At 38.7% G+C, this 63,163-nt stretch overlaps 1 protein-coding gene across 1 annotated transcript; it reads left to right on the top strand.

Moving 5' to 3' along the window:
• Nucleotides 1-10,932: 10,932 nt before the first annotated feature.
• GXYLT1 (glucoside xylosyltransferase 1) lies at nt 10,933-39,122 on the top strand. Its single transcript, XM_054399665.1, has 8 exons — nt 10,933-11,153; nt 17,642-17,734; nt 27,792-27,966; nt 28,936-29,061; nt 29,884-30,135; nt 36,755-36,878; nt 37,181-37,353; nt 38,811-39,122. Exons 1-8 carry the CDS (start codon nt 10,933-10,935, stop codon nt 38,970-38,972), a joined length of 1,326 nt encoding a protein of 441 aa, XP_054255640.1. The 3' UTR covers nt 38,973-39,122.
• The last annotated feature ends 24,041 nt before the right edge of the window (nt 39,123-63,163 follow it).

The raw sequence follows: 63,163 nt of genomic DNA, 5'->3' as shown, positions 1-63,163 counted from the left end.
TCAGGACTACATTTTCAGGATCTCAGCCACCTGGAAAAGTGTAGTCTTTAATTACACTGTTCTCTGTATATAAACGTTGATCTTAGTCCAAGTGCTTGTGAAATTAAGCTCCCTTTAATTCCAGGATTTGAAAAAGTGTGGCTTTAGACCAATGGAGCTCTAATTTACAGTGGAATTGAGAAGTGAGAAAAAGATTAATCTCATTTTTGGTAGTCTGCTAAACACATGCTCATAGTTTTCTTCTTCTGTAGAAAGAAGTGAAAGTATACAGAAGGAAACAGACATTTGAGGGGCAATGGTTTTAAATTAGGGAAGAGTAGATGTAAGTTGAACATCAGAAGGAAGCTCTTTACCATGAGGGTAGTGGAACACTTGAACAGGTTGCCCAGAGAGGTAGTTGAGGCCCCATCCTTGGAGATAATTCAAGGTCAGGCTTGACAGGACTCTGGGCAATGTGACCTAATGGAGGATGTCTCTGCTTACTGCAAGGGGATTGGACTAGATGACCTTTGGAGGTCCCTTCCAACCCAAACCATTCTATGATTCTATATCCGGAGCTACTGAAATTTGGATTTTCACTCCCTTCCCAAGATCAGTAGATTCTACGAACTAAAAATTCTGTTTGATTCAAAGGCAGTTGCAGGTATATTGTCACTTGAAAAGGACAGAGTTGTTCAATAACTTAGCATCTGTTAGTTAAGAGAAATAAGTGGTCAGGTCAATCCTACTTTCTGAATACCCACTCTGGGAATAGAGAGATTTAATTAGCTATTTATATGTATCTAATATATAACTACCATCCATCAATAAATTATTTAAAGCTGATACTTCTTTTCATAGAATTAATCAAAATGCTTCAATAGCAAGCCCAGTTCCTGACAGCACAGGTCTCTGAGCAAGAAAATCTGCCATCTGACTGATTATCTTTTACTGTAACAGCTTTCAGCTATGTTTTAAATCTCAGCAAGGGAAATCTCCTAAGGTTACATTTATTTATTAAGTATTATTGCTCCCATCCCATTCTGATTCCTTTCTCTCTCTTTTCCTTTCTTTTTTTACAAGTACGTTTATAGTATAAGCAGATGCAATGAATTTGAAGTAATTTATTATGCCTGCTTTTGTAAGTGGGAAATTTGACTGCTGTTCCCAGTTCTTCAACTGTATCTTGGTTTCTCTAAGATGAACAATGGCATGTGAAGCTGAGAGGTAATTTTCAATTTTGTCACTGTTGTCTTTGTTTCTATATAACTGACTCTCTGAACAGATTCTTGCCAAGCTGACTTGTTAAAAACCAATGCTGTACCATTCAAGCATTCTGGCTAAAGTAGCTGGCATTGTGGGATACTAATTACTGGTCTTCCTATCTGCATTTCTGCACATGGTCTAATTCTGTTGCTGGGAAGCTTCCAAACATACAAATATGCAAAATACTTTCCAGGTGATGGAGGTGTAATGTTGCCAAGTAACTTGGAGTACCTGAAGGGTTTTTGAAAGGTGCAAGAAAACACTCTCTGCCAGCTGAAGAAGGAGATCTGAGGAGCATGGACCGATACTGGGCGCTTTCTCAGCTTTCCTGCAGAAATTGTTAAGCACTTTCAAAACCCCTCACCCCAACAAAAAAGGGGAGGGGAGAATGAAGGAAATGCATTTTCAGAATACCTAGAAAAGCCACTATTTAATGGCTTGTTTGTGTGTTTAGTATTCCTTTCTCTGTGTACTGTATTGGAAGTAGGCAGTATCCCACACTTAAAGGTGTGTGTTGCTTGATGATATTTGTTGGGTCAGTGACTTTTGGCCTAAGGATAAATGTAGGTTTTTGTGAATTTAATAGTTAATACCATGAACATTTCACTCTCGGGTAGAGGTCATTTATTGAAAGGGCAGAAGTTTTGATTAAAAAGCTAGTCAGGAACAAAATAAATTCCTGTTGTACATTTAGACAATACCCAATTTTAAAGTCTGATTCCTGGACCACTAGAGATATAGGTTAGCTTTATGTTGAAAGGGTAATAAAAGCTCAGACTAGAATGGATGTGGCTTCTGAAGGGTTTTGTGGCTGGTAGCTCATATGACTGTTTTCAGTGATTATTCCACACCTTAGCCCGCTAATCTTGAAGCATTGGGTAGAACATCCTCACAAACAAATCAAAACTACAAACAGCACTGTTAGATGCTCTTAAAATTACTAAGTGCCTTATGCAGAGCATCACTGAAGCAACGATTCTACTGAAAGAGGAAGTTTGATGACAGATTTACATCTCTGGATAGAGTCACAAGTCATCAGTTGTAACCAAGGTGATGTTCCTCATTATAACACACTAAAGTCATGTATTTTATTGCTGATACAAGTAGCTAATAAGAAACAGTCCAGAAATTTCTGAGGTTTTCAGTTTGTAAGACAAATTCTTTGGAGGAGATTTTTTCTTCTAGTTAGCTGTGATAGCCTACTGAATAAAACTTCTGCGTATTTCTGGATGCTTTCACACTTCCTGGTTTCTCTGTCAAGGATGGTATTACTGGTTTTTTTTTGGGAAGGAGGTACATAAGTTGGTTTTCGTCATAAGGTTTACGTTTTTAAGGATTTTAATTGTCAGAAAAAGGGCTTGTTATTTTGAAAAAATAAAATTACCTGCCAGGTGTCTTCCCCAAAATGAGTAAGTGCCTTTTCTGTTCTGACTCTTAGAAGTATTTACTTTGTCAGATGGAATCCGAATGTCCTGGATAAACCAGCTATTAAGTACTGCGTGTTACCAATGGCTTGAAATCCTTTCGCTGAAAGAAAAAGAGACAGAATATAAGCCACTTCAATTACTTTGAGACCTGACGTTATCAGAAGTTTTATAACTGCTATGAGTAGTATACTTCTAAGAACAATGTAACTTTTCAGGAACTTGATATTGATAGGAAATAAATATTTATTAAAAGAAGTATATTAAATAAATATTTATTTACCAATTTAAGTAAGAGGAAATGTTACGACATGGGGGAAACAGTCTTGCTGTTAGCAGTCCTGACTATTCAGTGGAAAGTAAAACTGAGGCCCTGACCTCTGACTGTAATAAAATGTGTGGTATTTGGTGAGAGATTGGGACTATGAATCTTAGATCCACATTCTACTAAAGTAATTCTTCCTACCTAAGTTTTTACCAATTCTTAAGCAGAAAAGAAAGCATGAGCAGATATCAGTAAGAGACCCTCTAGTTTTATTGGTGCTGCTTCCTATCTCTAAAGAAGTTTTTATTTTCTTTTTTTTTTTTTTTTTAAACTTTGCTCAGGACTGGTACAGCTGAAAGTATATTTTCCCTTCATTCTTAAGCCTAGACTTTGAATGGAGTTTCTCTGAGACACTTTTGTAGTGAAATCGTTATTCCCTACAAACATTGAAGACAAAAATAAACATCTTCGTGAACAAAAGATTGTGTGTGGTTGTGATTTTTTAATATATATGAATTTAAAATAAAATTCTAAAGGGTACTCTTAAGAAAAATGGAACAGTAATAAGATCACATAATTTTGTGTGATGAACTATGTTCAATTCCAGTTAAGCACTCCTTTAAATAAAGATGATGATACAGTGTATGTAACTAGGTGCCTTAAACTGACCTCTTTCTGACATCAATTCAAAGAGAAACAATTTAAAATTCTGGAAGACTGACAGAAAAGCTGAGGGGAGGTGTCTGGAAAGAGAGAAGCAATAAGATTCACAGTGCAAAGATTTTTTTTTTTTTTTTTCCCCCCCAGAATAAATGCTACACCGTTAATGGTAATGGAATTGTTTAAAAATTACAACTCTGTAGTTATTTCACATTGTTTGATTACATGCATTTGGTTTCAGATGAACATAAGTCTTTTAAGTTCAAAGCCCACAGTAGTCCCACAGATTGAAATGTTCTCCCCGGGAATAAATTAATACTTCTTGCTTGTGAACAATCCAACAAGAAATTATTTTTGGTGAAGACTATTATGGGTGCACTGTATTCAATCTTGATGGGAAGTGGTGATACTTAGGGTGTGTTATGATATATGAAATTATTAAATTCTTCAGCACCCCTCTCTGAAAGTTTTATTTGGACAGTCTAGGAAAAAGTGCAAGAAATAGAACTGCTCAATTTGGGGATAAATGGCAGACTTTGGGAATTTGATCTCAATATGCCAACAAGCCTCTGCTAACTTATTGGCACAGGTAATTCATTACCCTTTTTGGCTGGGATGGAAGCTGAGGTTCTCCTGGGAGTACTGTTCCCAAGACGAGAAACTATGAAACATCCATGTCTGCAATTTTGAAGTAACAACTGAGGTAAGAAAGTTGAGTTACAAAGCTTTATCTAAGGCTTCATCTAGTATATTACTAAAGAAGGCTTTAAAAAAATGCGTCTCTGTGTGTTGTCTAAAGGTATCTTCAAGCTACACACAGTTCACATGTTCAATTCTTTGAACCACTTGTGTTGCCTTGCAGTTTTAAGATCCTACATGGCATTCTTGAAAGAGGCTGGTTTCCTTGTAAAGTTCCCAGTTGCGTAGCAGGTGACAAGTGTTGGCTACGAGTGCATAAGCTCATCCTCACTCTAAGGAAGTAATGTGTGTACATCCATAGGTGCAGAACGCTTTTAATGCCACTTAGAAGTGCTGGGCATAGATCCCAAAGGGCAGGCAGTGAGTGGTAGCAAACTGGTACTAGCAGAAATACTGACCTGTACCAGTGGCATCAGATACCAGAATGGAGCTATTGTCACTGACTAAGGGAGTCTAATTTAGTCGTACTTGCTCAGCAAAAAAGGAATTTCAGAGAGGAGCAAGCTGTAAAGTCCTTCCATCATCCTTCTATTCATTTCTTCTGCTACACAATTATGGGTCTGAAAATCAAAACAAATTTCTTAAATTCCACACGAATGTTTTGGCAGCCATAGGAGATCACAGCATTACACTGAGTCTGGTGCCAGGAGCTAACTTAGGATGTGTCCAATTATATTTTACCCTTTCTTGACCTTAAAAAAAAAGACTTTTTTTTTTCCTTTTTTTTTTGCTCTAAAGTTACAGATTAAAAAAATGGTGAAGTAATGTGTAAGTACAGTCATGACTCACCAGCTCTGTTTCAGACTCAAAGTTTGGTGCAACGTTATCCCAACTACTGACCAATTCTTCTGCTACTCGTGCAGTGGAATAGTTTGAGAACAGAATTCTAATGACACCTTCAGTCAATCAGTATGATGTTTGCACACTCCAGGGAGTCATGCAGGACTACGCAAGGTAAGGTGACTGCTCACTGCATTTAATTTCAGGAATGTGGGCATGCCTAAGACTTGACCAAGTAAAAGGATACTGGGTACCTAAGCCTGTTATGTATCAAGCATTTGTCTGTTACATGGCTGTTCTAGTCAGTTGTAAAAGGAGCAGTCTGAACAAAAGAAAATAATGTTTAATACTTTAAAAAGCTGGTACCTTTGACTATACTGATCTGTTTTTTTAAATTAGTAATTATGGAAATAAAGCAACCCTTAGGAAACAGATACGGAGAGACAAACATTAGTACTTTCTCTCTTTGATACGTCTCTGTTGGTTTACAATGTTAAACTGTGCTTGAAGAGGACCAGGGAGCAAAAGGAGGCTACAGATAAACACAATATAAAGCTAAACTAGCACGTGGGCTTACCAGAAATTTACAAAGTAAATCGACTCTGCTTAGTTTGGCTGACTCTTTTCCAAAACCTGTTCTTACTGAATTTGGGAAGTCTGTCATCTTTTCCATTCCAGGCTAGCTGCTGTTTTGAAATAGGGGCAAATGGCTCCCTGGCTCACTGCCTTCAGTGTATCATCTGGCTTACATTGCTGAATGGTTCTCTGAGACCCTGAAAACTCTCCTAACCCTGTTTCCTCTTCTAAGGACAGCTGACAGTTACGATCTAATTTTTTTAGTTTTAGGTGTTTGCTAGATGCCATTTCACTCTCCTAGCCATGCAGGCATTTGCCCTTAGAAATAATAAATGCATAAAGTTTTTACATCAAGTATGAAAAAATAAGCTAAAAAAGGCAGTGTCTTTCAGTCTGTGGTGTGAGGATGTCCTGAGCTAATGCATTCCTTCTAAAGGTCTAGGATAGCCATACTTACTACAAGTAGCATTACTGTAGAAGATATATTTCATCTTAAAAATTGAACTTGCAATCCATAGTGCAAAGCTTGTGTATGATTGCTGTTAGTAAATATTTATTCCCTTACAAGAAAAAATGATATTTTGTAGAAATGTAAAGACCCCAATTTGTATGTCAGGGAACTCAAAGTGCTTGTTGCTGTAGCAATGTCTGGACAAGATGACAGAGTCATAGAATGCACTGCTTTAGGAGGGACCTCTGGAGTACAGTTACATATAAACAAACAAAAGCCAGGCCTGCTTGCTTTATTTTTGTATTTTTGTACCTGATACATATTTGCATAAGTTTACTTTGACTCCCCATGCCAGGTATGGTCCTTGGAGAATATTAGATGAAGCAAGGAAACAAAAAGCTTAACACTCCCTTTTAGACTGATATTTTTGAGCACCATATTTTACAGGGGAAAAAAAAAACAATCACATCCCTAAAGAAAAAGAGACAAAAAGAAAATCCTCTTTGTGTTACTAGAAATTATTCTAGTATGTTTTTTTTTTTAATGTAGTAGAGCTCTAAAAATTGTGCAAGTCTACATCTATAGATGCATATTTATTTATCTAGGACACTTTCTTTAAAGGAATTATACTAATATTTTGACTCTTGTTTAATAACTTAAAATTACTGAAGTAATTTATGAAGAGTATGTTGAAGTATTTACAAAGAAATAATTGATTCAAATTAGAAGAAACCAGGAATTTGGCAAAGTATAATACCACTTCCCAAACTGCTTACAATACAGCTTACTTAATTTTGTGTATTGTTGTCCTTAGGTGTGTATATTGCTGTTGCCAAGGATAATTGCAAAAAAAAGAAAGGAGAAAAATGATGTCTGGCAGCAACAGAAAAAACGACCAAGCAGTCTGATGATACGGTATGCACAACACATGGTAGTGAAGCAGTTTCCCATTGCTTACCCAACTTTGCCATCTATCATAGCAAAGTGCTGACACTGCAGGTTGTACAAATGCACATGTGAACATCAAATAAAGTGTTTTTGCTTTTGAAAAACCCTTAACTGGTCTGCGTAGAAGGTAGTATTGACACAAATCTGTCAGCAGAAAATCTTCTTGCTTTCCCAAACTAAACTAACAGTTTAAGTTCCTGAAAGAACAAAACCTGAAGGAATGATACGAACATATCTGATGAGGACAGCATTTTTTAGTCAGCAGAAAGCTGCAGTGGAAATTGATTTCTCTCTTTGTTCTCTCCCTTGCATGAGATAATCCTCCTCCAGAATCGTGAATAATTATTTTTCTTAAAATTGATCTGATTTATCTTTTGATCTAAGTAATTGTTAGAATTTTTATTTCATTTGCTGGTTCTTACGACCCTTGAACATAAGATGCTGATTCTCTCAAAAAATCAGTTGTCCTAACCACTTACTTAACATCTGTAGTTCATTAAGGTTACTATTTTCTGGATTCAGCTGTTTTCTGGACCTGGTAAATAGAGTTGAATCCTAAAGATGCAACAATACATGGATAAGTAACTAAATTCCAGTCAAGAAAAGAATTTCAAGATTTAAAGTTAATGCTAAATGGAAAGAACTTTGTATCTGATTGTACCTCTTCCTGATTCATTAAAGAGTAGCATAAAATGTTACATACTGTTCATTAGCTGTTTATGGTGAATAATAAAGATGTGTAATGATTTCTCTAAGGAATTAAAAAAGCTGAATTAGATAATTGGATACCACCTGATAGCATTTTTTTTTCAGAGATATAACCTAGGCATGACATATCAGTCACTTCTGCTTATCTTTGTTATTCACAAGGCCCAGTTTGTAGTGAGCAGTATGTTATCTTTTATCAGACCAACTGATAGATTAAATGGACAGATTTTGCAATGTGAAAAAAGGCTTATGTGTGTAACTGTAACTTTTTTTTTCTTCCCCAATAGCATCAGATATCTTAACAAAAAATACCAACTTTCTCTCTGACCTTGCCTCAGCTATATTTTTAGAGCACTGAAGATACGTTCTCACTCATTAATTTTTCAGGCATTATTGAACAGCACTGATTGAAGAGAATCCTGTAAATTCCTATTTGGGAAGTGGTATGATTGATAAATAGATTTTTTTTTTCTCTCTGTCATCTCTCTTTAGCAGTCCTCATGTTTTTTCTTATCTAAGAATATAATTTATTCTGAAGCATGAAAGCATTATTGTTGCCCACCTGCCCCATTCAGACCTCATTTTCCCACTCTTCAACACAAAAGGCAAGTGTCACACCTCAGTAGGGACTAACTGGTCCTCTCTTCTATGCTCATTGTCAGTAAATAATCCATCGCATCTCTCCACTCTGACTCATATATTGCTGCATTACTTTTTTCCTGCCACATGGACTTGGTAATATATATGAGGGGTTGTGAAACTGAACAGTGAGCAAATTCATGACACAAGTCAGATATGCCATGAGAGTGATGAGCCAGGTTTTGAGTGTAAAAACAAATTCAGGAAAGCTGAATGGCATGTTCATTCATTGTGGCAGAAAGCATCGAGGAAACAGAAAAAAGAGAAACAGAAAGCCCAGCTAAGAATCTGAAAGGCATTTTTGGAGCTGGCTCTTCCTGTGATATATGCCAGCATGTGGATCTCAATATAAATTTCCCTTACTTCATTAAGTTCTTTCTAGAGAGTTCTTTTTACAAATCCTCCTCCATTTCATCTATGACTCTCCCATCATCACCCAGACATCTTTGGCCCTGAATTCTTGTCATTGCTCCTCCCTAGTTCCTTTATTCTTTTGGTTTCTACTTATTTCAGTCCAAATTTCCTTGCTTGTGTCTCTCACTAATCATCCCTGTATCTGCACTGTAAATACAGCTACATATTTAGTATTTTCTGAAGGCCAAATCTCTTCCTTGCTTCTACTTTTATTTTGAGGAAGCAGTGATGAACAATTTTGACATGATAATTTTGGCATTACTTCTCTTCCAGCTACTAGAGTTGCTAGCTGACAGTCTGCTTTTCTCCCTTCTTTTAGCACAGCCAAAAGCAGCAGTAAGCTATGGCTCAGGTTTTATGGACATTTATATATGACATACACTCTCATGCCCCAGAATCTACTATAGAACACTTTTTTATTAAGCTTTATTGTAAATCATATTGGTATTTTTCTTAATGCAGGGTCCTGAATTGGGGTGATTAGATAGGGATATCATCACCTGTTTTTAAAAATGATGTTTCCAGTCTGGACCGAAAAAAGAAAAAAAAACCACCCAGAATTATTTCAAATTTGTGTTTTTTTAAAAAAACCAACAATATCAGGTGCTGAGCAAGAAGCACTGACCCATGGCTTTAAAATGTTTAGCTTGGCAGTAGTGGACTGTTATGCTGTTAGGTCTTTGCTCAGCAGACTGGGCCATAAAGCAGAATGTGATACTGTATTGGATTCAGCTGAAACCGAGTCAGCATTCCTCCTCTCTATCATGATGCACTATTAATACTTTTCATTCCCCACTGTGCCACTTCCCAGACCCTTCTTGTTCCCTAGAAGCATGACTTAGTGAGCTGGGATACCCCTTTCTCCTGGTGACTGCAAATGAATCCTTCGGACCCACAACCTCTCTGGGCAGCCTGTTCCAGTGCTTCTTCACCCTCACAGTAAAAAAAAAAAAAAAAAAAAAAAAAAAAAAAAAGCAATGTTGAGATGGAATTTCCTGTGATTGAGTTCACATCCACTAAATTACTAAAAAGACACTAGCTTCATCCTCTGGGCAGCCACCCTTTAAATATTTGTAGGCAGTGATAAGGTCTCCCATCAGTCTTCTGTTCTCCAGACTAAGCAGCCCCAGATTTGTGTCTTTCCTTATAAGAGAGATGGTCCAGTCCCTTAATCATCCTTGTAGCTCTTGATTGAACTCTTTCCAGTAATTCCTTGACTGTCTTGAACTGGGGAGCACAGAACTGTACGCAATATTCCAGATGTAACATAACTAGGGCTGAGCGGAGGAGAACGAAAGCTTCCCTGGACCCCCTGGAAACCCTCCTCTTAATGCTCTCGAGTATACCATTGGCCACCTGTACTAGTGCATGGTGTTACTCCTCTTCAGGAGCAGCACTTATCCTTGTTGAATACGAGGGAATATCCTTGTGAAGAGGCAGTTGTGCATATTTTCCATAGGAAAGTCAAAGATACAACATCAGCCTTGAGCAAGGGGATAAAAAGATGTTATTTTCAGGGGTCTTTAGCCTCATTTTTTTTCCCTTAGCAAAGACACGAGCCCGTGCGCTGAACCTGCGGACTTTGCGGAGTTGGTCAAGGTTTGTCACTACCTCTGCCAGGGACATTTCTTTCGATTTGTTCCCGAGGACTCATATTTTAGAGGTCTGAGCAGCCGGCGAGACCAAATTGACACCACGGGCCCTCTGGTGGAGCCAAGCAGCTTCTTCCAGATCCTCCTCAGGAGCATGTGTTCCACCAGCACCCCTGAGGGGAACACGCAGCAGCGTCCTCCAAGCCCTTTGAGCGGTAAAAGGGAGCTTCCAGGTTTTTTTTGCTTTTGGGGCAATTAAACGGTGACCTGCAGCCGCCACTACGTTACCTCCCTGCCCGGCCTCCAGCCCCACCCCACTGGTGGCACCTGGCTACCCACGGGCGTCTCGGGGATCGCCCCGCCCCCTGCTGTTAGCCCCGCCCCTCTCCAGCTCCGCCCCCTTCCTTTCGGCCCGTCTCATCGCATGCCGGGGCTGACGCTACCAGCGCCGCGTCCGTTGGGGCTCGCGCTGCTAGTTGGGCCCCGGCCGCCGCCTGGCGCTGCTGCCGGGGCCGGTGCCGGCGCCGGAGGATGCGGCGGTTCGCGCGGGTAGCGCTGCTGTGCCTGGGCTGCGGCGTCTGCTCGCTGCTGTACGGTTTCAGCCAGCTGGCCCTCTCCCTGGAGCAGGAGCCCGGCGGCGGCCGGGAATGGCAGGCCCCAGACTCCGCCGCGCCCAGTGCCCGGCGGCAGGCAGGCGGCGGCCGGGTGGCGGCGGGGGGGAGCACCGGACTAGGCGAAGCGGGGTCCAGCAGGTAGGAGGCGCGGGGAGCGGGCCGGGGAGGCGGGAACGCCGGCGGGCGGTGGTCTCCTCGCATTCCTGCGGGGAGGGTGGAGGAGGCGCGGGAGCGCGCTGGCTGCTTTCCCTCTGGCGGGTGGAGCGGGACTCAGCGCCAGCCCTCACCTCCCGCACGGGGCCGCGGGCGCCGCCGGCTAATCGGTGCCGGTCGGCAGCGCTCTAGCGGCTGCTCCGCTTGGGTGATGGGCCGGAGGCAAGTCTGCCGCAGCGATACCGGGCCGGGCAGGGCAAACGCTTGAGCGGGGCGGAGGTGGTGATGTCGCTGTGTGCTACCTCCCGATCAGCTCCGTCATCCCGCGGACCGGTTACCAGGGAACAGAGGTTGAAAAAGCCTTAAAAGCAAGCAGAAAAAAGAGAAAACTTTTAAGAGGTGGTGTTGCAGGAAAGCCAGGGGCCAAAGCCGGCTCCCGTGTACGTCCGCACAGCGGGACGTGCCCCGTCTGCGTGTGTCCGCTGCCAAGACATGGTGACAGGCAGGCGGGAGGAGGCTGGCGTGCTGCTTCGGGAGCTGGCCTACGAGTTCACAGCGCCCCGTGTGAAAATCAGCCGGCTCCCTTGTTGGAGCGGGGTACATGAAGTGAGGAGGGCGCGTTTTCTTCTCCTAAGCTAGGAATCTTTCATGATGTTACTTCTGAAACTTGATCACTTTGTTTGTCGAATATAACTTTATTTAAGCAAAACCATGTATGAGATTGTTTAATAAGTTCGTGTTCTCCCAGGGAACTGTGAGTTCGGTTCTGTAGTTAAAGTGAGCAGCTCACATTCTGCACAGCTTCATATTTCTGTTGTCTGCCTCTGTCTTCATCATCAGAAATTTGTATGCGATTGCACAGAAGGTGAGATTACAGAATGAAAAAAGTACTTGTTTTGTTTTAGGTTAGTTTCATGTTCCTATTCACCTGTGGCTACTAGAATGCTAATGCCAGGAAGAGAGGGGTGACAAGAAATCAGTTACTAAAGCTGGAGGAGAAATTAGGACCAGGCCTTTCTGGGCCAGCCAACCTCTCACTGTGTTTAGGTTTCACAGCAATTTAAATAACGCTAAGTTTGATGTTTTGGCGACTCTCTGTCCTTCCTAACGCTGCAGACACTCTGGCACTCCCCCGTTGCTTCTGCTCCTTTGATCATACAAGTGAGTTGATTTCAGGCACTGACCTGCCTGCATTTTGGCCAGCTAAATTCTCTGAATTGCCTCATCATGTAATTACGAAAGTGGTGGTGCAAAGGAATTAGGGAGATGACAGCTCTGACTTAATCCCTTTAAAGCATCATGAAACAGCATTCGGAGTTGCTGGGGGTGGAGTCAGATGAAATGTGAACCCCTCTTTTTGACTTCGGAGGATGTGTTCGGGTTTTTTCCCCATGCTTCTGCTTTAGTTCAGATTAATACAGATTATGAATCACAGCTGTGATTAACAATTTATTGTGAAAAGTTGAAATCTACTAGCTCCAAAGAACATGGTAACTGGAATAAGAGTTAAGCAGTTTTATTTAAGATTTAATTGTTTTCATCAATTTTTAATAGAAATGTGAGAAAGAATTATATGTGTTATATTTGTTTTAACAAAGAAAATATTACATTTGCATGAAGAAAACTTTTGTTGGGCAAAAAAGTAATTCTTGTTAGTAAACATGGAAACTACTTTCAGGTGCATCATGTTCCTGGTTAGCAGAAGAACCAAGTTTATTTTAAAAGCTGTACTTTTTTACTATTTCTACTAAAGTGTAGGTTTTAAATCGAAGGTACTAGGTTGGGGAGAACTCTAACAAGGTACAAGAAGCTTCTTGCTTGCTGGAGTGCAGTGGAATGTGAGAGAGAAACCTGCTCTGTTTTGCAACATGGGGAAACTTTACAAATGGAGAAAGTTATTTTCCAAAGGTCTTATGTGCTGTAAATTTTTCCTTGTGTGTACAGTTCCATGGGGGCGTATCTCCTTGCAAAATTGGTGTCTGACACCTGTGTGGGAAATCTTTACCTACAAACCACTGTCAAACTAAACAGGATGAGCATCATTCTGTAGTAAATTAATGAAGTTTTATGAGCTGATTGTACAAACAGCATGTGTAAAACTTGGGTGTGAATCAGTCCTTTAGAATAGTCTCTAAAAGGCTTTTGTTTAATGGGAAAAAAAGTCTGTCCTGTGTCAGTTAAGAAGTGCCCCACAAAATGTTTCTTTAGATGCATGTTTCAATTATTGTCAAATATTAAATTGTATGACATTCACTTGTGTAACTGGGGCACACATCTTGGTGAATGTATCGGCAGTTTTCATTTCTATATTTAGGCTATTTCTTTAGTGGAGGCTGAGTGTGATGAAGTTTAGCATTTCATGTGCATTAATAGTAACTTTCAGTAACGATTTTCTTTAGTTGTTTGCTCCAAAAATACAGTTTGGCAAAACAAATGTCACTGCCATCTGAAGGCGTTTACACAGTCAGCAGTGATGTCCCATTCTGTTGAACCAAGAAGGAATTACTTTGCCTTAACAATCTAGTTTGTGTATGACATAAAAGCAGAAAGAGCTCAATCATATTCTGTGATGGGAGGGATGCCAAGATTTCTGGTAGTTTTCAGAAGCCTGCAAACATGAAAACTGCAAGCTTTGAATAAAACTTAATTGTACCACACCTGGAAGAATTTTGCAATAGTGATGATGCTTTTAAGTAGAAATCTTTAATTAAAGAGGAAGTACCATATTGAAACTAGAATTACAGGTTGAGGCAAGATCCTCCAAAAAACACAATAATTCAGGGGAGCTTGTTGAGTAATCATTTTGGTAAGGAGTTGTTTGTTTCAAAGGCTACAGTAGCCTGAGGAGCAAAATGACTAGAAACTAAAGTCATGTATCTTGAAACTTGATATAAATAGCTGGAAAACGTTACAAGAATGTGTTAAATAAATCCAAAGATTGTGTTTTAGCTGTGAAGAAATATTAATGTTGAACTCATTCCGATGAGAAATTTAGTAATGGTCAGTACTATCATACATAATAGCTAAATGAACAATGGATCTAAACTTGAAAATAGGAAAATACTGAAGTGTCTACTTCCAGAAAATACAAAGCCAGTGTATGTAGTTAACCTTTTTTCATTTGTGACTATGATTTATAGATGAAGAAGGCTGTGAAAAAATCAGAACAACAGAATGAATAAATGCTACTTGCTACATGCAGGTCACTTAATAGTGCTCAAGTCTGCTGTCTGTGGAGTATCCTTTCAAGTCAGACTTTCTCCATATACTTTCAGATCAGTTATTTAGCAGACTGTGCTTATGAGAAGTGCATCTTTAGTTAATTTTATCAATATTGCCACTTCAGTTAGGGAGATAACGTTTGAGAAGTAGAGCAGGCATCAGTTTTGTAAATACAGTGAGGTTAATGAATTTGACTCTCTTAAAACATTTTAAAGTTGTGCTGTGGTTTAGCCATACTGATACTTTTGGCCTGGGCAAACTCGCAGGGCTTGCAGCTCCAGTTCAGTTGCTGGTACTCAGACCCTCTGGGATATGCACATGCATGCAAAAATTAATACACCAGGGATCCTTCCAGTTCCTGGTCTTAGCACTGTGGCAGCTGGCCACCAGATTGCCTTGTGCAAATTGGCCTTTTGGATAGCTGGTCCAGACATATGGCCTTAACATTAGCCAACCCTCAACCCCCAGGGCTTCTCTGGTGGCTGGCTTAGACCCTTCTGGTCCTTCCAGTAGCTGTCCCTCAGACCATAGTCACTTGCAGCTAGATGAAGAACTTCTTTCAGTCGCTCAGAGCCTCTGTTCTCTGCAAAGTCTGGCCCAGCCTGGTGGCCTGATACTTGACTCCAGAGCTACTTGCTGGCTAGTCTGGCTTGATACTTGCTAGTGATTATGTGCACCAACATGTGCACCTGCACTGTGTGCATGTGTCTCTCCAGCTTCTGTCACTGCCTCTGATCTGCACCCATCTTTTCCTTTGCCGGCACTTTGACCTTTTTGGCCGTTTGTGCTGACTGGCAGCAACCTATTGGCATGTGACTGGACCCTCTTTCTGTTTTTGCATTCTCATTCCTCCCAGTCCGCTTTTATGCCACACACTTCTGCAGGCAGTAAATTCTGTAGGTCGTTGGTAAGGTGGTCTGGAGAGCTTCTCCTATTGTCTCATCTGGTGGATCTTCTACACGGCTCATAGGGCTGACTGCTTTTCCACGCTGGGGCTAGGTCAGGGTACTCCGTGTGCCTGGGTTACATTGCTGGGTTTCCTTCACCTGACATTCTTTTCTGCTTTCTATTTGTGAATACTGGCCTTCAATCACATCATCTATAACAAGTCTGAGCAAATTATCCCTGACGAATACTGAAGGAGACTATTCCTGTTTGACTAGTAACCTTGCTCAGGTGACAATGACTGTGTCTGATGAACTGATACAATGTGTCTCCCTAGCTTTGTAAAACACTTGTGGTACTTCTTTTTAATCTAAGCTTTCCTTGAGTTTTATTTGAAGTAAAAAAAAAAAAAATCACCTTCATGAATGACATTTTGAATTATCTTGTTGTGAATAACAAGAATGAAATGCTGTTCAATGATGCTAGTCTCTTGATCCTTTTTATGTGAAAGCTTTATGAAATACAGTAGTATAACTGACTCAAGGTCAGTTGAGAGAGACTTCTGTTGGCAGGAGAAAAGTCTTAGTCTAACATGAGGTAGATTATGTACACATATATCCGAGTAATTTTTTTTTTCAAATGTGAAATTTGTGAATCAAATCCATGTAATTGTGCTAAACAAGATACTGGAAAGGCCTAATATGTTAGAAGAATGCCTTGGGCATTAATTCAAGCTTCCCTTACTAGGCTGGATAGGATAGTAGTTCAAGGCAGATAAGAAGGCACACTTCTTGACAACTGAAAGAGGCATCCCGTGTAATAATAATATAAGCTTCCAAACCAGAAAGCTGTTTTTGAGAGAGAATCTATTAATTTATCCTAAAAAGTAATGTGAGACAGTTACTTCAAAAAGGTACACAGTGGAAGCTGTAAAGGCCATTCTTTAGATAAGCACAAGCTCTTAATATGCCTTGAGGTTTTTATGAAACTTCAAAAGGCACAAAGATTAATGTAAGAAAGAATCTGGAAGAGAGAACTAGTAGTTTTATACAGCTTTCCCCGGAGAAGTGGAGCTATCCCAGTCACAATCTATGTTATCCTTTTTTGTACCTGGATATTTATTTGTGGAGACCATTCTTAAGTCATGAGGTAGAATCAGTTGATTAATTCTTGCAAACACATGTATCTACAGGATGCAAAGATTTCCTGCAATGTCTACCAAAGAACTTCTCCACCCTCCCCCCGCAACACTTACTGAGGCTTTGTGAAACACTGTGTTTATCAGGTAATTTTTCTCAAGTGTAGAAAAAGGAAGAAATGCAGCTTGTCATTTTTGATGCTACATTAATCTATTCAATCTGATAGTTGTGAAACGTTTACCTTTACACCTTTACCTAACACTACCAAGATGAGGCTGATTCCTTTCAAACTTGCAAAGCCAGCTTCCAGTAGATTTGAGCTGCAGGCCTTAAATTAATACCTTTCCATCATCAAGTTTTTGTATGGGTTTCTTCTTGTCTATCTTTTATTCACAAGTTGCAATGGAGGTTAAACACTATTAGCATTTTATCACTGGAGCGGTTAAGAGGGAGCTGAGGAAGTCACTCAAGAGTTGCTGTGCAGTATTCTACTTGCTCATTTAGATTTTATCTTGATGTTGTTTTCCTCACCAGAACCCTTGAAAACACATTTCCATTGTTCTTTTTGATTATTTCTTATACTACTGTTGCATAACATGTAGTGGTGGACTAGTAAAACCTGCTTTTTTTAGTTGTTAGTGTACTACAAGTCAACAAATTATTACCTTGCCATTAGTATGGAGAAGGAAAATGTGCCAGATATTATGGTTATTATTTCTGTATTCGAGTAATGCTCCATTACAAAACAAGGGAATTAATTGGTGTTGCAAAGCCCTGGGGTTTTTTGTTAAAAATCAGGTTTGAGCCAAATAGAGTCATGGATTAATAAGGATTGAGCTTAAATAGACAATGTAACTTTGAAAAATTTCTACTTGCTTTTCTGCTTGAAGTAGACAAAAGTATTGCAAAGGTGAAGGAATACTTTCCATCAGTAAGTGTTGCTCTTCAATCTATTACCTATGGACTCTCCCTAAGCCAAGAACAACATATAATGACCCACAAAAATCCCAACCACTCAAAGTATATGTACAGGAAAGGCTAAAGGGAGGGGACCACTATTCCTTAAAAGAATTCACCTTTGTTTGTATTATCCAAATTCCATTACATAGACAGTCTTCAGCCAGGTAATTAACGATTCAAATTATTTTTAAGCTAGAAACAAATCCATTTAACTTTGCCATAAAATCAGTAACATTTATATAGGTTATTTTTGTCTTATCCTGTTAGGTGTAAGAATTTGTCTGTATCTTTCTGGAATTCCTATTGGATGCTGCCCTCTGATGTTTGTGGAATGAACTGCTTTTGGGAAGCTGCTTTTAGGTAGGATCTATTATTAAACAGTACTTTATTATTTGATTACAGACAGGTATAGCTGATAATTATTCTTGGCTATTTAGCAAGGTGATAAAGCAGAATATTTTCGTATGCATTTCACCTGCTTATGTTATGGTTGCTTTTAGCTGGGCTTTCTCTATTTTATTGTGATTTTAAAATTGTAGATCCAAGTGATGTTATAAAGATTAGATTTTTTTTCAGTTATGTTGATTCATTGAATAGAGACTTGCTAATGTTGCTAAAAAGTCTATCTGAATATAGTCTGGAAAGTTACAGATTAATAATTATTTTTGATAAATAAAACTTGCTGCACAGTAGTAGACGTGTTGTGATTTGCAATAAAAACTGGCAGATATGTTTGGTAATTTGTTTGGAGGGTTTCTAATTTAAATTATATATTTTGTAGAATTCAAGGAGAGTATTTCATTCAAAAGCACTGAAAACAACCTTTCTAGAACATGCTTTAGGGCACAGTATGTTAAAGCATAGATTGTGTTCTTGAAGTTGCATCTTTAACAATAATTTCAAATGTTTTGATGTGGTTGCTCAGATGCTTTAGGCTCTTAGATTACAGAAGTAGCTGTACAGAAAAAATCTTAAGCTGCTTGACAGTATGTTTTCTAAACTGCATAGTTATCTTCAGTATGTAACTAAAGTTGTAAGTAATTTTTTTCTTAAATTTAAAATTTTACTGATCATTCTTTGATATGGTTGCCTTCCTGCTATAGGCCATGATGCTGTTGACCCTCTTGGCCACCTGGGTGCACTGCTGGCTCATGTTCAGCTGGGCATCCACCAGCACCCTCAGATCCTTTTCTACTGGCCTGCTTTCCAGCCACTCTGCCTCAAGCCTGTAGTGTTGCTTGGGATTATTGTGACCAAAGTGCAGGACCTGGCTCTTGGTCTTGTTGAACCTCATTCCGCTGACCTCAGACCACAGATGTTACTTGTCTAGATCTCTCTGCAGTGCCTTCCTACCCTTGAGCAGGTCAACACTCCTGCTCAATTTAGTGTCATCTGCAAACTTGCTGATGATGCCTTCAATCCCCTCACCCAAATCATTGCTAAAGATATTAAACAGAACTGGCCCCAGTACTGAGCCCTGGGAAACGCTGCCTGTGACCACCTGCCAGTTGGATTTAACTATGTTTGTCAGAACTCTTTGGTCCCAGATGTCCAGCCAGTTTTTAATCCAGTAAAGAATGGGCTGCAGGTTTCTCAAGGAGACTGCTGTAGGAGAGAGTGTCAAAGGCTTTACTAAAATCCAGGTAGACAACGTCCACAGCCTTTCCCTCATTCTCTAGGTGGGTCCTGTGGTCATAGAAGGAGATGAGACTGGTCAAGCAGGACCTGCCTTTCATGAACCCATGCTGACTGGGCCTGACCCACCGTTATTCTGCGCTTGCTGTGTGAGTGCACCCAAGATGAACCGTTTAATAATCTTCCCTGGAACTGAGGTCAGGCTAACAGGCCTGTAGTTCCCTTTTTGTAGATGGGTGTCATGTTGGCCAGCCTCCAATTGTCTGGCACCTCCTCTGTTAATCAGGACTGATGATAGATGATGGAGAACAGCTTGGCAAGCTCCTCTGCCAGCTCCCTCAGCCCTCCCAGGTGAATTCCATCTGGCCCCATAGACTTGAGAGTGTCCAGGTGGCATAACAGGTTGTTTCCTCCTGGGTTATGGGGAGTTGATACTGCTCCCCATTCTTACCAGGAGGCTGAATACCCTGAGGATAATGGGTCTGACTATTAAGGACTGTGGTCTGTAACAGACTCCTAACAGGATATCTGCCTTGTTGGCCTTTCCCCTTCCCCTTACCCACAAGCACCTGACCTTACCATCACAGTTGTTGAGTTCTACATGATCAAAACGCTAACAGTGCCACTCCACCACCTCTCCTTCCCTGCCTATCTCTTCTGAAGAGCTTACAGACTTTCATTGCAGTATTCCAGTCAGGATAGTCATCCCACCACATTTCTGTGATGGCAAATATGTCATAGCTGTCCTGCTGTACAATGGCTTCTAGAATAACACAAAATAATTGCAGTTCAGTTTCAGCTTTGGATATGGGTTATAATTTTGTTTGTTTCAAACAAAATGTGTGTTGTACTAGATGCACTGTGAAACTGAAGGGTTTAGAACTTTGATTTATTTCATCTTATGCTTTGAAAAAAAATACTTAGTAGCTGTACTCAAGTTTGCAGTAAGAATTTTGGAGGAATGAACTTAACCCCATGCAAGTTTATTAACCACACCAAATGGCGTCTAGCATTCTTGTTTTCTGAGATTGTACACACAAGGCCACTTCAAGATTCTTCATGAAGATAGAACTTCTTGAGAGCTTTTTCTGTAAAGAGGCAACATTGTGGTTCTAAACTGACTATCTTTTGAAAGGAGAGTTTTACTGTAGCATCTTACTCCAAATAATTTGATCCTGTGTTGACTAAGCCTTTGTGTTCTTGTTAAATTCAGTTAATGTAGTGAGGTGCAGAGTAAAACTGGACTTTGAAGAGGTTGGGAGATATGCGGAAAAACTAAGAGTTACATATCTGACAAAAATCTTAGTATAGCTAACTCCACTGCCTGTAGGTGTGTCAACAAAATAATAGAGATTCCAATGAGTTTGCTTTTCATAGAAATGTCAGTCTGGTCCTTGAACTGCACTAATGCTTACCTTAAATACTGTATTTGGCCTGGTTTAATCCATAAAAGTGAACAATGTTATTTTTCTGGATCATAAATCAGTTTGTGAGATTCTGGTGTTCTATTCTTACTGCTTCAATAAATTAACCTAATGAGTTTGTTCAGAGCAGCATGTCATATAGTCAATTTTTTTTTGCCAGTAGTAGATTCATAAAATTAATTTTAATGTTAGAATGTCTCCCTTCTCTTTTTCAATGAGGTTATTCTAATATTCAGCTTTTGGATTTGCTGGTTCTAATAATGGACAATAAGGATCTTGTCTCTAAGTTAATCAGTATAAGACCTGCTGCCTGTACTGTGTGCACAGAGGATTTTGAAAGTATTCTGCTGCCACGTTTTTTATCACCACTCTGATTAGCAGCATTCTGAAACAGAATGTCCTGTGTTGTGCTTTTGGTACAGAATATTTGTTAGCTTTTGTATTGGAAGAGGAAGTATGAGATGACTTTTACATGCAGTGGTATAGACTATAATTTTTTTTTTTTAATTGGGTTTTGCATGATCTGAAAAACAGGACTTCTCTAAACCAGCTACCTCATTGGAAGATGAGGCTTCAGACATATAGTCAATTTTAAAATTATTTATATATTATAACTTCAAACCTAATCTACTAATTGAGTTTGTAATTGAAGGGATGACATTTGGACATCATATGCACTGGTATCATTAGCATACTTTTACAAAATAAGCTCTGATTATGACCTATTTTTAATTCACTGCAGCGGTAGGAAGCTAATAAGTTGAGTAAAAAATAGATAATTTCTGTAGTTACCTTGATCCTACTTCTAATAACTGTGGAAATGATCTAGCAGTTGATTCCTCATCAGTGCAGGCTTTGTTGCCTTCTCTCTCTACCTACTTGCTTTTCTAGAAACTGAAGGTTGCAGGGTTAGGTTCATTAGTGATTTATTTGGATTAAATACAAAGCATTAAAAGAAAAACAGCTGTGATAAGTAAGCTATCTGTATTGTATTTACATATCTACCACTTATTTTTCTGAGGCACATTGTAGTGCCAAGTTTGAAATAATACAGGCTGATTATATGAAAATACTTCTCCTGAGTATTCTGATAAATACAATTTGCATTTTCCATGCAGATTGTCAAAAAACTTGTATAGGTAATATACTTTTAGTGATAATGTGATTACCTTTTTATACTGAAGATGATAACACATTTGCATTGGGCTTGTTTGTTCTTAAGTGTAAATAACTTTGACACAGCTGAGCTTGGCAACCTCGTCCATTTGCTTACAATAAAAGGAAAGAAAAAAGGAACGTTAGTTTAATAACAGCATCATGAAAGACTGAGAGACTTCATTAAATAAACTTGTTTAGGAAGCATGCCTCATGCATTACTGTATGAAAAGAAATCAAAGAAAAGCAAGCCTGTAACTGCATCAGAACCAGTGTAGGAAAACTGGATATACAATAATTTTTTAAATGCTTTTTGTAAGCTACAAAATAATTCTTACATTGTATTATCATTATATAATATGGTGGTAGTTGTACATAAAAATGAGGGGTGCAAATTAGGATGATGGCAGTTTTCTCAGAAGATGACAAATGATTTTACTTTGTCAAAAACTGTATTGTATGAAGAATGGTAACTCCTTGGTGGGCTGGAGTAACATCTGAAAGGACAAATGAGGTAAATTTATTGCTTCAGTTATTCATAACAGTCTCTGCTTTCAGTACGTGGATGCTAATCTTTCCTCCCTTGGCTTCCCCAGTCATGTTAAGGTACTAGGAGAAGACATTGACAGTGACATTGGTCAGGGACCTTCCTGTTGATCCTTAGGCAGGTTATTAGTAGTACCTCAATAGATGAGAATCTAGTGCACAAAATTGTAACACAGAATTAAGTCTGACTGTGGTTCTCTTGTGGCTTTCCATAGTAACAGTGCCACTGTACTCGAATGTGGCTTTAAAAAAACAAAGGAGAAAATTGCTCTCAGTCACACTGACAAGTCTTTGAACTGTACCCAGGTATGCATTAGAGGTGGCTACTTTAGAAGGTTTGGAGCTTGGAAGGTGGCTGTGTGTGTATGCAGCAGATGATGTGCTATGATCTCAGTGAAGTAGGCTAGGATTGGGACAGGCTTAATGATCACAAATCAGATGTAGCTGTATACAGGAATCCTTATGTATATCTGGGTGTTCTGAGGGTTTGGCACTCCCACCTGCGTTCTTCATGTGTTACACAAGAATAAGAACAGATGAACCCTACCTTAAATGTATGCAGAAGACACCCTCACTGCAGTATCTTGTGCCACGTCTAGAGGGAGAACCTAAGATTTTCATGGCGTGGTTCTGATTAGTGTTTTAGCGATGATATGATTTGAGGCATGCTTGTTTGTTTTTCCAAGAAGTTGAGCTGGGATGCAGTGAAAGTTCTAGAAGTACAACCCATCAAAACATACCTCTGTATCTTACTACCAAATTATCACTTAATAATTTTAATTAACCTAGTAATACTAATTTAAAATACTGTGTGTCATGGTGTACATCTTTAAACATGAGGCAGTGTCTTAACAGACAGGTTCTGGAAAACCTTGTAGCAGATTCATTGGGCGTACCCAGCTATGTTCTTCCGTGTCCTGGTTTAAGGCAGTCTGCTCTAACAAGACTCATTCCCACGATGGTGAGAGAATGAAACACACAAAATGCCCTGTGGGCTGAGATAAAGAAAGTTTAATGGAATAATACGATACTGTGTGAATGAGCAAACAAGCCAAACCAGCAAAACCAATCAGCAAACAAGCTAGCATCTGGAAAAGTGCAGCATCCAAGCCAGCAGCCAGCTAAGCGGAAGAGACTCCAACCCTCCCCACCCTCCCCACCCCAAAATCAGAAGCTGAAATAAAGCCCCTGGAAACAGGAAGCATCTCAGGTTTCAGCCTCAACTCCAAGCCCCGTGATCCTTTTCTTTATCCAGTACTTCATTATAAACCTGTAATGACATCAGCATGGTATCAGATACCACTAGCTGGTTCAGCTGGCTGAACCTGTGGCACTCTATCAGAGGTTATTGACCCCACATCAGAATTAATCAGTACAGAATGAAGGTCTATAACACAAAAACTTCAGGACAAGACTTGTACCTGGCCTTATGCTTCTTAAGTTTAAAGTGTATGTTTTGCTTCACAGTGTCAAAGTTAGTTGTTTGTTTTGCTTCTTGGGAGTATGTGTGGTGCTCTCTCTCAAGTGTTTTATTTCATTCTTTTTTACTGACACTTACATGTAATTAGTGTCATCAGACAAATGAAATTCTGTTATTTATTCGTAAACACTCAAATCCTGTCATGGCTTCCTATCTTCTGTTGGATTACAGGTGTATTCTTTGCTCTTCCATTTTAATTACCAGAGGATTTCTTTTTCTCCACAGCAACCAGGACTGCCACAGTATTGATTTTTTTTTTCTTTACAGATTAGGGCTGTCTATCCAAAAGCCTTACTAAAATACAGTTTGTGTTTAATTTTTACAGTTTCTCCTTGGAGTTCTCCCACACCAAAACATCAGGCTACTAGGAATTAGAAATAAAAATCTGTATTTGCATTCTTGTGCTTTCCATGTGACATCTCAGCTTTTGGTTTTTTGGTTTTTTTTTTGGGGGGGGGAGGAAGTATCTCCTCACTTTTGAAAGTGTCTTAACACTTTTCATAACCTGGACTTGAGGTTCAATAAGGCTCTAATACCAGATCTGTGATATTCTGATACCAAATTTACTCAGATTCAGACAAATTAGAGTTCTTGTAAATAATATTTGATTTTGCTCACGGCCAACTCAGCTACTGAACTGATGAAAAAATAAATTAAAATCCATATTTCTGAAAACTTTTGTATCATTAGGTCATATCACACCCAGGGCTGTCTAACTGAAAAAGGTTTTCCTTTCCCTATCTTCTGGTGAGGTAACTTCAGTGGAGAGCAGTGGAGGAAAGATGGGGAAAGGGTTACAGTAGCCTGGAAAATTCAGGAAGAAGAAGTAGAGGAGTTGAGAGGTGACAGTTTTGAAAGGAATTAGGGTGAAGACTGAAGTCATGTACATGTAATGAAGAAGGGAGTGAGATAAATCATGGCATAGATAACTGTCTCTGTGGGTGGAACATGTTGATACTGAAGGTGAGACTATAGAGTTCAAGCTCGTAAGCTCTGCTGGACAACTTAAACTTTATGCTGCTTCTAGTGGGAGGAGGAGGGAAAAGTGATGAAATGTTCTGGTAGCAGAAGGTTAGCACAAGAGCTAAATAATTAATGTCCCTGGATGAAGATGGAGCAGATATTTCCCTCAGGGAGTGGAGCAAGATACATATGTAAGGGAGAGGAGCAGCACTGAGGTCTGATTATTAAAAACGAAGTGAGCAGTATGCAGGGAAGTCAAATGCAGCTTGTAATTACTAAAGGATGTCTCTTCATTGAGTCTGGAGTAAGAACCACAGTTTTGGAGTCTCATAACTAGTCCTGTTGTTATGCCTGTGAAAATATATATCTCATCCCTGTCTTGGTGGATAGCACCCAGAGGGAATGGTGTCTCTCTCCAATGGCTTCTTGCTCCATCTGCTTCAAGGATAAAGCTTTGTGTTGTGGACTTATAAATCTGAGTCCGGTTGTTCCCCGTGTTGTGCAACCAGAAATTCAGTTATTAGCTTTTTCTAAATATTTTTATGTCTTTTCAAGAAATTATTTTAAAGCACATCTTAAAGTTGAATTCAAGAACTCGTAAAACAGAGACTGTCTGAACGAGGTAGCTGTAAAAAGCATTATAAAATGATCTGTCTGGGTTTTGTTGTGTAGCTTTTTTTTTTTTTTTATTCACAAATTTTACTAGCTGTGAAAATAATAAAATACAGTCTTTGAATCTCAAGGTGTTGTAGAGATTATGTTTTAGAAATTGCATCAAATTTGACATCATTTTCATCATACCTTATTCATGGAAAGCTATGGGCTTACACATATAGTTCAGGAACTTGGCTTTCAGCTATGCAGTTGGTGTAGGTTGTGCCCTTATTTATCACATGACCTTGCAATATCACTGTAGGCTTTCATGACTTCAGGGCTTAATTACTGTAATTCCCTTTCAGTGGATTAGCGATGAGGCTAATCTGCTTCTTGCAGCTTGTTGAGACTGCAGCAGTATACTTATTTGTGGGTTTCCGCTACCCTCATCACATTCAGGTTGCTTTGTGTTTTTTACATTAGCTACTTACTACATGGTGTAATGTTTAAATTAGCTTTATGTATAAAGGTCTGAATGGGCATGCCTCCATTACATTTAAAGATTCTTTTCCCCCTCCGTTAACGTGAACTAATTTTCCAGGTTTTGCTGCAAGATTTAAGAAAGGTTTCCATCTGGATTAAATTATCTGAATACAAACATCTGAATATAGATGTCTATGTCAAGTAGGTCTTACGTGTTCATTAAAATTGAAAGTGTGTAGAGAATGATCCAGCTGACTAGCTGTTAGGTTGCTGAGAAGTGGTTGGTGTTAACCTAGAAGTGCTTGAGTACCCTAGATGTCTCCTTAGGACTAGTAGATGTAATGTGATCTTTGAGACATCCAGTCCTTTTGGAGTGGCACCTGGGGGTCAGATGGATTATTCTAGAGCTTATTAGATGGCACTATACCTATGTTAAAAAAAATTGACTCAAGTTGCAGGTATTTACACTGAAATGAAATTAATTGCTGTTTATGCAACGTACCCTGCTCACTGGGTCTACATTGGCTTTAACGAGACTTTGGACATAGTCAGCATCTTTGTTTAGGTGTCTTATTTTGGATCTGAATCCTACCTGTGAGGTCTTTCATCCATGTGATATTTATGATTTAATTTAAGACTATCTGTATATTCTAATTAAAATTTTACTAAACTTAAGTCTCTGCAGTACTGGATTTTTTTTAGTTTTGAGGCATTCAACACTTCCAAAACTCAGAATGTTTTTTAAATGCAGACATTATTTATGACATTAAACTTCATCAGTTTTATAGTGATATCTTTGCTTGTATTTTGCCTCAAGGAACTCAAAATAATCATAGAATCAAAAAATGTACTGGGTTGTAAGGGACCTTTGTAGGTCATTTAGTCCAGACCCCTCCCTATGTTGCTCTTCTATGCCTTAAAAAGACATATTGTCATATTGTCTTTTGTCAATTTAAAAGCAAACTGGTGTCTAAATGTTTTACATATGTACCTTGGGTGGAGATTGTGCTAAGAAACAAATCTGTTATTTTCTGGTTTGAAGCATCTCTCTTTGGCCAGTTTCCAAGAATGGGTGGTATGTTTGCCAAGCATTTCTCTACTTTTATTGCTTTGGGGAAGTCTATTCTAACAAGAATTTTTTCTGTCAGCATAACTTGGAATTCATCTTGTAATTTAAAATGTCAGTTACTGTTAGTTCTGTTAGCCTCTGTGCTCCAATAGTCCATGTGAGTAGCTCAAGCACAGAATACTGTTTTGAAGACTGGCTTTGAGCTGACATAACTTTAAAATCTTTGAAAGCTTTTCTAATGCCATAAATACACAGGAAATCCAGCAGAAGGTCGGTTTAGGTTTAGTATGCCTCCTATTTTTGTCAACAAGCTAATGATACTTATCCAATGATAATTTTAGCCTATTGTATTAAAGCAATAAAATTATTTTAAATGTACCCTGTATAGTAAATACCAGGCATTTCTCACCATAAGTGCTGGACAGCTGTCTTCAGAAAGAAAGGAATTCCAAATCCCCACACTTTGCAGTGGTCTAGCCCCAAGGACATGGGCAGTGCGTGTGGTTGGTGTATCTGAGGGATTCTCCAGAACCACTAGGAGCACCAGGAGATCCCACAGGGCCATTTGAGCTATTAGTTTCCTCCCTTTCAACCCAAGATCATAAAATCATTCACTTCTGTTGCTGAGTTAAACTCTGTTTATCTGTCATGTTGCTATACTGAGTCCAGGGAAAGATGGGAAAATGAACGCATGCATAGACTTAGTGTGTTGTCAGCTGTTTACATTTCTATATAACTTATGTGACCTTTCCTTTGACATAGCTACTTTGATGGAATTCCTTGCTAGTTAGTAATGGATAGTAAGATTACTAAAAAAATTACTATTAGCTTAGTTTCTGTATAGCTCTCCCATACTTTGTTTTTCCTCATAGTGCGGGATAGTGGAAGTGAATATGAGAGCAGTTCAAGTTAAATATAAGCTTATATGTGAGGTGTAATGCTGTATGTTCTGTTTAAGTTATCGTTTGCTGAATATTTTGTTAGATTGAATGCTGCAGTAAGTAATAGAGCTTTTTTTTTGAGCCTGTACTAGAAATCATGTCAAATGAAAAAATATTTTTGTATCAGGTATGATTATATGAAAACACATCCTTCTGAGAAAATGCATCTAGCAGTGGTTGCCTGTGGTGAAAGACTGGAGGAGACTGTTACTATGTTGAGATCAGCCATTATTTTCAGCATCAAACCTCTCCAGTTTCATATTTTTGCTGAGGAACAATTGCACGAGAGTTTCAAACACATAGTAAGTACTCAATTTATTTAATGAATTTGTAGTACAATCTGAGTAATATATAGCAATTTCTCTACTTCTTGGGTAGTAGTTGTGGATATTCTGACAGAAATGCAGAGATCTAAAAATTAGGTAATATGCAAGTCTTCCATAATATTGGATGGGAATTAAATTTATTTTTTTTTCCTGCACAAAAATGCCAGTTGCTGATAGTGAGTTTTCATAGAGACAGACCAAGACATCCTGATTTTTCAGCTTGAATCTGTTAAATACAAATCTGATGTTCTGAATGCTAACTGGTACCTCATGTGAGCTTATTTAGACTGGGGTTTGCATGAGAAAATAGAGATCTGTCCTTTTTTGCCCCTGAGCTTAACAGCATGAGTCACCCTTACATTGTCTTGTGTCAGTCTTTGAAAATCGTAGATATGGCTATGTCTAATTTTAGTAAATTCCAGTTAATTAATATTTTGACTGGAGTATAGCAGTATCAGAAGCTGACTAGTGCATACCTGTAGAGGATTTTACTGTTTTTGTGCTTAAAATATTGCACCATGACATTAGTATGTTATGTGTGCTAATTTATATACACTTGTCATGCAAACAGTAGCAGTGGTAAAGTTTGAGTATATTTATTTTAAACTGAGAAAGAATTCATTGGTATTTCTCCTGTGGAAATTAGTTAAGAATGAAAAAAAATGATACATTTACTTTTTGTAAATACTGATTTATTTTACTTACATTGTATGTGATCTGATACACTCTGTTTTCTTCATAGTGGCCTGCAGGTGACACTTCTTGTACTACAAGTATTTTAAATAGTTGACAGATTCTTGTAGTTAAAGAAGTGTTTCTGTTACAGAAGAGAGGTGTTGGAGTTGTGCTCAGTTACCAGTTTGAGTGAGAGATTGATTTTTTTTTTTTTTTTTTTGTAAAAGAATTGAGCTGAAGTAAATTTTATGATCTCTTCTTTTCACATAGCTTGATGAGTTCCCCTATGAAGGAAAAGTTAATTACACGTTATATCCAATAACATTTCCAACTGAGAGTGCAGCAGAATGGAAGAAATTATTTAAACCATGTGCTTCACAAAGGCTATTCTTGCCAGTAAGTTACTCTGTAATAGAATTATGGTAGTCTGTTTATGAAGCAAAAAGCTATCCTCATTAATCTAGTTTCAGTTTAGTTTCAAATTAAGGACTACTACTCCTTAAAATTACTTCTGTGACATCCTAAAAATGCATCTGAATTCTGTGGCACTTATACGTTATGGAATAAAAGATCCTTTCTCACTTGTTGCATAAGGGCACTGTGTCTTCAGTGAGAGCTACAGGTCATGCCATCCTCTTGGAGTTAAGGATTTCTCAAGCCTCTTCTGCTTTTAGTTGGAAAGTTTTCTCTATGTGTGGGTCTGAGAGGTGTTAAGAGAAAATGAAACAAGAAATTGGCTCTTGTTGCCAGTGTTTTGTGCATCCTTTTCTCTGCTTGGCTAAGACACTTCAGAAATTACAGTTAAGTCTAGGTGACTTACCGAGGTGGCAGCTATCTCCCAAATACTGTCTCTTCTGGGGCTCCCTTACAACCTCTTCTTTGTTTGATTAAATGCACAGGAAAGCAATGGAACGGGAGGAAGATAGGAGGTCTTGCTCAGTAATGCTTTGCCTGGCCTGCAGCCTGCTCCTCAGGAGCCCTGGGACGTAAAATGTAGACTGCGTGCCTTTGCATTACTATTCTGTATAAAACCTCTGTTTCACTCTACAAAAAATCTCAAAAGTGAGGGAAGGTGGGAATTGTGAGAAATACATTGACTGCAAACTGTTAGTCTAAAGTGAATATGTATTAAACATTGTTGTGTAATGACAGCAACTTCTGTTTAAGAGAAGCTCAATGAAACTTTAAAGTTTGGTTTTAATTTTGTTTCCCTCCCAGTTAATCCTGAAAAATGTGGATTCACTACTGTATGTCGATACTGACATCCTGTTTTTGAGACCTGTGGATGATATTTGGTCTTTTCTGAGAAAGTTCAACTCCACACAAATCGCTGCAATGGCACCGGAACATGAAGAGCCTCGTATCGGGTGGTATAATCGCTTTGCTAGGCATCCCTATTATGGAGTAACTGGAATAAATTCTGGAGTCATGTTAATGAATATGACACGTATCAGAAGAAAGTATTTTAAGGTATGTGTATTGCCTTCAGGGTGTTTTCTGTGGATTTACATCTTTTAATTTTAATCCTGTTTCAAATTCATGTGGGACAATATTTTTCAAAATATTTTTCTTGTAATTGGAATAATGGAGTAAAAATACACTGTGTTGTAAAATAGTATCTACCTGGTGTTTTTCACATGTCATTCACTCTAAGACCTGGAATTCCTGAATGTCAAGTGTGCTTCATTGTTTTAATTTTCCTTAGTTTTGAGAGAGCTTGTGAGTTTGAGAATCTGTTGATACAGAGATCTCAGAAAACAGTTATATGTGTGCTGTAAACTAACTTAAAAAATATCTGTCGTAGTGTGGCCAGGAGGTGGTGCTAAAACATTTAGTAAGTTATTTTAACTACGTTTTCCAAATTTTGGTCTTTTGAAATTGTAATCAGGGAATTACCACTCTAAGTATCTTTTAATTGACTTTGAAGCCGTAGTTTTTGTAGAGAAATAAGTTCATAATAAATGTACTTAAGGAAGCAGTGTATGCAGCAGCAAAAATGGTCGTTGCTTTGCAGATGGGATTTTTTTTCTTGTGTAATTGAAACCTAAGTACAAAAGCAGATTGTCTGAGGGGGATAACCTATTGCTTAAGAGAAATTTGCTTAAGGGAGGAAAAATCATGCAGTCAAAAGCTAGTGGAAGGTGCACCCATAAGAAAGGCAATATAAACTTTTCAGTAGACTTCTCCCCCATTTCTGATTTAAAAAATACTTAGCAAGAATGTTAAGATGAAAGCTAAGTATTTTTGTTATGGAAATACAGAGAATTTAAGAATAATGCATGTCTTTATAACTTCATTCTTACCCAGCAGTGCTTGTGTTGTGCACTGTGGTTTTTCCTCAAATGTTTGAGAGTAGTGGTGCAAATAAATGCTCCTAGACTCTTGTTTGATAGTAAGAAGCAAAAAAGAAATAAAAAAGATGGTGTGTTCTGTATACTTTTTTTTTTTTCTGAGGATTGGGGGGAAAGTGTTTGTTGGTTTGGGGTTTTTTATTATTTGTTTTGGAGGTTGTGTGTGTGTGCGCAGGCTTTAATGTGGCTGTACTTCTTGCCTGAATTTTATCTTTCTTCCTTCAGTTGCTATATCTTTTCCTTTCCTGCTTTCATCATCTTCTTTGTTTATCCTGGAGTCTTAGTCTGATTATCTTGACTAGTAAATACAGATATAGTGTTTTGATGCATGGTGTTTTTCTGGTTCAGGAAAAGCATTTTGAAATGTCTTCTTTGGGTATTCTTCTTGATTTAAAACCTTAGCTGAGTATCTTTCAGGCCCTTGTATAACAAATGCTGAGTATCCAGGTGTTTTGCCTCTGTCTTTGTTCAAGCTTTGACTTGGTAGAGGTAGATAATCTCTAAAATGTGATTGGCTTACTAAGACTCTGTTAGACCTTCTTCCCTGTGATCACCATACTTATCAGTGGAGACTTTTTGTTATTTGAAGGCTCAGAATTATTTCTAACAGGGGACTTCCTCATGATGTCTAACCCATGCTGCTGATTTAGTCCTTCCACCTATTGGACAGACTGGAGAAGTGTCCTACAGTATCAGATACTTGTGGTAGTATGCTCAGCCCAGTCAGAACAATTTGAGGATGTCTAAAGAGAGGTCCTAGGTTACCTGAACTTGGGAATGATGCTGCTGGATCATTCTCCTCTCATATCTTGGCTAGATAGTGCAGCCCAGGTAATTTCCTAAGCAGGAAATTAATTTCTTTTGCACCATGCTGATCATCAAAATACTGACTTAAAGAGCACTCAACAGGGGAACCATTTAGGTTGTACTTCCCTAGTACTTAGAGTATGGTCCCAGAAGCTTGTGGAATGTCACTGGGCCTCAGCATGTGCAAGCTTTATTACAAAATCTCTACTGCTTGTGGTGTTGTCTGTACTGCTGTGCAGAGACTTCGTTTTCATCTTCAGGTTCCTTGAATGTCTTAAAAGGAGGATTAGTCAATATGAAAAATTGCAACCTCACAGCAAAACTTTGAAGAGGATTTATTGTAGTTGAGACGACATGTGGTAGGTGTGAGAGATCATGGCTTTCCTTGTAACTGACAGCAAAGGAGCTACTAGTCTGAAGCCTTTCGAAGAGAGGTAAACCAAGTTACAGGGTAGGAACTCTCCTAATACCCCTTGCTAGAAATGCTGCAGATGTTTTTGGTCCTTGTACATACACTCGTGTGTTGTGTTTTATTAACTATTCCAAACACAGTAGAACTAGAAAATGCTTCATTGTCTTATAGGAAGGTCCACATTTGTTCATATTCATTCAGGACACTCAGTGAATGCCTCAAGGAGCACATAAATTCTGGGAATTTTTGTACCTTTAAAAAGCTGCCTGTAGACCTTTCTGTGTAGCTGTCTAGTGGCAAGAACATTCATCTAAACAGTGGAAGTTTTGTGGTTTCTTCAGTCCAAAATCACAGGCTTGAGGCCTTTTAAACATCTTTCTCTGTTGTCATGTTGATTTGTAAGAGTCAGGAGGAACCCAGAAGATGGGTGAATGAAAAGGAGAACGGGAAAGTTGAGCCAATGGTTATAGTGCTTACCTGAGAAGCAGAAAACCTGTAGTTCTGTGTATTGCTCCAGGATTAAGTTGTCTTTTAGACACTTACTTATTCAAGTCTCATCTTCTTAGAACTGTCAAGTCTATTCGTTTCAGACAAGCATTTTAGCTATCTGGCTCTCTATGGTGCCTAATGGAAATTGTCTCTCCTGGTCTTAACTATTTTTTTGTCTTTTGTGTTTTGAGACTCAGTATATATACAGTACATTATACATACAAATCTGTGCACACATATATGTATATGTACATATGCATAGATACAGATACATACTGTGTTGGGTTTGGCTGAGATTAAATTAGTTCTCCCCATAGCATCTTTTGTAGTGCTGTGTTTTGCAGTGGTAGCTGGAAGGGTGTTGATAACACAGCAGTTTTGGCTACTGCTTGCACAGCACCAAGGCTGTGCTTCTCCAGCATTCTCCCCGCCCCACACAGTGGGCTGAGGGGTGGGCAAAGTCTCGGGAGGGTGCATGGCCAGGCCAGCTGACCCAAACTGACCAAAGGAGTATTCCATACCCTATGACATCAGCTCAGATATAAAAGCTCTGAGGGAAAGAAGGAAGTGTGGGGGCATTTGTTAATGGGTGCTGGACTAGAATTGGTAACAAAGCTTGGTAGTGATGGGTAGTGCCTGATAAAAGGCACTAGTGCCATTAGAAAATGGAAATGTAAAACATGCAAGGAGTTGGGGATTAAAAAAAGTAATAGTAGGTGAATGTTTTAATATTTGTAGATACTTTTAAACTGGAAGAGATTTAGAAAATATCACAGATACCACAGATCTAGGACAAAAACTCCTAGACCAGTGAGGCTTTGTGAATAGAGAAAAATTACTTTCCTGAAATTTATTAAGGAAATTTGTTGTGATGCAGGCATGGGCAGTCGTGGAAGGGCATGAGGTCTAAGAAAATCAAACATGTGACAAACAAAATTCAGATAGTGTTTGCAAAGGGAGAGGTTCATGAGTATGCTTTAGAAAAAAAGAAATCAAAGTTTCTATGATCTAGGCCATATAATCATTCAGTATTGCTTTAGGCTGTAGTTTCAAGAAATATGGTTAGCCTGTGCAAAAGATAATTGCTTCTAAATAGGAAGGTTCCCATCTCTTACCAGCTGTTTTGTCCTGCTTTTCTTATTTACCTTGCCGTAGCCTCTGGTGTTTGTTGGTCACTTCTATGATTCAATTAAATTTGGTGTCAGTAGAAAAATAAGACCTTCTGCTGGGTTAGTGAGTTAAATCAGCTCACAAAAACATCTATGCTGTTAGTGCAAAACCAGGATAGAATCATGTAACTAGAAAGGAGAGGGCTTGCTCTCATTTAGCATTAAGTAAATTTAAATTAGTTGATTGTTTGTGGGACACAGCTGCATTTTGTTTAGATAGTGCTGTATGGTTTGTGTAGTCTTCCTCAACTTTGTATTTTCTTACTAGAATTAAGAGAAAGTTAATATTGGGTTGCTGCAGGCTAAATGTCAGACTTAGAAGAGCTATCGCTTCAGCCTTGGACAGGCAGAAGTCTTCTGGGACAGAAATTAGTAATGACCAAATGAATTAAATCCCAGCCTTCCAGTATCTGAAGGGGACCTACAAGAAAGCTGGGGAGGGACTTTTTAGGATGTTGGGTAGTGATAGGACTGGGGGGGAATGGAGCAAAACTAGAAGTGGGTAGATTCAGACTGGATGTTAGGAAGAAGTTCTTCACCATGAAGGCGGTGAGACACTGGAACAGGTTGCCCAGGGAGGTGGTAGAAGCCTCATCCCTGGAGGTTTTTAAGGCCATGCTGGATGGGGCTCTGAGCAATCTGATCTAGTGTGAGGTGTCCCTGCCCATGGCAGGGGACTTGGAAGTAGATGATCTTAGAGGTCCTTTCCAACCCTGACGATTCTGTGATCTAAACAAACAAACAGACAAAAAAAAGGTAGGAGAATATTTTAATGTCCTTATGTATATTTGGTTCTTACACATTTCCTTCCACTCATAAAACCTAGAATTTTGAGGGTTCATAAGAGCCTGTCTATATCAATTTGATGGCATGGAAGGAGATTATCTTACTATTCAAATAGTTTTTCTTGCTCTGAGATTTCTACACTGTTTTCATGATACATTAGGGTTAATAAATTAATATCTAACTTTTTTCTGTTTCTGGAAAAGTTATTGAAATATTGCAATTTCTAGTTCTTTAATCTGATAGTCCTATTTGTCAAGTAGTACTGCTTCTAGACATTTGGCAATGTGATGTAAGCTGTTACCTGTTATGAATCTCTTTGAGATATACTCTGGATTTCAGTGATACTAGAACTACAACTCAAATGAAAATTATATGAAATAATTACTTTAACAATCTAAAGTAATATTTCAATGGGTTGCTCTAAAACTTTATTTGCTGCTGTGTAATTTGCCATCATCATATCCTGCTATCAGTGAGATAATTTAATTTTGCTTTTAGATTTTAACATCAAGTCTAAATTTAAACCATAGGTCAATATTCTGTGGATGGCTAAGTTCAGGTGAGGGAGTGATCTTTACCCATTGACTCAGTCCAACTGATTTGGTTTTTGGAGGGTTTTAGATTGATGTTAAGCCTGTATTTTCTTTGTTTAATCGCATTGCACTGAGCCTAATGATAATTCTTGCTAGAGAATTCTCTTGTGCATTACTTATGCCTGCTTTCGTTGAATACTTGCAAGCAATCATAGTCATAAATTCTTTAGGACAGAAGAGACTGCAATATTCTGTTTGGCTTCTTGAATAATATAAGCGATGGATCTTTTTTCAGATTTATCATCTGAAAACTGATAGTATTTCTTTTAGTGTTCAGTTGTGAAAGCCTTTCATTATTTGGTGGCTGAAATTACTTGAGAAAAGGCTAAAACCAAAACTGCTAGGTTTTGCACTTTCTAGTTTGGAAAAGCTCAGAGAAACTTTGTGAACATAATAGTTCTTAAAAAGGGAATATTGCGATCTTGGTAATCTTTTTTGTTTCTTAATATGATGTTGCTGTATATAGATTCCAAGCCATAATGGAATGCTTTGGGGTCTTTTTGGCAACTTCATTAAAGAGAATCAAGGGTACAGTTCCGTACTCGTTCAGGAATTTTCTGTCTTTGGGACTTACTTGTCCAGTAGAAGTAGAAACTACAAAGTGAGCAACCTCGTTCCTTTTCTGTTCTAGGTGAGTGTAAACCTGGTATAAAGGTAAGAGTTTAGCTTCAGAAGATGTAACCTGTTACATTGCAGATGGTAACTCCTTGGGTAATGTGCCATTCAGTGGAGGCCAGTTTTCCCTTACAAAACTCTAGAAGAACTCCTTTGAACTGATTTTGCTGAATCAAGAATTTGGGAATTAAGTAACATTGGTTAGAATCTTAACTGCTTTTTGTTAGTGAAACATTATGCTTTTGTTGTGGAAGTTCAAGTTCAGTAACTAAAGCAGTTCAACTCCATGGAAATCCTTTTAAAAACCTTTGAAGGATTTCCGTGTTTTTGTGCACTGCTCTGCAGCCAATATTTTTAGCTGCATGTGTTTGGAACTACTTAATAATGAACATGGTATTGATCTGGTTTGAATTTTTGAAGTTAACTTTAAAACTTGTGTATATTATCACTCTGTAACAGAGAAATTACATGAAGCATAGGTATTTAAACAATGCCCATCTACTTGCATGCATCATTTAAATGCAGGTTTTGTGTTAGATCCTACTGCTGTATATAAAACCCTTGCTATTTCTTAGAACTCTTGGTTTAGGATGTTTGAGGGAAATCTCGAAGACAAAAAATACAGCAGCTAAATAGAAGTAGGAGATGTATATAGTTTTTGTCATAAGATGATAATAAGAAGATATATTGGAAATGTCCAGAGCTGTTTTCCTTAGATGTGTTCATTTGTTTAACAGAAAGAGACCATTTATACTTTTGATATTTGTAACTCTGAAAAACAAATTACTGTGATTCTGTAGGGAATTTCCTTCTTTATAGTTAGAGTTGTGCTGAATGTGTGGCGTTTTGCATTGCTTTCTTTAATAGAATGATATGACATCAGTCCGGTTGCAATGGGGAGAAATTCTTATGCCACTCTTGAAGAAGTACAAGTTGAACATAACATGGGGTGATCAGGATCTGTTGAACATTATGTTTTTTCACAATCCAGGTAAATCCACTTAATTTGAAGTCTAATCTAACAACGTTGATCTTTTCTGGTATTAAAAAAACAGGGAAATATTTCTAGCAGACTTTTCAGTGGAAGTATTCCAGGGTCTTCTAACTTACATAATTTCCTGGAAGTGTTTACTGGGAGAGACAGCACTGGAGGATGCTTCTGTTAAGTTTCAAAACAACTGTATAGAAATTTATGAAGCAGGCTAAATTAAAAAAAAAAAAAAAAAGAGAAGATTAGTGTATTTCCTGAAGTGTTTTTTTCATACTTAATCCAGAGTTCTTATTTTTCTGCAGAAAGTCTTTATGTCTTTCCTTGCCAATGGAATTATCGGCCTGACCACTGTATCTATGGAAGCAATTGTAAGGATGCTGAAGAAGAAGGTATATTTATTCTTCATGGAAATAGAGGTGTTTACCATGATGATAAACAACCAACGTTTAGGGCTGTCTATGAAGCAATAAAAAATGTAAGTGTTTTCAGTATCATAGCTGTGTGAAGCCTTTTTAAGTATTTTTTTAACTGTGATGCATGCATTTTGTAGGTTTTGTAGATACTTACCTTGATTGCAACAATTTTTTTTTTCTCTTTTAAGTGATTTTGAGTGTTTCACCGATTTTTCATTTGATGCTTGAATATAATTCCAGTATATTCTTTTTGTGAGGAACATCTTTTGAAATGTGGTGCATAGTATGTCTAGGCTGGGATTCTATAACGTTGCCTATAGTTGTCAATGTCTATTTAAAAGACTTTATTTCCTTTTCCTTTAGTAAGTACATCTAGTAAACTTTGCGTGAGCATTTGGAGACCACTCATTTCTCTGGAGGCTTTAAAAAAAGCAGAAAAATCCCCTTCTTCACAAAGTTTGTTTGTATTTACTGCAGCATGTTAACATTTAATTGCAACTAGATTTGGATTGTAGAGAATAACTGCTTTTAATACCGTGCTTTGACTTTTTGTAGAGATTCAGTCTATTAATATGTTGCTGTTCCTTTAAATACTAAGCCTGGTGACTACGTTTCATTCTGCAAATAAGTCATCTAATAAACTATCACTGCATCAGTATACTCACTGAAGAGCTGTAAAAGTTAGCACTGATTCCCATTTTAATGTAGCAGGCTATTGTGTGTGTATAACCTTCAAAAATCAGTAGTATATTTTAATGGTGCTTTATTACATGTTGTCATATGATATAAAAATGAGGGAAGTACTTTTGGGGGTCTGAGAATACATTGCAGGGAAAGTGAATGTGTTTCCATAAAAATACGATTTCTTTGTTTCCTTTGAGCATTGTCAAAAACAGAAGAAAAAAATATTTCTTTTTATTTATGATCCCATTTGGTTTATGACTATGTCAGAGAAAGTATGTAAACCACTACTGATTCAGTGGTAATAAGATGAACAAAATGATACTGCTTTGAAATGCTGTTTTAGCTTATCATTTGTTTATTAAAAATATTGCGCTGTTGAATTAATGACTCCTTTATTTCATGTCCATGTTAAACATAGTATGTGTTTGACCATCATTCAGTTTAATGAAACTTCAGTAGTCCCACTTTTTCATACTGCTGTTTCATTATAATTTGATAGGAATTGTATTCCTTAAAAGTTACATGGCACTCAAGAAAGTTACTCTTCAATAAACAAATAACCAGAAGTAAATTGCCTTGTGAACTGTCGAGATGTTTTAATTTGCTTATGTTTTGGGATTCTTAAAATAAATCTTGCTAGTTAGGCTTATTGAAAGCATTATAGAATATTTCTGTAATTTTAAATACTTCATTCAAAAGCTGAGTTCTGGAAAACATTTAATAAACCTATGGAAAGAAAAGACAATATTCAAGGGCAATTTTATAAAGCTCTTTAATAAGTCTGAGTGACATTCTTCCATGTTGACCCTAAATCTTCTTTTCTTAACCTCTGCAGTATTCATTTGGAGATGATCTGGTTCATTCCCTGTTGCAGCCCCTCAAACTGGAATTACAGAAAACCACACACACATACTGTGGAAGAGTACACAAAGTGTTCATAAAGCAGCTAACAAAAAGCATAAGAGACTTGTATGCCAGAAGATCAAAGGGAAGATGATCTTTACTCCAAACTGTTAAATCAAGAGATTGAATTAACATACTGGTCAAAAGGTGCAAAAATTCTAATATGGCTTGAATCAGCTCTTAATGTGCCCAGAGCTTACCTAGCATGCATAAAAATGAAGAAAATATTCACATAATGAAGAACAGGACCTTTTTCTGCAAAGGTGACTTTGCTCTTTTGAAGTTTAATCACTGCTAACGTTTATCTTGGAATCACCCAGTGAGTTGGGTGTTACTGGCTTCTGTGGTCAGTAGTTTTAGTCTGCATAATTCAGTTATCTAATGATCAAAGAAGAAATGAAGATGGCTCTATTTGGGAGTATACCTCATATATTGTCTAAAATTCTGTTAAACTGTGAATGTAGCAATAAACGATTCAGCAGCGCTAACCTCACTTTAAAGGTGTGAGCCTTTATGTAAACAAAGTTGTTTACAAGTGCAGAAAAGACTGTTTTTAAAGAAATGTGATTTAATCATCGACAATCTGTGCCTTTGTATGTTCATCTCTTACATGCTGAAGTACTGTTTTGACAATCTTGCTTGTCTTAGATGTAAACTGCACACTAAATACAATTACCTGAGAAATGAGTGACTAGTGTGTGATAGTAGATTTCTCTGTTTCTTGATACAGAGACTTTTTAATAGACAGTATTTGCTTCAATGCTGTTAAGCCATCGTGGCCAAAAGGCAGAGCTGAGTTGAGGTTTGTTTTGGTGTTTGTTTGTTTGTTTGTTTTTTAGCAAAAATGCAGTTTGAAGTTGTCTATTCTACTTTTTTTTTTTTTAATTACATGATTTTGTAGCTTTGTAGGTGTTATTACCATTTTGGAAGTAGGAAAAAAAAAAACCCAAACAGTGGAAATGTCTTGTTGTTGTATTTCTTTACTAAGAATTATGATAGAATCATAGAATTGTTTTGTTTGGAAAAAACCTCCATGATGATGATGATTATAGAGTATTTAGTACATGTAAGCAAAGAGCTGTAATCAGAGTTCTGATGCTTCATCAAACTGTATATTAGATAGATTTCTTAGAGATTATATTCTGTTACCCTATTTTTTTAATAACATGGCTTTAAAATAGTTTGGAGGCAGACTGTCAATTTTTTTTTTGTCAATGGGGTGATAGTGATTTACAGCAGATTAAGGATTAGGATTTCTTTAATTAGTAAAAAAAAAGTTATGTAATACAAATTATTTTTCAGAGGAAGATATGAAGAAAAATGCTGAGTTCTAGTGTTACAGTAAAACATTATTTAAACTTGCATGGTATGAAATGCATTTGTAAAGTATATTTGTACTTGGATAATCTGTTTTAACTGAGATGAAGTCTTCATACAGTGAGGTTTTGGATTCCAAGAAAGTTCCTATGTATTGAAGGTGGAGGACCTACTCACTGACTTGCACCTTCATCCCAACTCGGTTTTAGAAGCTTAATTTTTGTAGCTCTTTCTTTGACAAGGGCAGGCTGGCTCTGACTCCCAGATCCATGTGAGCTGGGAAAATACTGTAGGAGTACAAAGACATACTCTGTTGTAAGCAGAGTTCATATTCTGCTCCTTACCTCCCTGCTGGCTCAGGGTATAAATTTCTGGGATGGAAACTAGGAAGGAGTCTGCCTTATATGTAGTTATGATATCTTTTCCTTGCTATGTAACCTTTTGAAATCTGAAAATCTAGAAACCTGTGTAAAGGTGAATACTGTTATTGACTGATTTTACAATATGCAATGCATTATTTTTCTACATAAATACTGATTTTTATATCTATTTGTCTTCAGCTTTTTTGTACTGTGTGTTCATATGTAAAAATCCCTTTTTTTCAGCCTCTTTTTATCTTTGCAGAAAGTTTCAGTTTTGAACTGAGTTTTAGTATGTTGTATGTGTGTGAAGATACTGTTTAAAACCCAGTGAGTCATTGTAGAAAAAAGTGGAATGTGAACACTAGCAGCAACCTTTCCACTTAAATTTCCATTTTTGTGGGGGATTAAAATAAAAAGGGTTAATATTGAAGCTTTTTATATGATAAAATAGTACTTTGTGCTTATTTCAAGAGATGTTTACTTAACATATTACAAGTAGCAGAATATATTGTCTTATGCCATAGTTTTTGTTTAAATTTTATTAACAAGTAGCAGAATATATTGTCTTATGCCATAGTTTTTGTTTAAATTTTATTAATATAAGCTTAAACTGCTCACCTCAACTATCTGTTCCCAAGCAGTAGTTCCCATGAACACTTTCAAAATCTTTAAAACCATCAAGTTGCTCAGTAGCTTCCATTAAGTAAATCTCCAGAGTATTTGTCTGATTTTGAATAATTTTTTAGTTCTGTAATCCCGGTTTTTGAAATTTAGAAAGATGATCTTCCTTATAAAAGAAACCTGACTTACAAAGAAAGCATTTGGAGACAGCAAGAAGACTAGAAAATCAAGTAGTGTGATAGAAACTGGTTATATTCCCAAACGTTTCAATACCTGGTTGGTAAGGTGTATATAGGTGTAGAAACCTTCATCTAGCAAGGGAATCTTTATTGCTGTCTAGCTTTAGAAACTTTGCTTTTTCTGCAGATGGACTAAGTAACTGACAAAATAAGACCTTACACGTTACAGAACTTTATAAATCCCATTTTTACTGATTTATTTATTAAAAAATTATTCAATGCTGACAGAAGTGTAAAGTTTCATAGTAAAAATGTAAATGTAAGAAATGTACATTCAGGTTAAATTAGGATCAATCATTTCATCACGCCGGATTTGTCTCTATTTCATGGTACCATTGTGCTGTCCCTTTTTTAAGGGATCACAGTCTCACGGTAAAGTGATCTGCTTGAAGATGTGTTCTCTCATTTGCACAAAATTGTCTCTGTAGGTAGTATGAAAGGCCAGCTGTCCCTTAATGAGACCAAAACATCCTTATGTAATAGAATCATAGAATGGTAGGGGTTGGAAGGGACCTCTAGAGATCATCCTGCCCAACATCCTCTCTCTGCCCGCTCCCCCCCACCTAGTTCAACTAGTTCAAACCAGTTCTAGTTTGTACCTGTTGCCCTTTGTTTTCTCACTGGTCACCACTGAAAAAGAGCCCAGCCCTCATGACCCTCACCCTTCAGATATTTATATGCATTGAGAATATCACCTCTCAGTATTGTCTTTTCCAGCCTTAAAGAGCCCCAGGTCTGGGGCCTGGGACTGTACCAGCTTTCCGTCCACACTAGATGTACTCCAGCCGAGTCTGCAGTTTTTGTACCAGGATGACAGAAGCCAGTCTTTTTCTTTCCTCCTCCCAGATCATGCTTTCCATCTAGACAGCATGGAAAAGGAAATAACTGCAATGTAGTGGTGGGAGGAGGGAAGGATCTGGGTCTGCTTGGAAGGTTTAGAAGCAGAACATGTAAGAGGCAAAGTTGAAGGTGTAATAAATGATCTATATGTGCTCTGTTTTTTGTTTTTCTTGAAGCACTGCTGCCTATTAACCCATTGTTATGGGTGTGCTGGGGGGGCAAAAATCAGCCTTACATTTTAGCTTATCTGTAGGAAAACGCTAGACTTTTGGGGGTTCCTGCCTGGTTTACAAAGTTGTCTCCAAACGCGTGGATATGTCTAGAATTTCTACTTCTTACAAGTTTTAAGTTCTTTTTCATAGTTGAAAATCTTTTAATTGGAAATGAGAAAATCAAGCAGGTTTAACAAAATCCTTTTATGTATGGTTTAACAAAATAGTTTAACAAAATGGTTTAACAAAATCCATTTTATTATATAATAATTATTTTTTCATCTGGTTAAGTGGAGTACTCCTGTATAATTGAAATGAGTATGTAGGCTGTTTGTGTCTCCATTTATGCTTTTTAAAAATAAATGATCCATTTTGAATATTTACTACTTTTACATTCTTTTCTGTTGTATCTAATGTGATTACTGTAGTTGTCATGGCTTCCCTGCTCACTTCACTACTTTGTGAATAGGTGGCATTTGGAACTTTGTTTATTAAAGTAAGTTGCAGAGAACTGTCATGTGAGGGTGTGACATTTCCTTTATTAGCAGGAAGTAGATTCTTTTGTAGCATTGACTGTAGAAGTATGAAGTAACAGGGAAGTTCTTTCACCATGGATCTTGGAAGAGATCTCAGATGTGTTGTTTGTGGCTTTTGCTGTGAGACTCAGCAACTCTGTGCACAGAAACACTCAGGAGTCATAACTTGTTCATGAGGAACCTTAAGTATTTTTCTGTCATGTTTCTATGTTTCTAATCTCTTTGGATATCTTCTGTTCCCCTTTTTTGTTTGTTTGGTTATTTTTTTTTTTGGCACTTAATTGTGTCCAGCTGAATTTATATATTTGAGAAGAAAATTTAAATTCCTACAAAGTTTTGTACAAATCACAGACAAGTTATTTGCTCAAATTGTCCAAGTGGGCAAAGCATGAACTCAGCAAGTCAAATTAAAAAAAAAAAAAATTAAACACCTAGTGTATGCATTTTAGGTTCCCTTAGGAAGAAAAAAAAAATGTTGTTTGATCCAAATTTAACTCTACAGAGAAACACAACTTGTTTTCTGTATTTAACTACCAAATGTTAAATCCTGCAGGATAATTTTCTATAGACTTGCAGATGGCCTCACCATTGCTTTGTAGTCCTAGTAGGCTACTAGAAACTATTATTTTGGTTTTAAAGAAGAAGGTGCTTGCAGAGGTAGTAATGAATTTTCCACTTCTGGAAGTGAGGAGGCAATCTCATTTTTAAAATAATTTTCAATCTCTCTCTTGTAACCACTTATCTGATCTATGTGAGAACATCTTGTCCTCTGACATTGTCATAAAATTTAAGATTTGTGGTTCTCCAATGCGTTTTAAAAGCCTTTGTGGACCTATTAATTTTTTAAGTTTCTTGAAGGAATATTAAGTAATTGGAAATTCTCGCATGAAGAAGTTCAGTTGTGTCTCTTCAGTTTCGTTGTTCCTTTATGCACAGCTGCATTCAATTCTTTAGAGAGTCCTCATTTAAATTTATGAATGTGCACCTTCCTGTGTATTTACTAGCAAATTTCTACCAGGCTTCTTTCTTCTCTCCCCCTTTTCCCTGCACTGCGGTGTATTTATAAGGTAATCATTCAGCTCTTCTCTCATTTGAATGCTTATAAAAATTATGGGAGGTATTGCAGCTGCCTTTGCAGAGACCTGTAATTAAAGGAGGACCAGTAGCCCTGCCATGTTTGGGTTCCTTTTTTTTTTTTTCTTTTTCCCCTTCAGATTGCTATTTGAGGATGTTTGGGTAGAAGGAATTTTTGAGCATTTAGTAAAGTAATTTTATGTCTGGGCTGCTCAAGTGGCAGCTTCTTCCTTCAATCAGTTAATATTATCCTTGTCCTCTCTTGTGATCGATGCTTGGCTACTGTCTTCTTTCTTGATCTATATGATTGAAAGTTTCTTTAATCAAAGCAGCAACTCTCACTTCTAGATCTGGATTTTAAATGCTCATCCCATATCTGGGACCTAGTCCATTTTCACTTTTAGATGTCTGTCTTTGGTTTTAATTTTCTTGTTTCGGTTTCCAACTGTACTCACAGGGATAAAATACTGTCACGAGGAATGCAGAAATTTTCACAACAGCAAATTAACAATTTTAAAATAGGATTCTATCCTCGAGCGTAATTTCTGATTTGGTAGATGTAAGGGTTAGCATCCTTGGTTCAGTCAAATGAGTACGCTGGCAGGGGTCATGGGCCTTACCCGTGGCATTGAAGCTGGGATAGTCCTTGCACTGTTGATCAAAATAGCTCTGCAAGAGTAGGACTCCTCAGGGTTTGTGTCTCAGATTTCTCATGAAGTGCAAATGTGGAACTTAACCTGCGGTTTCCTCACTGCTTGGAGAAGTGCTGTTAGATTGCACTGTCTTTAATTTCCTTGCTTATTTCTAGCATCGAGCACTGATACCTAAAAGTGCTTTTTGTGTATTCCCAAAGGGCCTTTCTATTTTATCTAGTTTGTATTAAGTTATTAAATCAATTGAGATGAACAATTTATTAGTGTAATGTAATTTCTACTACATTCTAGAGGGTCACTTCCTCTCCTGTTTTTCCTTTAGGCCACTTCATATGATATCTTCATAATCTGGATACCACAGGTTCATTTTTTTCTTGTATATCTATGTCTTATGAATCTTAATGTTCTGCCAGTCATTTGTTTACACATCTTACTGGAGCAATTCACATGAAATCAGTCTGTAATACTCATATGAACGGAATACAAAAGTAGAAAACACAAATCTTTGTTGTTGAATTAATGAGTATTTAGGGCACGGAGCTTTCTTAGGCTTCCAAGAAAATGAAAGCCATATAATCAGTTTTAACTCCTGATTTAAGACTAGGAAACTAAATTTAATTAAAGCTGATGTTTTAGCCTTGGAATGCTAACTTACTGTGTCTCACTGAGCAGCTGGTACCAATGCTTGCCTTCTGAATATAGTGCCACTTACGATTTATGATGTCAGGTACTTTCTGACTAGTCACCAGTACTCCTATTTTTAAATTTTAAAATAATCTGGTTTAGTTTACATTTTTATGCCATGGCTAGTGTTATCCAAAGTGAATCTAAGTTACAGAGCTCAACCCAAGAAATAAAACCATTTTTGCTACCCAGGTTTGTTATATGGGTTGTTTTTTTTTTTGTTTTTTTTTTTTTCACTAGTCTAGTGGGTAAACTTGATGTATTGGGAGTTCACTGCTGTCACAGGCACTTATCTTCCCTGCTTGCTGTTTCTGGATTGCCTGCTTTTTATAACATCCCTCCAATATCCTTGCTGCCTGTCTCTTGCAAGAGTTAGTGCCACTCACAGAATCACAGAATGTTAGGTCCTGGAAGGGACCTTGAAAGATCATCTAGTCCAATCTCCTTGCCAGAGCAGGATCACCTAGAGTAGAACACACAGGAAGGCATTGCCTAATTGATCCCTAACCCAGTCCCCATCAACCAAGGCAAACTCCTCCTTTCTCCTGACTTACTTTGGGGCCTCAGGGGTCTGGGGCTTCTGAGGAGAGTCTCTAGCAGTATAGAGAGACTCAAAGAAGGCTTCCAGTAGCTCTTTTTTATCTTGTCACCAAGGCATCCACCTCATTCAGCAGCGGGCCTATAGTGTTAGTTTGTCTGCAGTGCATTTAAAGAAGCTCTTTCTGTTGTCCCTGACCTCTCTTGCAAGGTTAAATTCCAAGGAGGCCTTAGATTTCCTCGTTACTTCCCTACATCCTCTGACAACAGTCTTACATTCCTCCCAAGTGGCCAGCCCCTCCTTCCATGAGCTGCAGACTCTCTTCCACCTGAGTTTTCCCAGCAGTTCCTGTTCAGCCATGTGAGTCACCTGGCTCCCTTTTGTGATTTCCTACCCTTTGGGATGCTCTGATCTTGAGCTTGGAAGAATTTGTCTTCTCATGATAGTCTTTCTGGATCTTGATAGCTGGAACACTCATTAGCCAGTATTGCTTCAGCCACCAGGTACATGCTTTCAGCTGTGATCTGCCTTTGCTGTGATCTGCAAACTGTATCATTTTGAGCCTCTAAGAGGGTTGCCTGGAGTGGGCGTGCTGCCTTCTCCACAGTGCTAATGGATGAGCACATCTATGCATGTAAGCTGCCCTTGACCTCAAGTAGGTCATAAGCACTGTCACGTGTTTCTTGGCTGTAGCTTGCAGAACTAATTTAGTTTTCCTTCCAGCTTTGTGTAGACTACTATGAAATTTTAATCTTTATTTTTCTGTGTAGATAAAGGCTTTTTACTAGAGGCATGCTTTCAGGAAGAAAGCTTGGCTGATGAAGTAAACAGAGCTGATCTGAAGCATTCTGCTTGCCTGAGGCAGAAACGCTCAATGGGGCTTTGGAGAACAGCATAAGCAAACAAGTGCAGTCGCACCTGTTTTGCAGTGAGGGGCTTGCCCTGGTTGCTGCCCTGTTCCTGTAGGTGCTGGAAAAATCAGAGAATGCTTTGGATTGGAAGAAACCTTTAAGGGCCATCTAGTCCTACTCCCCCTGCAGTGAGCAGAGACATCTTCAACTAGATAAGGTTAAGAGCCGCAGTACTGTGCCTGACTGAAATCACTTACTCACTGCTTTGAAATACTCTATAAGCACGGAGAAAATACAGTAATATGCAGTCTATAACAAGAACGGTAACTGCAGACCTTATTAACTCTAGAAAATCTCAAAAATCCTCCCCTATTTAGTTTTACAACTGAAAGTTCCAAAAGCTCCTTGAAGTCCATGAGGGATTTCACTCTTGCTATTGATTTAATACAAAAGTGCTCAGATACCATAGCAGTGGATGGCAGCATAAAGCACCAATAAATTGATGAATAGAATTCAGCCTTGGGGTGTGTTAGTTCATCTATTTTCATCTGTTATGTATCACAAGCTATTAAATTTCTCTGTGTTACCTCTGTACTGGGCTCAATAGTTTGGCTAAAGCATAACTTGTGACCTTTCAGAGAAATGTCCAGTCCTAGTTTGAAGGCATGAGGAGGGAAAATACTTAATTTTGCCAGTTCATTGCTATTGTTCATCATTCTCCTGTCTTATTTGATTTTTTTCTGGCATTAGCCTCCGGCCATTGATTCTTTTTGTGCCTCACTCCACTAGGTAAAGAGCTCCATAGAAACCTGCACCTTTTCCTTGGGGAGGTATTTAGATATTGTAATCAAATAGCAAATGAAACTGAGCTCATGAACTCTCTCACTAAACCCCATGTCATTAAAGTTTTTGTAAAGTTATAGAATGATTTGAATTGGAAAGGGTCTTAAAGATCATCTAGTTTCAATCTCCCTGCCATGGGTAGGAACGCTTTCCACTAGATCAGGTCTCTCAAAGCACCATCCAACTTGGCCTTGAATAATTCCAGGGAAGGGACATCTACCACTTCTCTGGGCAGCCTCTTCCAGTTCCTCACAGTGAAGAACTTCTTTCTTGTATCTACCTTCTTTCTGTTTAAAACCATTACCCTTCATCCTATCACTGCACTCCCTGATAAAGACCCCTTCCCCATCTATCCTGTAGACACCCTGCAGTTACTCTGAACTCAAACTGTTCCAGAGGATAATGCTTTAGTTTCCAATGTTTGACCTCCTGTCTTCACACACAAAATATGAAGCAGGCTAACCAACTTGGTATAGGAGATTTCATCCAGGAGAATCAACAGATTTGAAGCCTGCTATAGTCAGTGTGCAGGAGGAAGGGAGGTATGAGAGGGATGTGTGTGAAGAAGTTTTGCTTTTCAATTCTGCGTATATGGTAAGCAACAATGCCATAATATCATCTTAGAGTTAATGTCTTCGAGATGTTTTAAACATCTTGTCAGAAGGAGGAGATATCCTAGTTTTCTATTCCCTTTGGCATCATGCTGAAGGTACAGAGAGGCTATGATATGGTATTAAACAAGTAATGAATGTCCCCTATTGTCCTTGTTTTGCACAAAAATTTGTACATGTGTGGGGATGATCAATACAAAGACAATGAAGCATAACACTCCCTCCCTCAGCTTCTGATGTTTTAATAATCCTGATTGAACATAGACGTGACAGAGAAAAAGTAATTTCTGAGACTTGAATGACTGATGTTGGCAAAAGCTGCACCCACTTTTCAGGGATGTAAAATAGCTGGTAAATTGAAGAAGAAGAAAGACGTCTTAGAGCCTAAGCAGCAGAGACCAAATGCAGGTTACAAACAGTAACAAGAAAAGTAGCTTGTAGTACTCTAAACAGTCACAAAAGGGTTGAGGTTGGAAGGGACCTCTGGAGATCTTCTGGTCCAATTCCCCTGTCAGCGAGGGCTGTCTAGAGGTGGTTGCCCTGGACCGTGTCTAGATGGCTTTTGAACATTCCCAAGGATGGAGATTCCACAATCTCCACGGGCAACCTGTGGCAGTGGCTGTTCATCCTCACGATAAAAAAAGTTTCCTGATGTTTAGAGGGAACCTCCTGTGTTTCAGTTTGTGCTCATTGTCTCTTGTTAAAATTGCTGAAAACTAAACCCTTTTGAGAGCGTATCTGACACCTATTCACAGAATCACAGAATTAACCAGGTTGGAAAAGACCTTAGAGATCATTAGCCAACACCATCTAATCAACTAAGCCATGTCCCTTTAGACTATAACCTTACTGGCCAGGCCAGTGCCTGCTTCAGAACAGTTTGTGTCTTGCAGTTTATTTTCTCCTTATAGTTAACCATCTAATCATGGTATCTCAGCAGATTACTAAGAAATGAACAGATCATGAACTTCAGAGGAATGGAGATGTTCTTTCCATGCAAACATTTCTGCTGCAGCGAAATCCTAATAATGGTACAGTCAGAGTAATTTCCATCAGCATACCCTAGTTTTTGTCTGAGATGTCCTTGAACAGGCCTGTAGAAGATTATGTTTTATATGGCAATCATTTCAGTTGCAACCTTGTATTGATACAAAACCATGTAATTATTTTTAATGGTCTTGTGTATGCTTATATTGGATAACCTGTTCTGAAGCAGCTTATAGTTATTGCTGTTCTTTCCATGTAAAATTTACCTACCACTCAGTTCTCTTTTCTCACTTCAGTAATACTGACACTCATATACCATAAATTTAATAAATTGTACTCTGGTTGGTTTTCCCTTCTAGCTCAGAAGCTAGTGCCACAGCACAGACTTGTAATGTGAGCTAAGGTGAATCCCAGCCAAAGCTGGATCCATTTAAGATTTATTCCTTTGTGTTTTAACTACTTGTCAGCATGGGGCATAGAACTGGGCTGCTCATGTTAGTAACCTCTAAGGTGATCTAATCATGATCAAAGATGTTCAGACTCAACTTCAGGTACAGGTTCTTCACTGAGAGGGTGGTCAGTAACTGGAACGTGCTCCCAAGGAAAATGGTCAGGATGCTAAGTCTGTCAGAGTTCAAGAAGCATCTGGACAATGCTCTTAGTCATGTGGTTTAGTTTTTTTTAGGTAGTCCTGCAGGGAGCAGGGAGTTGGACTTGATGATCCTTATGGGTCCCTTCCGACTTGTGATATTCCATGATTCTGTGATTTTTAAGCAAATTAACTTCAGTCAACTGAATGTTACAGCATCTGCACATTGTATGTGTAGGGTATTGTTGAAAGTTTGAGCTGAACAGTGGTTACCTTTACTTGTCCTCTTCAGTCAGCATTTCTAATTCTGGCTGCCAGTTTCAGTTTGCCAATACCACTTTGATCAGAAAAGGCCTTTATGTAGATATTACGTGATTGAAGTAAAAAAATGTTGAGCTTCAGAAACTGGTATAAGGCCCTTCTGTCTTTCATTTCTGGGAAGGAATCCATCTAGCCCAACAAGATCAGTTAGAAAGTTTCCAAAAGCTACTGTCTTTTCACTTGTGCTCTGTGTGTGCTTGTAATTACTGGCAGCCAGCAGCTTGAACAACTCTTTGCCAAATGTTGTATTCAAGCTCTGCATTTGTTATCAGCATTGTGGAAACAGCATTCACTATGTCCTACCCACTGTCTTGTGATCTAGGGCTGAACAGAAGCTTGTATCAAACAAACTGTGGAAATAAACATTTCTCTTTTCCAGTTTGTTGAAAGAGAGTAGTAAATGTCAAGGCCATATAGGGCATTTATTAAGTAGTTAAGACAGTTGTTGAGAGAAATTAAATGAAAAATGGATGAATCTATATGAAACTGTATGAAATTGTACTCAGCTCTGGTGAGGCCACACCTCGAGCACTGTATCCAGTTTTGGGCACCTAATACAAGAGAGATGTTGAGGTATGGAACGAGTGCAGAGGAGGGCAACAAAGCTGGGGAAGGGCCTGGAGAATAAATCTTATGAAGAGTGACTGAAGGAGCTGGGGCTGTTTAGTTTGGAAAAGAGGAGGCTGAGGGGAGACCTCACTGCTGTCTACAACTTCCTGAAAGGACATTGTGGAGAGGCTGGTGCTGGTCTCTTCTCAGAGGTAATTAGTGATAGAACAAGAAGGAAGGGCCTCAAGCTGCGACTGGGTAGATTTAGACTGGACATAAGGAAATTTTTTTTCATGGAAAGAGTGATCAGACATTGGAATGTGCTGCTCAGGGAGGTAGCTGAGTCACCAACCCTGGATGTGTTTAAAGGTCATTTGGATGTGGTGCTTGGGGATATGGTTTAGGGGTGAACCTTGTAGAGTAGGGCTATCGGTTGGACTTGGTGATCCCAAGGGTCTTTTCCAACATGAATGTTTCTGTGATTCTGTGAAACAAGCCTCCACTTAGACCCTCAGCCTGAGTATATTACAGAAGGTGATAAATTGAGTATCCTAATTGCCCTTTGTGCCCATGACGTTCTCTTTACCTCCTTTCTTGTTTGCAGTCATCACGGTTTCTACTTTTTCCTGTCAATCCCTGAGATCATCTCTCTGAATCTCAAATGTTACCATATTGTGGATGGTTCAGGTAATTAGAGTGGGTTTGTTCATTTGCAGTGCTGTATCAACAGCAAGACAGACATGTAGATAAAACATGATCTAAGAGTTGGGCTTAGTCTATGGGCAAGGATCAGTTGTCCCCAGGGAAAGCTTCCCCATGTCAGTTTAAGATATACAGTAAATACAAAAACTGGAACCATTCCATTAACTTAGTAAAAGTTATTTTGACAGTCATTTTTGTCTTTATGCCTGCTTGTAGAAACAGTTTTGGTTTCCTTTAGTGTTTCTGTAGTATATTTGCTTAAAAACATCTGCTCTTACATCTGGAAACCCTGTACTACTGTGAAATCTGAGTTCAGGGTTTGAGTTAAAAAGCTTAAAGGGACTTGTTGCTAATCTCTTGTATGTTGGATTTTTCTAGGGTAAGGTTTCAGTATAAAATTTCCACCCATGGTTGTATGACTACTGTTTGTCGTGAAGGATGATCATTCTGTGTTTCTTCACAAACCCTATTCATGTGCTGCAGAGGACACTACATGGCACTGAATATTAAAAGTTCCTTGGTTAGGACTCCTCCCTCCTCTAAAGTCAAGTTGCTGTTGCTTCTGCCACAGAAAGAGCTTTGATTTTAGCAGATTATGTCTAAGACCATCCTCCTGAATCACACATGACAAGAAGGCTTGTAATACACAAATACAGAAAGGTGGAACCTGCTTGTATAGTTCATATTTATAACCTGGCACAATCTCTGTACGTAAAATTCCTTCCACATGTGTAAGGCCGCTAGGCAGAGTGCTGTTTGGGCACAGTCTTTCAGCTGACATTTTGCAGACTGGAGGTTGGTTCAATCTTGCTTTCTTATTTTCTGAGAGAAGGTTGTGATGACCACTGTTCTCTGCATGTGGACAGTTGATAGGGGACAAGAGAAAGGTTTAGAAGAAATTGTATAGTCTTCATAATGCACTTTGCTGAATTATCTTCAACATCTGTCCACTCCCCTTTCTGACCTTACTTTCGGTTTTACGCTTGGGTGAATATTGGCAAGTTCTCCCGTAGGTTTATACCATGTGGGAGAGAATTATGCCATATGCAGAGAGAACAAGATGTGTAGGGGTCTCTGAGTTTAAGCAAGGCTGTACTGTTGGCACAGTGTGAGTGTGAATATAAACAGCAAATAGTCTGTGAAGCGCATCCATTTAGGAATAAACTACCTTCCCTTTCCATCATTTAAAGGACTACTGAAAGAGACAGACATGCTTGTGAGGCTGCTGTACTTGAAAGAAAGGCACTTTCTGACAAGTGATTACTGCTTGTTTTCTTCTGGTCATCTTTCTCCTTATCACTGATTCCCTTTGCAGCTGAAATCTGGCATCTCTTTCTGACATCAGAATCTGCTTAGAAAAGGAAACTGTTGACAAAAGCAAGACTTGTTAAGACTGAACAAGCAGATGACCAAATTAACAGATAATGCAAGGTATCGTTATGATAGCCCTCCCTCACTATTTATAGGTTTTATAAGGAGATTGTGGAAGTAGTTTATAAATGGATTAAATGTTTTTCCTTTGGTACTTTTAGGCTTTTGGTCTTCCCCAGGGGCGGCTCCAGGGAGCACTGAATTGTGTACCATCACCCCTGCCATATAGCTGCGTGTGCCCACACAGCTCAGCACACCCAACATGCCTTTTGCTCCTGCTTCTCTCCCTGTTACATGCAAGACAACCCTGTGGCATCACCCAGGTAGCCTGGCTCTATCAGCAGAGCCCAAAACAGGCCACACAGCCATGCTGGTGAGGGTCAGGGTACCAGCACCAGCCCTGGATTTATGGGGTTAGTATGGAACCCCATCAAATCACAGCTGTAAGTACTGAGAGTCCCTGACTCCCAGCAACTGCAAGAGGAAGCAGTGATGCCTACCAGACTGCAACTCCATTGTCCTATTTGACTGGTCCATCATATGCTTGGAGACATTCTCGTGGGGATTTTATATCAGAACAAAGATTTATTCTGTGCTCTTCCCTTTTTAGCTGGAGATAACAATAAAGACACCAAGAGTTGTCTGTTTGTTTTTTCTTTTCTCTTGGAGATGTAGCATTTCTATTTTATCACAAAGTTGCTGGCCATGCCTGTTTGGTGTCTTTCTATTCATCTGGTTTGTGTCAAACTGATTTGCTTTGTAACATCTTCTGCACTGGTATCTTGCTGCTTTGAATAGCAGGGTTTATTTTCTTTGTGTTTTTCAATAACAAAGTAGCCAAAAGTCACCTTTAGTACTTTCCACAAAAGTAACTAATCTTTTGATACCCTAGGGCTTCGAATCAATGGTTTAAAATCAATATTTTCTATATAAAGTTATTGTTTATCTTCACCCTGCACTCTGTGGACTGAAAATCAATGAGGTACACTTGTGAATTGTACAGAATGCAGGACTGGCAAAGAATTAGATGTTATGCCCTTTTGGGAAATGCATGAAATTAAGAAATTAAGTGGCACTCTTCTCAATAAAACCCCAAGTAACTATCACTGTTTCCGTGCAGTTTTATTCTTAAATGTCTCTTGGGCACTAATTGAAAAGGAAACAGAATTTTGTTTTTCAGGATGCAGTTAAATCATGAACAGCAATTAGAATACAGAATGTTTTGGCAGTTTTTAATAATGCAATTTGTTCCACAGCTAGGAAAAGTTCACAAACTGCTTTGCATTTCTTTCACATTTGTAAGAGACTATTGCTGCTTACAGTCATCTAGGAGCCCTCGATTCAGCAGAATCTCAGGGGAAGGAGAGTGCAGCAGTACAACTTTAATGGCATCAGATGTGTGTTTATCTCAGGCTTTTTGTTTTACTTTCTAATTTTGCTACAGAGGTACTACTACAAGCTGTGTTCTTGGAACTCCTTTTTCATCTATATTTGTAAGAGAGGTTACTTGGTCTGAAACAGTTTTCTAAGAAAGCACATTAATTTTACATAAAATTATTTTGTATTATTTTATGAGATGAACACATTCCTATGGTCTGGAGTAAACCAAAAGGAGTATGGATGTATTTTTGATGCTCAAAGCCTTAATTTTATTGAAGAAGGTTTTCACAGGATGGAAGGCAGAATGGCCAGAGTCTTCCTCAGACACTGGCCATTGAAATAGAGAGACTGACCCTTGCAATCCCTCAGCTCTATACTGAATATGATGTGTATAGAATGGAATACCTCACTGTTCTGTTAGTGTTATGTGTCCTGTCCACTCTTCCCTGCAGGTGCAGCTTTTCACTCCAAACCCTCAAACATGATACACAAGATTTAGCAGTGACCTTGTCCACTTCCATACCAATCCTCAGTACTAACCAGAAACATCGAGTATTATCTCTACTAGAATCATAGAATTATAGAATGGATTCAGTTGGAAAAGATCTCTAAGATCATTGAATCCAACTGTCGTTAGAAGGAGACAATGTCTGTAAAAATATGCTGTTAATTACATACAGAAACTATAGCTACTTTGAAGAGACTGAGCTGAAAAGTAAAATCACCAAATGGTGTTGTAACTCAGATCAGGACAAGGTGAAATCTGCCTGCTTTTGGTAGTTTTCTATTTTTCTACTTTGCTTCAACCACTGACAGGTCAGCCATTAAAATAAACCCCAGCTGTTAGTGTCCCCTTGAGGATGTATCTTAGAGCTGTTGTACTGTTTAATCTCTTCTCTGGATTTAATTGCATATTCCCCTGTCCCCTCTGACCAATTTGGGATACTGCTGACAAAGCCACTTCCACAGTGGGTTGCTCCTCTCGGGACTTTTGGAAGTGGTCCCTCTCATGCCAGCATCTTTAGTGCTCTCTGCGTGCCTGACCTTTGCTTTACACCTGTGGCTTCACTAGTGTAGTCTGCACATGGTTGCAGCCCCAGCACGACCACAAGATCTGCTGTCCCATCCCTTGGGTCACCCGGATGGGAATATTTCCACTGTGATTCAACCTGCTGTCTCAGAGGGTGGGTGGCTGTGATGAAGGCTTCAAACTCGCCAGCTGCTGCCACCCCCTCTGCTCTTCATTTGTGTTAAAGTTCGAAGGGGGAACTTTAGCCTAGCTCCTGACTACAAAGACTGAAAGTAAAATAAATTACCAGTGGAGGCAAAAGGAAGATAATGATAAGGTCTATATACTTCACTGGATTGCTAATCATAGAATCATAGAATCAAGAAGGCTGGAAGAGACCTCAAAGATCATCGAGTCCAACCTGTCACCCTAAACCTCATGACTACCTAAACCATGGCACCAAGTGCCACGTCCAATGGGATATAAAGCAGAGGCATAAACAGTTTTCTTTCTTTTTTCTTCCTTCTGTTTGCAACTTTCCTTTCTCTCTCTTCTTGTGGCCTTGCCAGGTATCTCTATTTCGACTACTGTGTGAGGTAACGGGAAGGAGGGAGGGAGTGGGGAGAGGAGGTGAAGGCATCCGCTGGATCCATCCGGGGTGGTGGGGGTGTTGTTTATTGTATATACATTTTGTACAGATATTGTATATTTTGTACATGTTCATTGCATTTCATATTTCTAGATTTTAGTTTGCTTATAAATATAGCTTCATTTGCTTCCATCCCAAACTGAGCTAGTCTGGCAATTGTATTTTGGGGGTAGTTCTCCAAATTAGTTGGGGGGTAATTTCAACCCATCACAATTTGTTAGCCTCTTCTCATGTGTTAACATCAGCCTAGCTGGCCTGTTCATGGCAAAAGACAGTTCTTTACTACCTTACACAATTTTGGGTGGTGGCCATCAATTCTGAGTAAAACCAACCGTCAAGTAAGTAGCATGTTGCTGCAGCAGCAGCCCACGAGGACTGAATGAAATAGCAAAGACAAAAAAAAAAAAGAAAATCCATCCAAATCAGGATGGTCATTACAGCTCCATCCTGTGAAGGATTCCCTCCAAACCTGATTGGACTACCTTTTCATTCTGAGGTCTTATCCAAATGCTTTTAAAAAATGGACCAAACTGTGGGTTGTAGAGCTCTTCAGGCTATTATTAGAACTTGACATGGTAGTGATTGATATGAAATAACTTATGCGAGGAACTCTGATTTCTTATTTACACAGGCCTGTAGAAGGACATAGACAGTGACAAAGTACAGCTTTTTGCTCTGAGGGTAGGAGTCAGAAATACCTTGTGTTTCTTCTGGCAGGTCAATGCAATAAACTACCCTGACCTATCAAGGGTGTGATATAGTGCTTAGCAGAAGACAATCAAAACATTTCTACCACTCTTAAGAGCAGAGAAAGATTGAATCAGCCTTTCCAGCCTTTCTTATAACATCACTAAAACCACACTAAGTGAGCGAGCAGAACAACTCTTGCCTTTTCCTACAGGTCACAGAGATATGAAAGAAGTGGAGCTGTGCTGCTGTGAAACTTCTATAAGAGCTTGTATGTTGGCTTGTGTACAAAAGCTTCCATGTTCACTGGTTCTGCTACATGGGTGACTTGTGGGGTGAACATGAGCACATCTGGCTACCCACTGCCAGCAGCATGGCTGCATGGTTTTTTGCAGTTCTGAGAAGCAGAGGACTGGAAATTCCTCCTGTTGCAAAATTAAGTACAAAGCAGAATGTTTGCAATGAATTTCTTCAGTGTTTCACAGGCAATGTAATTTTCATAATCCCAATTGCAAAATAGTAATAATTAAGCAAATTGCCTCTGTGTAGGTTGTCTTTTCTGCTCTGCTAAATGGTGAAGTCATGCAAGTGTAGAGCACCCCACCAAGGGTTCTGGACATCAGTCCAGATATATTGTACATTGGCTTCTTGTGCAAGGTGGGTGGGCAAATGGCATTCCATGACCAAGTCTGCAGAACTGGTTCTGGAGCTTTCCTCATTCAAACTGATGGATTACTGATTTCTCAGAGGTAATAGTCTAAATGCACCTCCGAGTAGCCGGTGTATTTATGATTTATCTCTGGAGTCATCTGCTAATAAAGGACCTATAACTTTTGGATCTATAACTGTTTCTTAATCTCTCTAGAAGTGTAACACCCTTCTGGATATTTCTTTGAGAGCATGGCCTGCCTGGACAAGCTATAAACACAACTATTGCAGTATTGGTCTTCTACCTTGAAGGTCCTGAGCTGCTGTCATCAAGCAAGAACCATCTAAATTTCCCTGTGAGGGTAAGAAATTCATGTCTGTGCACTAATAATGAGTTCTTCTCCTGCTTCAGTCAGAGAAGTGAAACCACTGCCAACTACCCCCTTTCCAACACTTCATAAGCTCCCTCCCATGATCCCCAATTTCATCTCAACGTTTTAGGAGCTCTGACAATGTGTTTTGATAATTTCACACACATCTGTGCTAACTTCAGCCCTAGCCAGTATCACTAGTATTGTCATGTTTGCTTTTTCTGGACCAGTGTTAAATTAGAAAGCAGTCAGACAAGCACACTTGAGAGACTGAGATTCGCTGTATTAATTGTTTAGGAAACTGCAATTTAAAATCTGATCTCAAGATGTAAAAGTCTTGGACTGAAGCCTGTGCCTGTGTATCTGCAGGTGTGTACTGACTATACATCTGCAGAAATTAAAGGGGATTTGATAAGCAAGCCTCTGAACACCCACACAACATCCTTCTGCTTGCTTTGAGCCTGTTCCCGCAGCATGTCCTTGGGTGGCACACAGTGGAGCTGGCTTCACCTCTACCATTTCAGTTACTCCCAGGAACAGAGGAAGAGTCTGGTCCCTTTCATTTTTTAGAACAGCTGTAACCTCCAATGGAGCTACTACTGACTTGCTGGCATTAAGATTTTCCTTAAGGTCAGGATCCCGAAAGTTCAGTCAAATGAAAGGCAAAATGGCAAAATGATGAGTTATTAAGAAAAGACAGAACATTTTGTGCCATGTTCTTAGTGCTGGTTATTTACAGTTTTATACTCTGCTTTACAAGCAGAGTTGTTCTTGGCTTATGCTGTGATGAAACAGAAGAATCTGGTCTCTTACATCTCTCAGAGAACCAAGAGAGTCAGTTCACTAATGGGGACTGAAGGACAGCTGTGCAGATATGCTTTATCACACTCCATGAACGTTCCCACCCTTGACATGTTGAGAGAGAAAATGGTTTTCTTTCTTTTGTTTAAAACCAGAAAGGTCACATTCAGCTACCCTGGTACAGTTTTAAGCCTTAATTGTGTGTGCATAAGTTGACTGTCAGTTTGGCAGCAGAACCCGGCACGCAAGCTCTGTGGAACTAGTGTTAGCTCTGTCACCTGCGTGACCTTTTAAGTGAAGACTGAAACAAAAGGAAGTTTTAGATATTTAATCTTTCTTAGCACACTGATTAGCCTTTCTTCTTCCCTTCCTGCTGAGGTATTTCCGTAGACAGCTTTTTTGTTGTTTATAATCCTTCTTGTTTTATGACTTTTATCCTTTACTGATTTAGCTGTTACATTTTTGTTGTTTTCTTTTATATTCCGTTATCCCTAATAATGTGACCTGGTTTCTGCTGTTTGTACACTTACTTCTGTGTAAGATCGTTGAAGAAGGCATGACTGGACCAAACTGACTCTTATTATGCTTCGTGTCTTTACATTAGGATATTTTGTACTGGTATGTAATAACTTGACCTTCTTCTGCAATTTATTTCCCAAGGGACCTTCCTGATTGGTTACTGAGTTTTTCTCTGTGCCTTCTTGAAATTAGCTTATTTTATTGTGTGCTGTCTTCTGTCGTGAGAGAGTTTCCAGGGCAGAAGGGAATGTACGTGTGGGGAAATCATTACATGTGGTCCAGCTTCTGCTTCTGCTACTTATTTAATTCATTCATATCCATCCGCCTGAGAGGCTCCTCATATTGTCCTCTTCCCTTTATTATTGCTCCTCTTGTGATGATACAATGATTAATTAGGCAGTCCTTGTTTATATCACACTGTCAGGTTGTGGGGATTTTGTGCAAGTCTTTGCAACAGCCTCTGATGATCCAAATTTTTTGTTCACACAATAATGGGCAGCCTGTTCCAATGCTTGATAGCCCTTTCAATGAAGAAAGGAGATCAGGTTCGTCAGACAGGACCTGCCTTTCATAAACCCACGTGACTGTCCTGATGACCTGGTTGTCCTGTATGTGCTGTCATGGTACTCAGAATGGTCTACTCCATGGCCTTCCCTGGCTCTAATAGTCAGACTAACAGGCCGGTAGTTCCCTGGATCCTTGCTCTGGCCCTTCTTGTAGATGGGTATCACATTTTTTTGCCTCCAGTCAGCTGGGACCTCTCCAGTTAGCCAGGACTGCTGGTGAATGATGGGAAGTGTCTTGGTGAGCACTTCTGACAGCTCCTTTGGCTGGATCCCATTCAGCCCCATAGACTTGTGTATGTCTAAGTGGTGCAGCAGGTCACTAACCATTGCCCCTCGGATTGTGGTGGCTTCATTCTGTTATCTGTCTCCCAGCTCAGAGAAAATGCCTCATCTTTGTAATAGTCTTCTCCTCCCATAATCAAAGAAACAAAGCGTCTTTGGTAATACCATGCACACAACCATGTGCATTTGAACGCTACAGTCCTAGAAGAAGTAGCTTTTCCTCATCTGCTAGGGGTGGTGGACTTGATTTAGGCTGCTGGTAGTATGAAAAGCGAGTCTACCAAACAGGATGTCAGTATATTAGCGTATATAGAGGTCGATAGATATACATACACACACACATACATACATAGGTAGTCAAATTTAGTACTCACAACCATGCCTATCCCTCCAAGGAAACAACATTCCTTATTTTGTTTGCTCCCTGTAGCTTCTGATGGCTAACTCTGAACCCTGGCTCTTTATGTCTCTCTCTGATTTTAGTCTGTGTCCATCTCAAGCTCATGGTCATGCAACACTGCATTAAAATGCCCTTCGTTATCTCCTAACTATTTGGAAATCATAAGGTAGGACTGTGTTGGTTGTATTATCTTTTGGCTGTTGTTCTGAAACATTTGCACAGCTGAACAGCAGATGGTGCTCTGCTTCCCTCTCTTCTCACAGACTACTGCCATTAGCTAAACTTTTCAAACCAAGGCTGGGGATTATTAATAATCTTTTTGCACTGGCTGAGCAATTGGAGTTACATATTTTCAGAGGCGGTTTACTTAGCCATGCACTGATTTTGTTTTGAGGAGCAAGAAAGCATAAATCTGTTTGTGGGTTAATTTACAACACTAATCTGTCTTCCCTGTGCAATTAGAACAGAACACTGACTTACATTTATTGAGGGATTCTTTTCATGTATGTGAAACTAGTGTTTGTTTCAAATGACTAATTCTTTACTAAAATGAATGACTCACAAAAGGAAGTACAGGCTGAGTTTAAGCAATGGGATCAGCGAAACTATCCGAACCTCTAAATCAAGTAAACAGTTTCACAGCTTAATTAACCAAACTGTTTATCCAGCTACCTGAAGATGGATGTAATAGAAAATGCTGAATCGTTGAATTCCTGCTTTAGCTTTTTCGTCTGGTTTCTGACACGCAGCTAGCCCAGGCTTTCAGGGGCTTGTTTCACAATTGAGAGCTCTTAGACAACTAGAAGTGGTGTTGAAAAAGTCAAATCCATTTCAAGGATTTGGTGAGAAACAGTGCTGTAAGCTTTGAAATATTGCAGACTTCAGTAATACCACAGTAATCTTCAACAGTATTAGCAGCTTAAACAGACAAGCCTATATAAATTGGCTTAAAACCAATCAGGTAGGAGAACTTCACTAATTCAAACTAATAACTCTGTGGACTGTATTATGGATTATCGGATGTTGCAAATTAGGAAGTAAAAGCATGATGCAAAGCTCATGGAAATCAAAGTACAGACTTCCATTGATGTTACTGTGCTTGCATTATCCCCTTACATGGATTTCCATAACAAAGGTACTAAGGATACTGAAGCACAATAGGTAACTTACTTATTTTGACAATTTTGCTCTATTTGCTGTCATTTATGATACTACTTATTTCACTCTGTGGCATTGTGCTTGGAAAAAGTCTATTGCTGTTTATGTGATAGTAGAGCTAAGAACACCAGCCACTGCTCTGAGCCCATGATAGATGCTGTACAAACACAAACTGAAAGGACAGTCCCTGACCTTACCACTCAGTATTTTGCCAGTACGAGTCTGGCTTATGAACAGTTTGTCAACAGCCAATGTTTCTCTGAAGTTCTGTGATCCTATATATAGTATTTCAAATATGTATCTCCACATTTGTAATTCAAAGTGAGAAAAAAATCCTACTAAGTTAATGCTTTTCTTCATTCAGCATCACAAATTCAGTCTATCTATTAAAAGATAAAGCAAAATTCTGTTTCTGCAAGTTGCTAATTAGTCTTTAGATTAGTATATATATTTGAAATAGATACAAAGGGACTGTTTCCCACAGAAGATTTTATTTTCTAAAAAGAAATGCATGCTTTTTGTTCTTTCAAGATTGGGGGAAGAGTGGTATGAAGATCATCAATGAAAAAGGGAGCAGAATCTATTTTTCTGTCTTATCAAGACTATGGGAAAAATGTTTTTCTGGATTGGAAAATATTTTTCCCAATCTAAGACATGTTCCTTTGGATTGGTGGAAAGTGAACTATTCAATACGTATGTATTGCACTGTGTGTTTTATTCTTGAATTAGAGCTACAAGGTCCAAACCGTATGGAACAACAACAACAACAAAAAGGTAAAGATAAATTTCTTCCCTATTTTCACATGTTTCCATGTGTAGGCTTATAATGATGAGGTGATGGGGAGCACTTTGAGCAGCTGACTTAGGGAACTGAGGTTAAGGTAAGATCAAACTGAATTAGCAACAGAAGGAACATGGGGAAAGAACCACAGCATTTCAGATTGAGGGAGGTGGCAGAAATGAACAAGGCATGGGATTCAGAACTTGGACTGTAAGATTCTGGCCTGTCCCTGCTGTTTGGCCTTCAGTGAAACCAGGGGAAATTAGTAAATGTTACATTTTGCATATACAGGTTTGACCATTGCCCTCAAAGAAAATGCAAAATGGATGGATTGCTGTCACCCACAAAAGAAATTTTGTGGACACAGAGAAGAGAAATGTGACTGCTTTGAGGCCCCACTGAATTCAGTGCCAATGCTTTCTTAATCCAATGCAAAGTGCTGATAACTCTATTCCTCCTTCATCAGCTGATTTGATGAAAATTAACTCTCAATATTCACATCTGATCATTCACGAGCTAGAATTATGTGCAAGCATGAAGAAAGATGACATCTTATTGTATAAATACACACTCTGTAGTAACTTTCAGATTATGTTAACAGAGTTCACATAGTATTAGTCAAATCCCTGTCATTAAGAAATGGTATTTCATAAGAAAGCTGCTAATAGGACATGAAGACCCTAATATTATTAGATGATGACTTGTTAATAGGAATTCCTTTTTGTTATAACCAGCGATTTTCACCATGTGCTAACAAAGATGATCTCTCTGATGGGAGATGGTAATACAGTAAAAAACCAGGACTGGTGTAAAATAAAGAAACTAAAAATTCAACTGTGTAGTCCATATTTTTGTAGATCCAGGATAATTAAATTTTAAAGACATTGTTGGAGAAAATAATGCAATTCTAAGGTAGAGCAAATACCACTGCACACCACCTATCTGTCAAAGCCCCAGTCCTATGCTTTGCTCTTATGGGCATATGATGTCTTCCAAAGCACGGCTGGAATCAAACCATTTTTTTATATGGAAGCCATTAGGGCTCTTGTGCCAAGAAGGCCAATGGTATCCTGGGTTGTATTAGAGGGGGTGTGGTCAGTAGGTCCAAAGAAGTTCTCTTCCCTCTCTACTCTG

Source organism: Indicator indicator, chromosome 3, assembly GCF_027791375.1.
Source record: "Indicator indicator isolate 239-I01 chromosome 3, UM_Iind_1.1, whole genome shotgun sequence".
In the NCBI taxonomy this organism is placed as follows: Eukaryota; Metazoa; Chordata; class Aves; order Piciformes; family Indicatoridae; genus Indicator; species Indicator indicator.
This window is presented reverse-complemented; position numbering and strand designations above follow the sequence as displayed.

Bases quoted from the DNA above. Each gene is read 5' to 3' on its own strand.
- GXYLT1 (XM_054399665.1), top strand. From the start codon at position 10,933: ATGCGGCGGTTCGCGCGGGTAGCGCTGCTGTGCCTGGGCTGCGGCGTC. The intron at 30,136-36,754 runs GTATGTGTATTG...TTTCTTTAATAG, and splicing joins TCAGAAGAAAGTATTTTAAG to AATGATATGACATCAGTCCG. The intron at 37,354-38,810 runs GTAAGTGTTTTC...TAACCTCTGCAG, and splicing joins TCTATGAAGCAATAAAAAAT to TATTCATTTGGAGATGATCT.